Genomic DNA, 71,497 nt, shown 5'->3' with positions numbered 1-71,497 from the left:
GCGTATCCGATGGTGCTGGGCAGGTTGCACTCCTTCAAATTTACCTAGCTACAGCATTTGATAGGGTTATCCATCATTTACTTTTGGCAGCTCTGGGGTCATCTGGGCTTGGGGAAGCTTTGTACAAAGGCATGTCTCTATGTTATAAAAGCTGGACTAACAGGTTGATCATAAACCGTTAAATCTCTATACGTATTGTCATTAGATTAACCGTATACAGCAGGGTTGCCCGCTATCACCCATTTTATTGTGTTTATACCTTGAGCCGCTGGTCATTAGTATATTCAAAACATTGTCATTTATGATTTGTCCTTGGCTAAATCTGAAGTGAAAGTTTTAGCCCAAGCAAAACAACTTCCTTTTTTTTGTTCGGACAGGGAAAGTGTATTGGAGGCAACAACGCTGACACAGGGGTTTTGCGATGTAAGAGGAGCTGAGGTGAACTTCGAAAAATTAAGAGGATTCCGGAAGGGCTGGTGGGGTAAGCAACTACGTCAATTTGCTGGTATAACATTGGATTCTGAAGCAATATCGCAGTATCTTGGAGTCCTTCTACATTATATTTGAAGCAGCTCACCTCACTGTTTTCAGCGCCTACCGTTGTGAAGCGTAAAACGCAAGCATAGATGGGGCAAGAGGTGTCTATATTTGCTCATACAGAACTTTATGGTGTATTTCTTGTTTCCAAATTTGTTCTTGTTATGTAGGTCCTTAGCTGAGAAACTGCAGAATAAGGTTGAAGCATTTCATAGAGTGTTGGCTGTAGCTTCGTATGGCTGTCCAAGTGGGAGCCCATGTAGGGCGATAACCTTTTCCTTCCGCTAAGGTCTGGTGGTGTCGGATTGGTACTTCGTACATCAGCTGGTCTCGAGTTTCTGTTTTTTTAAATGGCTTAGTGTCTGTTTTTAGATATTTTGATTTAGCGTTAACTCAGTCCTCTTTTGACAATCCTAAGCCACCTTGGGGGTTTCTTTAAGAAGTTTCTGACACTTGCAGGTTAGTTACTGTGCGTTTTCCCCTCTAGAGCCTGTACGGCCTATCCAGGAAGGAATTGACGTGTGTTTTAATTGAAAGTTTTTTTCCAGTGCTCATTTAGCACTAACGATATCTAATTCTATACAACAGTGTGTTGTAGCGAGTCAAAAGAATGTGCATCCAGGTGGCTTCTAAAGCTTTCTTTTTTTTGAGTAGCACACATCTACGATGACTGTTAAAGCTTCGCTAAATAGTAAAGGTGCATATGTTCTTTGGTTTATTAACAGTCGCTGTGTAACCAACTCGAGATGATTGATAACTACAAGAAACCGTTTGGTGCCGTATACGAGCGTTTTGTGCTCATCGGATTGTATAGCCTGTGGACGTGTCGCATCATTGACAGCAATGTGGAGTAACCTCTGCCTTTCGAAGGCCCTCAAACCAATTGTCTATCGAATGACACATTGGAAATACACAGGGCGAACTTGTAAGTGAGCGTTCAGCTGTCAATCGAAAGTTTCCGTGTAGCACAGGCACTAGTCAATTTTTCGCTAACAATGTGCGCTTGTGTATAGTGTCTATGCGCGCAATCACAGCCGCCGAACTGCTTGCGTCCTCTTGAGGCGTACGTGTGTGCGCCTGAATTTTAACACGTGTGTCAGTGAACGTAGTGCTATTGCAAATAATGTCTGGTTTTATAGCTTTAGGACTGTGGTGGGGCAGGGGTTTCGGGTTCGCCTCGCATGCATTCTGGATAAGTTTAGTTCCAATCACAGCCAGTGCGAAATATGCGGAATTTTTATTTCAACTGAATCACTAGAAGCTCCCTCAGAAAAAAAGGAGCTCCCCTGAGAAATGTGGCGCCATAACGGGCACCCACTGAGCGTTATTTTGTCCTGTAAGCAGTCGGCACATTTTGCCTGCCATGAACAACAAGTTTTCGGCCGATATAAATAACTAATGCTCTCGCATTAAAACATACGCTCGTGAATATCACGAGCTATCGTCTTCTTTGCGGTTTGATGTTGGTGCGAATACTCGCGCCATTATAATGATGATTTTGTTGAGTGTGATGCAGGCTTATACGGGAAACGCGCATACACGCTCAGGACGATGGCTGTTGCTAGGAGAGAGATTCCACATAAGCCTAGTATTCGTTCTCCAAAATGGATTTTATGGGAATTATAATTCGTAAAACCTGGGATATCTCACATATTCAAATTCTATGCAGGTCTGGACTCGTACATCGAAGCTCCTGAGATAGGTTGGCTGGGATGTGTATCTCCACAGCTTTTTTCGCCTTTAGGACCGACAGGGGCGTTTGCGCACCGGGCCTTCTGCACTGAAGTTCAGATGGTTGAGTGGCACAGCGGGAAACTGCTAGTGTCAACGGGTACCTCTGGCGGTTCCAACGAAAGGGCTGCGGGAAGGCGCACTGACTGACTGACTGGACTGAGAACATGTCAGAATCACGAATTTCGACGCATGAGCTTCGACGTGTGCGGAATCTATCGTCCCTCTCCTGCAGGGGCGGTATTCCTGTCAAGGTGGGGAGGACCTGTATACACCGAGGACAACCGGCAACGGGTAAAATCGTGCGTCAACCAATGTCCCTTCGTTAGAGCTGGCTCATTCTGGTGGTTGTGACACCAGCGACGTCCTTCACTGGTGAGTGCAGCTAATTGGGCTTGCGATGCCTGTTTAGCTTGAAAGATCAGCTCTTCTTCCGGTACTTTGCTGGTGGAAGCTGCAAAGTGCCAATTTTTTTGTTCTTTCAAGAAGAACATATCGACACAGGAGTAACCTCCGACTGAAAATAATGCGTTATCTCCAGCCCGCGGCGTTTAATATACAACTCAACAAATGTCCTGCGATTACAAATTAGTTGAATGAGAAGTACATATCCGTGTTGATTTTTGGTCCTGCGATCACAAATTTCTTGAATGAGAAGTACATATCCGGGTTGATTTTTTCCCACAACAAATGACCAGCAAAACATTGAAGCGCTTCTCGTGTAACACAATCACTCTATTTCTACAATTCCGAATAGGCTCAATGAATGGGCTATATGGCCGGGGTCCGACCTTGTAGTAGGTTGTTTGGGGGAGACGGTAATTATGCTCACCCGGCGGACCGCAACGAAGCGGAGGGTGTCAGTCACAGACAAAAATTAGCCAAGTTTCCCTGATTTAACTTCGCGAACACTGATGTTAATAGCGAAGATGCCTGGCGTTCCGTAATCGACAGACTAAGCTTCATAGAACTTCTCAAAGCTAGCAGATCGACTCCAGCTTGCACCCAGCATGCCAACTCTCTCTGGCACTCCCCACGGCCGGCTTCTTCTTCTGGAGTGTGGTGTCGCGACAGAGCGTAGAGTCGCGGCAGATCTGAAACATACGCTGGTAGGAGGCGGAAATCCAAAGACAGCGTCATTAAGTGCACAGCACTTTAGGCGCTCGCCTTCTCGTCCTAGCTCGCTCGCTCTACCCAAGTATATAGGGGTCCGAACGTTGGACAGGTGGCGCTGCTGGCGCCATTCAAGGGAAAAATTATTCAATAATACCAAAGGGAATGCATTGCTTTTTGAAGCCCGGGCGGGTTGCTTGGGGACAAAAACGCTTATCCGTGAGCCGGTACAGGAAGAACTATGCGCAGGTTGCGGAAAGGAGCCAGAAACCACGTGACTTATTGTAATGGAGTGCAAAAGTATCCATACAGTCCTCTGGAGGGAGCCATCCAGCTTCCGGAGGTCCTTGGCTTTACGGTTAGCGGGAAAGTGAATTGGACAGCAGTAGAGGTTAGTAAAAGAAGGTTAGAATGTTGGTCAGAAAAGAGCCTAGAACAATCCGGGAAGACATGCGAACAAAAAAGTCAGACTAGCACAAAAATTTCGTAAAAGTATTTTCTTTTTATTTTCATGTAAATTTGTATTTATTTTCTTTGTATTTTTTGGAGAGATGATTGCACAGTGGCGTTCCGACTAAGGCCGCTGTGCAATGCCACCCCGTTACAAAGGGGAAGCCGTTAAACATCATCATCAACAGCGCCACCCGCGGAAGAAAATCGCAAAAATGGTCTGGACTTGCCCTGGTGTGTGCACGTGGAGCACGCGTGTTTCCGTGTCGTTCAAAAGTGAAATCTCTCGTTACCCTGATAATGGGGCTCTTCGATTTGCAGTCTCGGACTCACCGCGGACTACCCGACAAGTAGTCCGGCATTCGAAGGAAGGAAAGAAGGATAATACAGTGCATGAAAGGCAGGGAGGTTAACCAGGTTACAGTCCGGTTGGCTACCCTACACATGGGAAGTGGGGAAGGAGGGATTTAAAGAGAAAGAAAGAGTATTGAAAAGACAGGAATAGAGCTTGAGAAGCAAGAAAAGAAAAATTAAAGATAACTACAAAAACAAAAGAATAGGCGCTAATAAAGCCTAAACTGAAACGGTAAACTAACCAAATAACAAATGAACAATGGTGCACAGTGTCTCTACAATCGTTCAGACAGGCCTGTGTCCTTTAAGAACCGAAGTAGTGCTTTAGTGGCCTTTTCGGATTGTGATGGGCTACGTCTGTGACACAGAACAGTTTGCGCAGTTGATGGCTGGTTGTCGAGTTTCCGGAAAGCGGTTGACAGGTGCAGTCTCTGCGTTGCAAACCGGACACAGTGACACAAGAGGTGTTCTATTGTCTCGTCCGTGGCGCACACGTCACATGCAGGGCTGTTCGATTTTCCCATACATCCCTATGGCTTCGCCGGGTCCTCGGACTACCCGCGGACTATCAGCGGTGAGTCCGAGGCTGTAAATCGAAAAGCCCCCAATGTTAGTCATATGACACTCACATTCTTTTATCAGAAATTAGATGCGGGAGATGCTCGTTTATTCTATTAATTACCTAATTTAGGTTAAATAATAATTTTTCATTACTCATTTATTGGGTTAAATGTCAAATTGATGTCACTAGGGCTTGTGAGGTATCAAATTAAAGGTCTCGATGAGGCGAATCACGTGAGACAAATTAAAAATTGCTTCTGGTTATAGCCATGAGATAGTCTCGTGAGCCATAGATTGGGTTAAATGTCAAAGTGATGCCACTAGACCTTGTGAGGCATCAAATTAAAGCCGCCGAAAGTAAGACTCGGGGAAAGCCCAACTGGAAGGGAAACGCTACCTAAGCTTGGGTACATGGCGCTGCACATCACAGAAACCGCAGTGGACATCCCGCCTGACATAAGGACCAGAATGCTTGTCCGACCAATACTCCGGAAAATGTCCCCTCAACATCATGAGGGAATATGCATAGCGAGAGCTACTGCATTAGAATGGCGGTATGGCAGCTAAGACCACGTCGTCTATACAGACGCCGCGGAATACGCGAGGTACGGGGTAAGATCGGCGGTCGTTACTTCCGGAACCATGCCTTATTTCAATTGTGACACTTTGGTCGTGTAACACCCAGCGCGCTGAAGAGACGGCTATCGCCTTTGCCCTCTCCAAAACAAAGGCGAACGTAATTATTACGTACAGTCAAGTCGCTGGCCGAACATATCAGGCAGGTAGGATTTCAAGACAAGTGGTTGGGGTTCTCCTACAACGACCCCCACAGAAGCAAGTAAAAATCATATGAACCCCGGCCCACTCTGCTCTTCGAGGCAACCAGACGGCACACGTTCTGGCCCGAGAACTCACCCACCGGGCATCCCAAGAAGAGTCGGAGCGGACCTGACAACCACTTCTCACATGCGTCGACATAACTCAACATTACCGGCTAGCAAGACAACTGTATTTACCAGTCGCCGGTCAGGCCATGAAAGACCAGGAAGTCATCCTGATACAGCTACAGACTAATACCTCCCCACACCCAACAGAGAATACACGCCACCCATACTACTCTTTATGATTTCCTATGTATTCACTGCCAAGACCCAAGCACACTGTACCATATTGTCTGGGAATGTCACCTAAACCCAGGTCTTCCCCCCATCCCCAAGCCCTCACGCTCTTATGGGAGAGTAGCCAGCTCCTGTCCTGAAACGCAGCTTTTGCTATCTGGAAGGGCGAAGACAGCTGGCCATGCCAGTGGCGCCTTGAACTGAAGACCCCAACCACAAATAGGCTCAATTCAACTTTTATTAAAGTATCTCCCTCCCTCCTCTCTCTCTCTCTCTCTCTCTCTCTCTCTCTCTCTCTCTCTCTCTCTCTCTCTCTCTCTCTCTCTCTCTCTCTCTCTCTCTCTCTCTCTCTCAGTCTCTGTCGATCTATGACAGCTGATGGGGATATGTAGGCGCCGAGGACCGTGAAAGAGAGCTTTCGTTTCTTAACAGTTAGGCGTACATATTCGTTGAAGTCGTGCGGGCGTATCGGATGAACAGTATAGGTGAGTAACCCGCAGATGTAAACTATCACTTTGCTGCTTGTCCCACAAGTACATGACTCGATGCCTTCATAGCCGGACAGTGTAATTGCAGTCGTTCACAGATCACAAGAATCGGGAAAGGGTTATTGAATTCGGAAACCCCGCTTTTCTGATATAACATCAGAAGTGGGAAAATCGTTGTAAGAGCGACGTGTTAACAGGATTGGGACCAATTGCGTAGGTTCCAAAAGTATACTCACGGGAAGAAAGCTGGTTCCGCTGCACAATCTCGAGGGCTGATGACTCCACCAAAATGGCAGTGAGGCTGAGTGTCGACGGAAGGGGGACGACATTGACAGCAACAAAAAGACGTGGGCGATGATTGCGAAGAGCCAGTGGGACGTAGTTTTAGCACGTCGTTTTAGCGTAAGCACTGAGATAAGTGAACAGAGTATTGAACCCTCATCAGAAGTGGCGACCCTGTACATCAATTTCATAAAGGTCTCTGCTGATGAAGCAGTCGTTTCTGGCCCGCTCTCCAGGCATGACATCGACACATGAGCGTACTTTTGTGGGTTTCGATTTCGCATTGTCCAGAGCGCCGTCCCACGGCACTTGCATTTTTAACGATAAGCTGACAAGGCATAGAATGCGTGGCACAATGATTTAGGGATAACGGAATTGAGTAAATTAATTTACGGAATAAAATGCATAACATAATAAATATTCCTCCCCCTTTACTGAAGGCGAAGGACGTAACAAGTGCTGAGTGCGCAGTCCTGGTTTCGTACTCTCGCTTGCAACCGGGGAAAGGTCTCATATCCTACGTGTCCACTCGTAAGTGCTACAGCTCAATTTTCCACTAAATAAGTTGCAATATGTTACAGGTTGCTCGGGAAAATATGGGGAGGGGAAAATGCTGAAGTCCCGTAACGATACCTTCATAACTGCCACCACTACTGTTCAAAGCGATATCCATCGTTCTCATGCGATGCATTGCCAAGGCCAATTCACTCGAATTCACTGTTGCGACATCTTTTACTCACTGACCCATTTATAGAAGAATTGGGCAACTTTTGCAAAATCAGGAAACAAAGTCTGGAAGGAGGTAACGAATCTCCTTGTCGTACAATAAACTTTAACTGTCGTACAAGGAACTTTATTAATGGATAACTATTATTAATAATTAACTAATAATAATGAGCTATACAGGAGTATCATTCGGGCTAAACCGACTAATTTCGGGCCAAATTCCGTACGTGTAAACTACAGCCGTTGCAGGCCAACAAACTTCCCAATCGACCCGCGCCTCTGTCTTCATAAGCCCCATCATAGGAAACACAGACATTTTGAGAAAGCAGGTTAATTTCCATCAGCATGCACTCATCTAAAGGAACCGTAGAGAATGCACCAGGTCAGGCAGGACCCCCATGTATTCGGCCTGCTCCCACGCACACACGCCAGCCAGAACAACGTTATTGATCACAGCTGCCTGCGGCAGGAGTTATCCCTATTATCGGACGCAGTGCGCTTCGAATGATGCGGCTGGCGTATATGAAACGCCGCTATCGTGCGGCCTTGCGCTCCCGTGGGGACTCCACTGCGGGGCCGATCGGATCAGTGCCTCTAGTTAGGTATAGCGGTAGACAAGGAGGGGGCGAGTTTCTGCAACGGTTCCCCGCACGCGAGTCCCGGACAAGACTCATCTTCGGCGCGGAAACATCCGCGGAGGATTCCCTGGTGCAGGCGGACGAGTATTCTCTTGGTGATGCCGAATGCTGGCGCTAGCACTTTGTTTTATTGCAAATTACGCTACCCTTTTCCACTCCTCTCTTCGTTCTGTTGGGCAGTGCAATCTCGTTGAGAGCATGTGTTAAGCAGAACTGGCGCGAAGGCAGAACAGCGGAGTCGGGGTGTGCTCAGAGTATTTTTGATGCGACGCGTGATATCGCTTTTCTGGCACATTTGTCGCACCTGGCAACTTAGGCAGAACATTAGTTCTTAACGTGGTTGGCCTGTGATTCAATAATTAATGAGAAAAGCAGCGGTGGCACCGAATTAACGTCAAAATGCCTGAGCGTCACTTGACGTTCAATTGTGAAAGCCTGTGCGGGTAGGGGAGGCTGCTGTCATGCTTAATGGCCGATCTCCCTCAGTGGATATGTGAAATTTCGGGGTCGCTATGTTGACGTCACAGCCAACTTTGGAGTTGTGGATCGGTCGTGAGCTTCTGACGGGTGCTGCCATCGCCACTGGCCAATACGCATCAGTGGGTATGGTGGGCTTGGGGCAGATGATGAAGAAGATGAGGCCAGCGTAAAGCTGACATCCATACGCTGTCAGCTCCTGCTCAATGCGGCATACCTAATCTGGCTCTTTTTGCACCTTCAAGATTAAGACGATATCGATATTTAGACAATACTCGTTCAGACTCACTTTTATCATTTGAAGGGTATCAACATTTAAAGTTCGGGTGGAATGTTCATTTTTGTGGTTCTCGGCAATGCGAAGTGACCATTCCAAGGCTAGATTTCTATCTGTTCAAATCATGGCTTCCACCTACGGAACTATGTGTGCAGTACCAGGTCCCTGAAACAATCTAACATTTTTTTTCTCGACTGTCGCCGTTTCTCAGCAGCTATACAACTGCTCTTGAAGGACCCAATTGAGCGTTTGGGGTTGACTTTTTCGATTCCACTTATATTATCTATTGGCACAACAAATTCGTGGTTTGAAAAATGGGATATATATAATTGCATTCAAGATTTTCTTTCTGCTTCAGGTCGTTCAAATTGCTGAAGGGTGCAATTAATGGGTAATTCGGATTTTATTCATACCGAAGTTTCCTTTTACAGCCTCTTTCTGGAAATAAATTAGTATTTTGAGGTCTTCACGTATTTCAACAACCAATTTAGCACTGGCCAATCCCACGTTGTGGGTTCGTGCCAAAAACTTTGAGGGCATCATCATCATCATCATCATCATCATCAAGTGCCATATTTTCTCTAGTTAACGCCTACATTCAGAAGGGAGTACCTCTTCACTGGATGCTGTTTTTTTTTTTTTTTGTCGTGTGAAAAGTCAGTTCTTTGTGGGGATTTCAATACCCACCATGTCTCTTGGGGTTTCCGCACAGATTCCTGTGGCAGGCGTCTTTGCGGCTGGATGCAAAACAACAATTTGCATTCTGGTAACTGTGGCTCTGCGACATTTTAAATGCACAGCATTTCAGTAATTCACGATTCACGATGTCACCCGCGTTGACGTGCGTAGTCGTAGTCCGCACCCCTCCCCCTACACTATATAAAAAAAAATACTATCCGGCGCCTGGTTTCGATCCTTCGACCCTGCGGGCGGAACGCAATGTACATGGTGCTCTACACACTGCGCCACAAAGCCGACACAGATTGGGAGGCTACGAACGCGCCTTATATCCTTGACTCATTCAAACTACGTCAAGAAGCTGCTGATACAACGCATTCACTACCACCAACTCCCCAAACACTAAACGTTAACGCAATACACCCACCCCCTATGCGACGCATTTACTCGAGTCCCCCTCGCGGGGAGATGGGCCCAATTTTTTTTTCGTTGTCTGACTAGTTAAGTTGTTGATTCGATTTTCTCTAAAACGGAAAATGTACCTTCATGGTCTACTTTGGACCAAACAGCAAGTAGTGATCACACTCAAATTTTAGATACGTTTTTATGCCCCTCTATGCCACCGAGAGCAGATATAGTTCGGCGTACCAATTTTCATCGCTTTCTGAAGTAAGCAAAGTCAGCACTTAGCGCTATTCCATAAGGTGACAAGGAACTCATGGTAGTTCAACCCACCACTGACTAGACTGCACACTCGAACTACCGGAAAAGCATGTGCGACAGGTTCACTACTCACGGCTGTGACTTACTACGAGGCGATAGAGGCCTCCGTGGACGCTGGTGCCCAGGATGGCGTTTTATCTACTGCGATACAGTGTCCCGTCTATCCTGACGCCTCTCAAACTTGCCTCTACCAAACCATCCGCACCCTGCCCTCTCTACTGGCGGAGCTCACAGCCATCCGGGATGGGCTACAGGCACTAACGCCGGCCCCACAGCACGCCCCCGTGGGTACCAACCTACATTTTTATAAGGACTTCACCATGGCGATACGGCATTTGCGCCAAGCATCCAAAAATTGCAATATTTCAAGGGACATCCACACACTGCTAGACACGTACCCCTGCCCTCTCAGGCTGGTGTGGGTTAGGAGGAATACGCTACCCCCTCACATTGCAGCGGATATGGCTTGTCACCAGACGTATATTCCTCGGCCGCTGCCCAAGTTAACAACCGGTCCGATAGAAAACTTTCTTCAACAGAAGGACGATCTGCGTCGCGCCACACGTGCCCTCATCCCACCGTGTGGAACAGACCTCCTCAGTAGACTTACCCGCTGGGAAGAGGTTTTGCTGCGCAGTCTTCGCGTTGGAGTGGCGCTTTCACCAGCTGTGACCCGGGCGTGGCCACCACGCTACCTAGCCCCATTCGGTGACACCTGCCCCTTCTGCACAGCTCCTGCCGAACAAGCTGATGCGGACCATCTCATATGGGCATATCCTTCACTGGCCTCAGCCAGAAAGCGACACCTGAGAGGCACAGGCCTCCACCCTGAAAGACCCCCCGACCTTCAGCGGTGGCACTGTGGACCCCACCACCTCTCCCTTCTTGACTTCCTTCGAGAGACGGGTGCCCATGTATATTTGTAAATAAGTTATCTTTATGCCAACGAGCATTCTATCGCAAATAAAAAAAGTGTCATCCATTCTTCCTGAATCTGTTTAAAAATCCCAATTCATTCTTTGTTCGCAAAAGAATTCGGGTTTAGTCCATAGTCCATGGTGGAATGAGGAATGTTTTCGCGCGTATAGTCACAGAGAAGCGGCTTGGAAGAAAGTTCTTAAAAACCAATACCCATCCAATTCGACTGTTTGCGGCTGCCATATTCAAGCGGATTGTATCTAAAACAAAGGAAAGTTATAACACCGAAAAGCATGCCTCTCTATCAAAACCCAAAATGGACGCATGTTGCATAGATTCCTTGTTTCAAAAAAGGTCGCACAAAATGAACATAAGGGCAATTTAATTGTTCAGTCAACGAGTGAATGTATACAAACACTGGAGCTATTTGCGCAGGAGTTAGAATGCCGCTTTTCTTCAGGATTGCCCTTTCCCTTTGTGTGCCAATTTTCAAATGATGGCTCCACTCCTGTGACAAGGTCGAAATTAGATTAGATTGTTTTGCAGCTGCCTGAGTCTGCTCCAGGGCCAGATGGCAGTACGGTGTCAGTGTTAATTTTTTTTTTTAGGAGTCTGTTGGTGATATGGTAAACATAGTCAGCACGTCATTAAAAATAGCTGGATGCCTTCGGGATGAACACTTGCTAAGATAGTACCGTTTTTGGAAAATGAAAGTTTGGGTTCAGTCTAATATTAGGCCCATTTCTTTGACTAGAAACCTGGTAAAGCTGGTTGAAAGATTACTGCATTGTCGGCGCATACTGTTTCCTAAAAGAAGGGAGGAAAAAACGTTTATTTCTCGCATTGAACGGGAAGATAGATAGGAGGGCGGGATGGTTCTCGACCATCTATGGTGGGTGACGTCCCTAGTTCTGGATGCCATGGCCAGCAGCAGCTCGAATGGCCCCGGTCACCAGGCCTCTCTGGTTTTCCAGGAAATCGCTTGTCAGCAGGACCTCCCACTGCTCTTTTGTCGGTGCGATCACTTCTGGCAGTTCGGTGTCGCCTTTACACTCCCACAGCATGTGGAACAGGGCGTTGGGCGTCCCAGAGCAGAAGTTGCAGTCGTAGCTGAAGAGCGTGGGGTGTATTTTGGACAGCTGTGTGGCGTGCAGAAATTAATTTGTCTGCAGTCTCCGAAATTGTGTGGCTTCTTCTTTGGTTAGCTTCGGGTGGGGTGGCGGGTATCGTCTTCTTGATAGCCTGTAGTGCTCTAATATGTCTCTGCTGCGATTGGGGATAGACGGGTTGTTGTCAGCAGAGTGGTGAGTGCCTATGAAGGTTGAAGCCCGGTGTGAGTGGCCTCGGGCTGCGGTATTTGCCGCTTCATTACCCTCTAAGGACTCGTGACCTGGTGTCCAAATGATAACTGTCAAATTGAGTTTTCCATTTCTTTGAAGTCTTATGTAGTAGAGCAAGTGCCTTCGCTGAGATACGGCCCTTTTGAAAACTACGGCAGGTTGCTTGCGAATCGGTGATGACGGTCACCCGGCCTTGGTACCTGGTACTGTGGTGGTGGCAAGCACGACTGCTGTCTCCTCCGCAGAGTCGGTATCATCTGTATTGACCGTTGCTGAGCGCACCTCTGCTCATTTACTGCTTGTCACACTAACCACGTACGCCCACTTGGTTCGTGCCGGGTACCTCGCAGCGTCGACGTATCTTGTTGAGCTATCCTTGCTGTAAGCTTTTCGCAAGGCCTTGACCTTGGCTTCCCTTCGCCCTTTGTGGTAAACCGGGTGCATGTTGCGTGCGTGGGACGTTTTCAGCCATGATGTATTCCCTCAAGGAATGGGAATGCGTCGTTTTTGGTTTCGGGGTACCACGCTTGGCTCGTAACCGAGGCGGTACAAGGTAGTTCGGCCGGCTGGGGTAAGCTTTGGTCGCTCCATCTGGCTGGCTTTATGCGCCTCGGTGAGTTCTTGCCACGTGTTGTGGATTCCTAACTGAAAAATTTTCTCTGTGGAGGTCTTGGCTAGCAGTGCAAGTGCTAATTTCTAGATTTGACGAATTAAACTGTCGAGTTTGTTTATTTCAGCTTTTTTAGCACCAAGTGAGGGGTGCCGTAGGTGATTCTGCTAATTGCCAGGGCCTGTAGCATTCCTATTGTGTCCTCTTCTTTCAACACGTGTTTTCTGCTTGTTACTCACCTGATTAGGTGGGTTAACTGGGTGACAGTGTTTTGTAGTTTCTGGAGGGTGGCAGCCCCGGCCCCGTCTTTTCGAAAAGTCAGGCCCAATACTCGGAATCAACCTTTGGGAGGGTTGCACCATAAAGCGTCACGTCTGGGTCGGTGATCTCGGCGGGGGAGTCGACCTGTTGTTCGCTTCTTGACTATGAGAATTTCAGATTTTTCCGGTGCAATAGAGTCCACATTTTTCAGATAGGTTTCCGTACAGTTAACGGCTTCCTGCAGGGCATCCTGTTGTATGCCTGCTGGGCCTTTGGTAGTCCTAACGGTCAAGTCATCGGCGTAGAAAAAATTACATTTTATGTCCCCCAAGAATGGCTTCAGAACTGAGAATTCTGTTTGGAAGGCCCACGTCGACATCGAGAGCTGTATTAAACTAGCTCGTCGACTAAAACATGTCACTGCACTTGTAACCCTCGATATCGCAAAGGCTTCCGACAGTGTAGAGTACAGCACGTTGATAATACACCTTGAATCTAGTGAAAACCCAGAGTACATCCACTCCTGGGTTGGTGAGTTTTTAAAGGGAAGAAAATTGTTTTGTTCTAAGTATGGTTTATCGACATCCCAGTATCATCCACTTCGTAGAGTTCCTCAGGGATCCGTCCTTTTTCCTGTCATTTGAACTTACTTCTCAGTCCTATTCCAATTAAAGAATGGTATATCTACTTACGTTCATACCGATGATATTTTCTTATCTCATCGGGGATAAGATCACATCTTTGCGGAAGTGGTGGTAGGCAGGAAAAGAAAGGAAAGTATTTATATCCTCAACGTTTACAGCAACCCCAGTAAACGCAGGCAGCGCTTCAGGGCGCTTCTACACAAGGCCAGTGCACAGGCAGGCTGCTCCAAGCTACTGGTATGCGGCGATTTCAACGCCATGGACCAGTCCTGGGGTTACGTCAAGAGCAACGCCAAAGGCAGAAACCTGGCGCAGGATGCGCTTGACAGTGGGTACGTCCTCGTCACGGATCCTGCCAAGCCGACGAGAACGGGCAACTCGGTGTCCAGAGACACCACCCCCGACCTCACCTTTGTCAAGAACATCGTGGCGGAGGACGTAGAGTGGAAGAACACCGGACTGGACCTTGGAAGTGATCACATGATTGTGGAAACTACAGTGCGACTGAGTAGAGCCAGCGCACCTCAGGCACGAAAGCACAAATGGGTCGACTGGGAAGCCTTCAGAAGGCAAAGAAACGAGGCTGCAGACGAAAACGAACACATCCAAGACATCGCCGCCTGGATGAAAAACGTTACCAAGGACGTGAAGATGGCCACGAGAGAAATCGAGATGGATGTTCAAGTCGACAGCATGGACAGCAGGCTAGTCCATCTAATCCAGGCGAAGCGATCTCTACAAGAGCGATGGAAGAAGCAAAGGCTCAACAGAGGGCTGTGGAAGAAGATCGCCGGTCTGAATCGCAAGATTGAGGAGCACTGCCACGCGCTCAACAACCAGAAATGGAACGAGCTCTGCAACGCCGCTGACGGCCAACTCCACAACGACAGAACCTGGAACCTGTTCCGGCACCTACTGGATGAGACGAAGACCAAGTCTTATCAGAGGGATAGGCTTGCAAAGATCCTACACGCGGAAATTAAAGAAAGAGGCGAGGATGCGGTGAAGAAGAAACTTCTGGAGAAATACATCCCATCCACGCCGAAAGTCACCCACAGAGATTACTTTGGAAGCCCAAACGACAGGTTGGACAGAGACATCGACATCGAGGAAGTGCGGACGGCTCTGCAAGAGCTTAACAGCAGATCGGCTCCGGGTCCCGACCGCGTGCCGAACGGAGCACTCAAGAACCTCGATGACCGCTCGATTGTAGCCCTCACGAAATACTTCAACGAGTGCTGGAGGTCGGGAGTCGTACCGAAGGAGTGGAAACATTCTAAGGTGATCCTGATACCCAAGCCTGGAAAGCCGCCGAGCACGGACAACCTCCGTCCAATATCGCTCCCATCCTGCGTGGGCAAGGTACTGGAGCGCGTCCTACTAGCGCGCTGGCAAGAATATCTCGAAAACAATGACCTTTACCCCGACAGTATGATCGGATTCCGGCAGCACTTGTGCACGCAGGACGCCATGATACAACTGAAGCGCCTCATTGTCGACAGGGACACCCGAGACTCAAGGGCCGTCATGGGCCTGGATCTACAGGGGGCCTTCGACAATGTCAACCACTCGGCGATCCTGAGCCAAGTTTCTAAGTTGAACATGGGCTAGCGGACCCACGAGTATATAGGGAGCTTTCTCACGGGCCGAACGGCAGAAATCGTTGTGGGGGATCTCGCAGCGGACGCCAAAGAGAACGGCAGCCGAGGCACCCCTCAAGGGTCGGTGATCTCGCCGCTCCTATTCAACCTTGTCATGATCGAGGTCGCCAGTAGACTCGCAGAGGTGGAGCACGTCGGGCACACCATATATGCCGACGACATCACGCTGTGGGTCGAGGGCGGCAGCGACGCTCGAGTAGAAGAGGCGCTTCAGCGGGCGGTACGGACGGTCGAGGAAAGCCTCGAGGGCACCGGCCTCAGATGCTCACCGAGTAAGTCCGAGGTGCTGCTATACAGGCCCAAGGAAGGTCCCCGCACTGAAAAAAGAAGCGACCGCGAGGAAATCTCCGTCTACACCAAAGACGGTACCGTCAAACCCAGAGTCACAGATATCCGTATCATAGGAATGCTTATTAACGAGCACGGAGGCAACGGGAAAACAGTGACACGGGTCGTCGGCAAGGCGGCAAACGCCATCAGACTAATGAGAAGAGTGTCGAACAGACGGAGGGGACTTCGCGAGGAGAACCTCACGAGGCTCGTGCACTCTTTCGTCCTCAGCCACATCACATACGTGGCCGCCTTCCACAAATGGAAGAGGGACGAAACGAACAAGCTCAACGTAGTCATCCGAAGGGCATACAAGACGGCCATCGGGGTTCCCGAATCCACCAGCACGGAGAGGTTGTACCCTCTGGGCATCCACAACACCCTCGACGAAATCGCCGAGGCTCAGAGGATTGCCCAGCTGGAGAGGCTTTCCATGACCAAGCCCGGTAGGAGAATCCTGGAGAAGCTTGGAATACGATATCACGAACAACAAGGAGCCAAGACGCCCGCCCCGGACGAGATCAGGAGCAAAATTCGCGTGGACACTATCCCGCGCAACGTGCACCCCGAATACAATGAAGGCCGACGCAAGGCGAGGGCCAAGGCGCTGGCGGACCTGCACGCTGGCGACGCAAGCGCCCGTTACGTGGATGCTGCCGAATATGCGAGCAGAAGAGGATTTGCCGTGGTTGTCATCGATGCTGGGGGCAGTGTCAGAGCGGCGGCCAGCACGGAGAGCAGTACATCCGAAGAGGCTGAAGAGGTGGCCATCGCAGTGGCCATCAAAGACCCGGGCTGCCGCACTGTCCTCAGCGATTCGCGGCAGGCAATCAGGAACTTTGCCCGAGGCAGGGTCTCTGCTGCTGCGACGAAGATTTTAAACGAGATACCGAGACACCGGGAAAGGGCAATAATAAAGTGGTTTCCGGCGCACGCAGGGTAAGTGTCGGACACCAACGCCAACCATAACGAAACCGCACACGCCCGCGCTCGCGAACTAACAGACCGCGCCGGGTCAAGTGGTGATCACTTGTGGTTCAGTACAAGAGACCGAATGACCAGCTTCAACGAGATAACCAAGGCCTATCGGCTAGCCAGACGCACGCTCCCGCCCCCCTGTAAAGGGCTGAGCAGGGAGCAGGCAGTCATATATAGGCAGCTGCAAACACGAATGGTCATGAGCCCGGCTTTCATGCACAAGATTTTCCCGGAGGCACACCCCGACGGTATGTGCAGGGTGTGTCGCAACGCCCCTGCGACTCTTGAGCACATCGTCTGGGACTGTCTGAACTTCCCAGAAGATTCTACATCAGGAAGGCTTCCGCCCGCCTTTGAAGAGGCTAAGCGATCTGGCAACCAAGACCTCCAGCTCGAGGCCGTCCAGCGGGTCATCGTGGCGTTGGCCAGGCAAGAGACTTCGCAGCCCGGTAACGGGCGGGGGGCCTCTAACCCTGGTGGCGACAGCGAGGACGACACTGGCCAAGTCTGAAGTCCTAACTTGGACTTCAACCGCAGGCACAATAAATGTTTTTCCAATCCAATTATATCATCGGGGTCGCAACCACAATCACTGCGAGGTGGCAACCACAAAATTTCGATTCAGAATAACCCCATTAAATTTTGAACTGCACAAACCTGGTCAGGCTTTATCTCCTCAATGTTCCCTTTGCAATGCTCCGGAAACTATAGAACATTTTATTTTAAATTGCCGCAGCTTTTCCTCGATGCGACGAACGCACCTTGAATACACGTCTAATCGTCCGAACCTGCCGTTATCTCCCGCCGGTGTTCTTTTCCTCGGTGGTTCGGTCCTAGGCGTTTGTCACAGAGTTGTTTTGCTCGCCTTTTATTCTTTTGTGGCGGCGACAGGCCGGCTGCCCCGCTAGACAGCTATTAATTCATTCGTGATTTTTTTTCCTGTCTACTCGGTTATATTCCAAGATTTCTTTGTTGTCTCATTCTACCACTCGACCAACGGCGATGGTTGAGTGGTAAAACACTCGTATCGTAAGCGTGAGGTACCAGGTTCGAATCCTGGACCGCTGGATACCCACCGGTTTCTTTAAAGGGTACAAGCGTCCCCGGAGGCTCTGGACGCCTTGGACGTGGGAATAAACGCTTGGAGCTTGACCACAAGCAGCTGTGGGAGACCGTGTGGGAAGTCCCTCGAACCCCTTCGGGCGGGTGAGGAACCGCTGGGCTCCCACCAGTCGAAAGGGCACAAGCGCCCCCTGTACTGGCTTGTCAGGGGATAAAGGGCTTGGACGTGTACTACCACTGCGGCACACCTGGGAGGCTGCTGCTCCCCGACTTCAGCCGCTGGTCACCCACAAGAATAAAAAATGAGTACAGGCGCCTTCTATGGGGGGGTTCTGTAAACCGTAATACCACGTCGGACCCTATCATTTGTTACAAGAAAGTAGTAGGTATTTCGGTACCGCTGAGCACCAACCACTAACAAAATTGGTACAAGCTCCCCCTGCGCAGGGGATCTCGTGCTTGGGAAGTAACCCGACTTTGTCAGGAAATGCCCCAGTGGAACGGGTCGTAACTTTTACCCGCAGCGATGGCTCAGAGGTACAGCACTGGCCTCGTATGAGGGAGGTACCGGTTCAAATCCGCGTACCGCCAGGCACCCACCGTTTTTTAAAGGGACACTGAAGTGATATGTAAACATTGCGGGATTACTAGCGCAAATTGTAGTCCGGAGTCCCCAGGCCATGTTTCGACCACTCTAGGCGCGTTTACGCGATTTTATTTAGTAGAAAAACTAATTCGAAAATGCTGTCCTCCTCTCTTTACGCTCGCCCATTTTCTGTGGCGTTTTCGTGTGACGTCAGGAGGGGATGAGCTGGCAATTGGCTGCGCCACGGCTGCGCTACTGCACCGACTGCACGGCTCCCCGGCCGACAGAGTCAGTCGGGCCAGCGTTTCGTCCGCCGGCCGCCGGCGGGTCGTCGCAATCAAGGAGTTAAAAAAAATTGCTTGGTCGCAATTCGTTCGCTTAGTTGAAACGAAGCCAGGACACGTTTGTGAATGGAAGAATGTGCCTTTCTTTACTTGGTTTGTTTGTACACTGTACCTAGCTCCAAGTCAAGGTCGCTTCAAACAAGCGCTGCACAAGCGTACATGCGACGCTTCGCTGACTGGTACGCCAGTAGGAAAATATAAGGCCTCTTGAAGGCGGGAGAAGAGTCAGCGAAGTCAATATAGGTACTAAGGAAATAAAATCAACTGATATTTTTACCGTACAGCGTAAAACTAGGGCGCGGGAAGCACTTTTTTGCGCTGGGCGAACAAGCACAGCGGTCAGCAGCACGACTACGCATCTGCGAACGCTTTTCCGTCTACGAAATGCAATTGCTAGACGTGAGCTACTGTGGAAACTCGGGCGACGCTTACTGCACGATCGCAGTACAGCAAATAGTCACCTAAGCTGCTTGAAATGCCAAAACTAAATAAAAATGTAAACCGGTTGTACAATATATACCCTATATTAGCAAGGCCTCCGCGTCCCGTTCCGTGGCGCGGTGGTCTGAGGCGTAGGTATGTCGCCGCGAACGTTTTGCAAGTTAGGAGGTCGAATCCCCGCAGGTACGTGCTTTTTTTTTGTAAGTTAACTTTTTTGTTTTCCGCCGATGTTTTCTATATTGAGTTCACCTTTTTTTGGGCCGCGACGTGCATGGCTACACGAACTAGTTCACAAAACGCGCGCAGGCTGGCACTGGCGCGCTAGCGAGTTCTCGTTGGCGTGCTGTTGCCATAAGCACCGACTGCTTGCAGGCAGGGGGCACAGGCCAGAATGAACAGACCCTTGGCCTGGTGCGAACACGCTTTTTACGATACAGGCATGAGGGAGGCAAGCTCCAAATATGGGGGAAAAGCGCATGACATTTGGGCGTCTGCGGGTACGCGGAGGGCGTTCATGCACTGCGTAGGTCTCGGCTAGTGAATGCTACGACTACAAGCCGTCCTGGGAGGCTTATCTTGTGCATTTTACAGCCGACAACATGGCAGAAGCGCGGTACGATGATTACTGAGATATTGAGAATGCCCATCCAACAACGCCATTGGTTATGTTTTACAGAACCGAAACCGAAACCGAAACTTGTGTGATTGCTAACCTTGGGCATCGTCCAATCACGGCGCCCCTCCTCTCAACGTCACAGCCTTAGTTGGTGCGGCCGCCGCAAACCGCGCATGGTAGTTTTTCTTCTTTCGCGCTTTGTAAAATAATTACCGATTTGGCAACCGGATAAACGATGAAAAGTGTGCTAATTTGAGCCAGTCTACGCAGTGCAAGCAAAAACGGGAGCTTGACAAATTCACTTCAGTGTCCCTTTAAATGCAAAGCATCTTTTGAGCTCGCCTTGTCCCTCCGTTGTCCGGCGTCCACCTCTCCTCCTCGTCCCCCTCTCCACGCCAGCTGCAATAACGCCGCTCTCCTCCTCGCCGCTCGGCTCGTCTCGTGCGGGCTTAAGAAGACACCGGCAACACTGTCGCTCTAGGAGCCCTTAAAGGGGAAGCGTGCTCGTCTCGTGCCGGCCAGGAAAACATCGGCGACACTGTCGCTCCAGGAGCCATCTCATGGTCGGGGCTATGTCCCTCCCTTGTTGTTGCGCCGTCCACACCCCCACTGCGCATGCGCGTCTCTCCTCCAGCTGTATAAAAGCAGGTGCGCGCGCTGCGCGGCGTTCAGTCTGTTCCGAGACACCGCCTGCGCTGGTTCTGCTCCGATGTGGAACGTACACGGTACCCCCATGCTTTGCATCACCACATAGTTCCCTTCGGGGAGATGGTGTAATTTTTTTAATTATACAGGCGTCCCTTATAGAGCGCGGACCCCTGAAAGGGGAATCCACGCCTGGAAAGCTGCCTTTACCCTTGCAAGGGGCCCCTGACCCTTGTCCATCTGGCGAGGCCCCCGGCCATCATGCCGCGTGGCCGCATTGCCGGGGCTGAAAGAGACTGGAGGCATGTCCTGCCACAGGCGGTTGCGAGTTGAGTGTCCACCGTGGCTGTGGAACGCACCATGTGCATTCGTGTGCCTTGGTGGCGCCGGGCACCTACCGGTAAAAAAGGTACAAGCGACTCCCCGGCCTGGCGCTGGGCCCTTGTGTGGGACTACAATGCTTGGGAAGTTCACACGGCTTGCACGGGAAATCGCCCCTTTGGAAAGGGGCGGCTGCAAAAACGCAGGAACATGTTTTTTCCTGGCTACTCTGTTATATCCGAAGATTTCGTTTTTTTGTTGTCTCTTTCTTTTTTTTCTTTTTCGGTATTCCTTTAAAATAAACCCTCTCACAGCCTAATCATTATAGGCAGCTCCTTGGACAACCACTGGCGTCGGTATGGGCCTTATTTAAGGTTATCAACCAACGAAACAACCAACCACAGAGCTAAGTTAGAAGCTAATGTCAGCCATGCTTTCGACGTTTTCAACAAACAACTATAGGTAGAGTAGAGCAACACCCAATCAAAGCTCCTTTCATCTAGCGAGAAAGACGGTTGAAGCGCGTAGCTTTCTCTACGCGAAATTAAGTGGGCGTTTGGGATTGATTTGTTTGAATACAATTAATTTATAAGTTTGAGTAGCTTAGAGCATGGGAAGATGGCTGCTGACACGTTGCACGTGACATACAACGTCGACGACTGGTTCGGCCGTGTCGGAATGGCTCATTCGGGTAGACGTAGGCTTTAAACGCGAGGAACAAGCGCTTTTTTCTTGAGGCGCTTCGCGTTTTATCATCATCATGCTCCCTTGGGCAAACCCATTGTGTAAAGTTGGCTTTTCTGCAGTGTGTTTTTCTGCTACGATCTACAGCGCAATTGCGGCATAGAAAGCTTCGCTTTAAAATGCGAGAGAAGTGGTGTCTCGCTAATCTCTGCCGGCATACCTGCTCGTATAAGGTGACCCCTCCTTCGAGGACTCCCCTTCGCCGAGGAGTGGGCATTGTTGACTCAGCCGTGATCTTCTGACCTGCTGTCATCAGCACTAGCCTGGCTAATCCACCTCTCTGGGTATGTTCTTAGGCGGCCGCAGTTGACGGTACTTTTGACTAGGAATTTCGGGCTACAAGCAGCCGTTGACAATTTTGACGACAACTTTAGCAGCCAATGGCAATTTTGCAGACCGGGTTTGGCTACGAAGATTTAGGGACGCCTCGTTTCTCACGAGGCGAGCCATGTATGCGTGACTCATTCAGTTTCATACTAGTGATGTCTACCAAAGGGAAACCTGTGGCTGCAATCGCATGTCGTCATGGGCGCCACCATAAAAGCTAGCAACGTTAATCTCGTACCTGGATTGGTTACCGGCATGCCTACTTTTCGCTTTTGAAGGCAAAATCAACAAAACAGGGTAACATGTTTTTCTTGTTCGTCTTGCATGAAGCCTTTAAACTATCTCTCAAGAAAGAATACGCGGAAGCTTCACTTTCCTTTTGATAAAACAACTTTAATCAACCCTTGACAAAAGACGCGTTTTTTTTTTCAGCCACAGAAAGTTTTCAGTCAGTTCATGATCCATGCCAAGGACAACTGGAACCTTCCTACCCGGTACATGATGGCACGCTCGCTAAAGCTCAGCTCAGCTCAGCTAACACGGGACATGAAGCTTACACGTTAGACCGGAATGATGAATAATGATTGTCTGCCGACGCTGCCTTAAGCTCGCAGCTGATAACCGAAGCGCGAGACACATGCACGACGAGAGCACGCAATTGGCATGCGACTGATCGCGGCCGTACAGGATCGGTTCTCGCGTCGTGTGCCAGTCGTACGAGCCTCGCGACGTGCGACTGGCGAGCCAGATGCAATCGTACGATCGTTGCGACCATCGTGCGGCCGCAGTCAATGAGAACACAAAGGTGTTGTCATATTGACGCCACTGTGAAAGCTTCTTTCAAAGCACTGAAGAGGCGCTGGGTGGAGTGGGTGGAGTGACGTCTGCGGCGCATCGCACGCACGAACGCGTCGGACCATGTGTCTCAAATTCACGCGTACGGCTAGTCGTGGCAGCCACATTTCCGACCAGTCGTGCGTCGCATACGACGGCGCAGTCGCGCATGCGTCCAATCAAGAATTGCCACTCACGCGTCACGTGGCCGTTCAAATGCTGTGATGGCGCCACATTTAAAACGCCGACAAACGTTCCACTGACGTTCAGAAGCTTTTTGAAAAAAAAAACGCGAGGTTTCGAAAGCAATGCCCATGCAGCCATCCACTTAGAATCGCGTAATCAGGGGGGCGCATAGTTTCTGGATGCCTACTACGGGGTGTTCGACGGCTTTACAGCTTTAAGGAGTACTGACACAAACTTTTGAAGGCGAGATAACTTCCGAGATAGATTGGTGTGAACACGCATACATCATCTGCGAAATATCAGCAGCAATTACAGCCTAGAACATATTTAAAATCAATTATAAAGTGTGCGAAACGCTACCGAGCAGCCAGTGGAGGACCTTGCGCAATCGACATTCACTGGATGTGGAATAAATAAACAACATCCAAACACGTCACGAGTTTGTGTTGGCCAATTCCGCGCTGCCGGCGTTTCTCGCCGGCTCGCCGCTCTGAACGGAGGTTGGAACTTTTACTAATGAGCAACGAACGATCCCATCATTGGCGGCGGAGGCGACGGGATTTCGTTGGCTCATCGGGCAGCTGGCCGCGACCTAAGTTCTATTTTTATTGATTTTTATAACACTGGATTCGAAAATGCTCCGGGAACACGAAAAGCGCACTGAGCGAGCCGCACGGTAGCTGCGCAGGTGGCGGCCACGGCCGCGAAGTGGCGCAGGGCGGCTCAGATACCTCGAGCGATAGCTTGTTACCGCTGTACGAAATGTGTTGCCTTGTTTGGGACTTAAGTCCCAAACAAGGCAACACAAACTAGAAAGAAGTTAATGCTGCGATGGCAAATTGCATTGAAAATCGTCATCTGCCCCGCTTACGAGAGCGCCAAGCGAATATCCGCCGCAGTGTAAAGCCTAACACATCTGTAGGCAGACCTGTAGGCAGACCGGCCATGTGCTCCCAGCGAGCGTCTCCCCACCCACTGTCTCGAGCGAGCGTCGCGCGTCGTTCTCTAGCCGCGGCAGCAATTTGCACTCGCGGCGCCTGCGTCACGTCCACGGCCACCTTTTAATCAAGCGGCTGGCGAGATCAGTACGTAGTGACATACACAGAAACTGCCGCTGATGCGGAATGGACAGTGCTGCGGCAGCTCTGCTCAGTGATATACGTCCGACAGTCACGTGGGCAGCTTTGTTTATACAAAATCCAGCGTTTGGCGGCACCCGCTGAAACCGAATCTGCCACCGGCCGCATTAAAACGTTTTTAATTAAACAACCGTCGCTCGCTGAAACAAATAAGGTTTCTACGCGTGATAAATAGGTCATTAGCTACTTATCGCAGCAAAAAAAAGAACAAGACGCACAAATTTTGGGTCAATGCCGCTTTAGGAGTAGTAATGCGCGTATGATTGCTTTGGATAGTTTCAGCTCCCGTTGTAATGCCAAGAGTCCAAAACATATTGCCGGATGTCTTGCCTCCCGAAGAACTACGTAAGCACGCACAGTTCCATTCAGCAGTAACAGACGTTCCCAATGCCTTATGCCCCACTTTGGAAGCAACGTCTCCTTTCGTAGTCAACATTGGCACTCACATTACGAGTCCTACCTTTTACCAACGCAGCTACCGGCTTTGATGCATTACCCTCCACTTTCCGGTGCATTTATGTGGATGGAAATACACAGTACGGTTGGAGGGGGTAGCCAGCGCCGCTGCGACAGTTCGGTCTGAAGGGAACCTTCTTTTTAAGTGAACCCCCTGACCGGATACTCTAGTGTGTATGACATGTCAGAGCAGTCGACTAGCGGGTGACCCTCTTATACCAGGCGTGGCAACAAGACTGCGAGAACCGAGGCGTTCACTATGTTCGCTATCATAACTGGGAATGAGGATGCTCTCTGAATGAGCGGGGAAAGGAAGCAGCCGAGCCACCACCCCCAAGCGTCGGACGAACTCACATTCACGTAAATACACCAGGGAGTGGAGAATACAGCAGGTTCATTGGTAAACCTTTCAGCAGCGCCATAATGAAGATCTTCTTACCTGCTCTGCAATATCTTGCTATCAGGCACATAATGCGAAGCTTGTGCGTTCGGGTTCCGCCCGAAAAGCTTGCATTTCCCCCTTTGTTTTAAAGCGATAGTTTTCTTAGTGGGGCCGTTGTCTTCCTGTAAAAATGCTGAATTAGCTAATGAATTTCCCATAGGCCGGTTCGCCGACGGAAAAGCTCTGATAAGATATCTTGACACGTGGTGCGTGCGTGAAACCCCGCCTCAATTGTGTCAAAACGGTTACTTGCAAATCGCGAAAAAGGGACGGTACTGCATAATACAATAAACTCATCGATCATGAAGGAGTACAATAGTTTTGCGCTGCTGAGCACGAGGACGCGGGTTGGATTCCCGGCCGCGGTGACCGCTTTTCTGGTGGAGGCGAAAAGCAAAAACGCCCGTGTGTACGAGATTTCGGCGCACGTTAAAAATCCCCAGGTGGTCAAAATTAATCCGGAGCCCTCCACTATGGCGCGCCTCATCACCTGCGTTGCGTTGGCGCGTTAAACCATATACAATCAAGCAAAAGTACAATAGTTTACCATTATCTCTTTAAATTACGTCTATACATTCAGATCGTTCGTAGATACGTTTACTTAGTGCGCGAGAAATCCTCACATGGGTTCGTTCTTCGTTCACGGTTTCGGTCTTTTAAGGTTTGACGGAAGGTTTTAAGGTTTAAGGTTTTAAAGGTTTAAGGAAGGTTTAAGGTTTTAAAGGAAGCACTTTTAGCGAAGGTTGCACGCACTTTTAAAGAGAGTTTAGGCGCACTGTTGACGTAGTTTTGATGTCAGAAAGCTTTCGCGTTTCACCCGACTTTCTTGAAAGAGGGATGGGAGTTTCCTTTCAAACGTATCTAAATTCCTATTTTCACACGATAAAATAATGAACTACTTTTTTTGATACCCTTCTTGTTGTTCTTATCTGCGATGGAGACTAGTATGTCGTTAGCCTTACCTTAATGGCGATGCGAAGGTTATGAAACACGCTCCCACACCCACACTGAACAATACATTTGAGGATTTCCTCAGGCCTTCAGACTTTCAGGCTCCAACCCGCCTGAAAATCACAAGTCACCATTATGAGATATCTTCATGTAGACCTTGTGACTGATCGCCAGAAGGGTAAAGCTCTCCAAAGCTGTAACGACGTCTTTTTGGTTCCTTGTTGCTGGTGCAGTATCGCGGCTTGTGAATGTCCAGCAGAAAGGCACATTTGATTCCAGTGTCCTGCAGGTGAGTTAGACTCTCGTCGATTGCCGTGTGAAGGAGGTGATTGTGGATCGATGGCCTTTAAATTCCCTGCGTAGTCGTTATTCTGTCTCCTTTCGACTTTTCGCCATGCAACTGTTTTTATTCCATCTCGGAAGGACACCATTCAACATCGATGTCTCACTCCTACTACAAACGAAGAGCTCCATCAAGCGGCCCGCGTTTCTCTTTCTTTACGAAATTGACCTCAGAGAGCGTTCATATCTCAGGCATGCGGCTGCCGTCAAAGTTTGTTTCAGTGTTGTGGCCATTTTTTTTGTGTGTGCACAATTCGTAACCCAAACCAATATTTTATCCGACACACTGACTATTGCGATTTAGAAAAAAGCAGTGCTTAATGCTGTATGAAAAAAAAAACTAACACCTAACAGCACTGCTCTGCTATAGCCTTTTCTCGATTTGAAAACGTAGTTCTAAGTGTTGTGTACTAGATGCGCAATGTAACTTATCTTCATTACCAGTACACCAACTTGACGAAATCACAACAGCTATCCATCAACAATATTTAATGTTCCAGTTTTCGGCATGGCATTGAAGTTTAGCACACTATATTAGCGCTGCTTAAAAATTGGTTAAATGTTGCCCATTTCGCTTTCTTATTTCAGCTTTTTTTTCTCACAGCGAAACTGTTTAGCAAATCGTAATTTTTCGTGTCCGCAGGTAAATATACCAAAAAATTGCGTAGCGCGCGCACGCGAGCCCGGGCCTAGCGGCGACCGCCCGGCAGTTAACAAAACGAATAAAATGCCTAGCGCTCGCGTGTGCGCAGCTCGCGACGACCGCCCAGCGTCCCCGGCGAACGTTTGTCAAGCCAAGCATACCCACTTAGGGAGATTGGCCAAGATTAGCAAAAAAGCTCCAGTGTTCTCCGTAATCGTGGCAACACTTGCTCGGAACGAGAAAAACATGTGCACGTCATAGTGTACGCTCCTCCAAGGTGATGTCCAATGAATATCACTTCCAAATAAGAAAGGGAAGCTCTCCCTTATAGCAACAATGATAGAGTAAATGTCGTTGCGGCATCGAAGACCAAGCTAATCGGCTGCAATGGTGGACCTATACGTCGTGATGATCGTGAAGGTTGCGTACAGCTTTGCTACCTTCACGTCTTCCACGTTAGTGTGAACTTCCTTCATTTTTTTTTTAATTTGGAGGATAATATAGAGTGCCATCTTGAGATTTTCGTTTTGTAGAACACATTATTCAGCTATGCAAAGGCTTGTGTAGTGGCTATACTCGGCTACAAGTTAATACCGGCAACAGCTTATGTAGTGTATCACTCTGCCAAGCGACGGACCCGGATGTCAACGCGCGTGCGCGTTTTGAAACGAGATTGCGCTTAATGCGTAACATCGCCTCCTTTTTCACACCTAGATTTTTGCGTCACTGCGAGAAGTTAAAAGAATATTAAGTGCGAGAAATCACCGAAGCGCCTCGTGTCACATTCAAAACACTCGCAGTAAGGCACTTTTTGCTCCGCGTGGAGTAACAGCCGGCAGTGGTGATGAAGCGCAGGGGCAACTTCTGTTGCCGTTCTTAAGTTGTCCCCGAGTATGGAGGGTACAATTTTAAATTTAAACTCAGCGTTCGCCCCATATTTTCACTAGTGACAGGGACGAGTGAACAAACAAAACCTACCATGGTGCACACTTATTTAGGACGCAACAATGTGCACGAACCACACGTTGGTGCACACTTTAGGAGAATTATTCAAAGACAAGACAGCTTTGCCAAAACAAGCGTACACGAAATAAATCGCAATACCACGAATTGACGTTTTACAACTCCAATCAACACTGCAAGCAATGTAATATCGTCGCCACCTTCGTCATGTTTACATTCTGCATAGAGAAGCTTCTATCTCATACACTGGGTATTCTGGCGAGAAGGCGCCTAGAACTTTGTTTTGCTCTGACAACCGCACGTCTATGAAGTGGAAATTATTTCAAAGCAAGCAAAAGCGGCAATTTGACTACATTTGCATAGCGTTTCGACCGGGGCCTACGTGCCTGCCGACGTCATGGTCTCCTGACTGTCGAGCATGAAAGTAGACTCCGCATGAAGAGTCAATTCTTCAATTAAGAGTCAACTGAAAGAAACTTCTCCGCATGAGAGCCAATTTTTCCTTGTAAGAGAGTTTGTAAGACAGTTGTAAGAAAGAGAGAGTTGATTCCTTGTAAGAGAGTCGGATGACAAGGGGAAAGTTAGAGTCAAACTTAAATCCATTTAATCCACGACAAGATGAAGAGCATAACGAGGTTACAGCTAACAGGGCTGCGACAAGTATTTCAACATGAATACTCACGCCTACAACATAATATACAGTCGAACCTCGTTAATTAGACCTCGCGAAATTCAAACTTCTAATTTATTCGAGCTGTCGCTTCAATCCCAGCGAACCTATGTGTATTTAAATAGCCTTCGTTAATTCGAACTTCAGTTAATTCGAACAAATTTTCTGGCCCCTTCGAGTTTCAATTAACGAGAGAGAGAGAGAGAGAGAGAGAGAGAGAGAGAGAGAGAGAGAGAGAGAGAGAGAGAGAGAGAGAGAGAGAGAGAGAGAGAGAGAGACTATTTCGGAGCCTGTGTCCAAAGAACTGCTCGGCTTCTTGGTTTGGTCATAGGGACTCGTCTACAGTCCTGGCGGCTTTTAATGTGGTTCACAAGAGCCTGGTACATGCGAGCTCTTCAAGCTCCTTAGCGGATGTGAGTGACCCTTGCCTCCCAGCAACGAGGGCGCTTTGTGGCAGGAATTGGCTGCAAAGAAGATCCCAGGGTGGCTTGTATGTTTGGGCATGTCCAGTGGGTGTGGTCATTGTTTGGGTATTGGACGCAATGCTCTGTTCCTAAAAGCCCGCATATGTAGTTTTATATGTGCTGTGTCGGTAGCGTGCCGGTTTGTGCTCGCCGAATGAGCAGAGTCAGCGCGATAGAATTTTCTGGGATAAGGGAGGGTGGTGGTTCTCTGATCTTTAACGTCCCGTAAGTGTACTGTTTGCGAGTGTGACGCATTTCTCGGCGGTGCTCTTTTGGGTCATAGAAGCGAGGCCAGGGTATTGGGGTGCCCGGATCATGAAGGGCAGCTCGGGCTAAGGCATGGGCCTTCTCACTCCCCTTTACACCTGCGTGTCAAAGAGACCCAGATCACTGTGGTTTGAAGCTGGGGGTGGTTGCAATACTACGAGAGTGTAGCGCATCTGGAAGTACATATGGTTTTCCCGTAGATTGCGAATTGCATATTTGCTGTCCGTGATGACGACCAGTTTCGTTTTGTCTCGGTGTGTTTCTATGGCGTTGGCAATAGTCTGAAGCTCCAGAGATCTCGACAATGGTTCCAGACGCACTTGGCTACTGCGGAGAGGATGTCGTTCCCATTTTGGTGTCTTTGTTGTAAACAGCGTCGGTGTAAATTGCCGTTGTTCCTGGGTAGGAAGTATTCCTGTTGCAGCGGTTTGCCCTATCAGGGCGGCGACTTGCCTGGTCTGCACCCACATTTTTGGGTGCGAACTTCAACGTTATATTGGTTGGACAGGACCGTGGTGGCGGCTCTGGTGGATTATGCTGGATCTGCGTGATGTTATGGCCTATATCTAGGAGCATGAGACGACCTTGAGGTGATGTTTGTAGTCCTTGGGTTTAGGCGAAGTGGTGCGTGTCAGTCCTCTTACTCATATTCAACGCGCCTGTGGCGTATAACAGGTCATTTTGGGTGAATCTTGAAGTCCCTGTTAGGATACGGGTGGCGCTGCGGAGAATTACTTCGAATTTCGCATGCTAAGTTTCTCTCAGATAGTAGTAAGGAAGGCTGTAGATAATCTGTGAGATAAGGAGAGCTTTCACATGGCGACCTTCCTGACGCGCAATCTCTGATATCGTAGCTGCTAATAACGCACCGTCTTCAGGGGACTCGAAAAGTATAAAGTGCTGTTTCTTTTGAAGCAAAACACGCAGATCATTACAAAGTTGTGCGGGCAAGACAGAAGATTGGAGACCTATCGCTGACATTCATTTTCCATCTGTTCGTCACGCTAATGTATTTCGACCTTCTATCCCATACGCAAGATTTACCTAGGTAATCCGTCTTCCTTCTCGTGCACGGTGTGGCAGAATCGAGGCAGAATAGCGCAGTTTATTTTAAACATAAAAGGGGCTACTAACATAATTCACCGGGTGCGGCGAGGAAGGAGCGAGCCCCATTCACGAACGTGCTGGCGCGCGGTGTCCGGCCCAGTGTTGCACGTATCTGCCGAAGGCGGCGCTGGGTGTCGCTGGATCCGTGTCGCCCTCTGGGAAGTGACCGGTGCCTACACAAGTTGCTCCAATGGGTCAGAACACCGTTAGCGAAGTGAATAAGCGTTCTCCCGCGTGAATTGCCTCTATCTTTTCGCATAGAACACACAGCGCGGACGCACGAGCTCACGGAGTGAGCCACGGCATTAAAACGTTCAAGCAAAAAGACAGCGGAGGATTCTCGCTATGGCACGCGCCCGCGTTCGAGCAGAATGACTGCGATTGCTCATACTCCGCAAGTTATTTGCCCGCTACCTATTCTGCAGCTGTCACTGCAGGACGCTCTTCTAATCAAAAAAGAGACTCCAGAAGGGCGCTCCACGCGTGCCCTTCTTCCTCCGCGTGGGACTGACCTGCCTGGCGGCTTAACCCGCCGTGAGGAGGTCATGCTCGGGAGAATTCGCCTGGGTTGTTTTACTGATGCCTGCTGTGCGTGCAACATGGACTTCTAGTCTTTGGGTGACTTATGCAACCTGCCCCTACTGCCCTGCTTCCCCTGCGGAAGCGACATTGGACCACCTCCTGTTCACATGTCCAGTACTCCAACCAGCCCGAAACCGGCACATGGTAGCCCCAGGACGTCGGCCAGGCCGTCAGTCCGATGTTCATCGGTAGACGCATGGTCCTCTTTACAAGCAGCTGTTGGACTTTCGTTCTGAGACTGGCCTGTACAGCATTCTTTAGTGCATGAAGCCGCTTGCCTGCAGCCACTTTCCTTTTCCTTTTTTCACCATTCCATTTATTAATGCCATGTGGCAAAATGGGGCAATAAAAAAGGTGGGATTGTCCGGCTGCTACGCGCGCTCCAACCAGAAGGCGCTGCAGCAGGAGATTCGTCTGCATCATGATCATCATCATCGCTGGCCCAAGCAGCAAACAGGAGCAGCAGAAACTCAAAAGCTAGCCAATCAGCCGGGAGCACGGTGCACGAACGCGAGGTGCGCGCTCGTAGGTCCGCGTGAGACGCCAGCGCCTGCGCTCTTTTTGTTCTCGCGCAGCGGCACGCTTTTTTTTTCTTTCGCGTGAGCTTCCAAGCCATCGCTCCGAAGAGGTTGAGGCGGACACCAAGACGCGACCATGGACGCCGACAACACGCCGGCGCTCATTAGCCAGGGGCCATTCTGGACGCGGGACAAAGAGAACCGGCTCATCGGCCTGTACAGCCACTTCAGCCTGCTTTGGGACTGCCGTCATCCGGACTACTACAGGAGGGACAGGCGCGAGCACGCCATGCGGGCCATCGCCGCCGCCTTGGACAACGAGTTTGACGGTGAGCGATTGAGAATTCTCTATACTCTACGCGTTACTGTGACGGTCTGAACACGGTCGCGTTATTGTGTTAACATATGCACACTGCACCTTGATTCTTCCAAGCTGGCGTGAAGCACGCTGTGGCTACACTTCTGCTTCGACGCTCGCACGCTGGTGTGAACTCGGTCGCGCTTCGAACTCACTTTGTCTTGCCTGTTTAGCGGAGAACGCAGTAACTCTGCGCTTTTACACAAAAATATGGTGTGATACATAAAATAGGTTGTGTATTTAATTGCCTTTATTGCAAAAACCTCTAGCGGCGCTTAAAAACCTCTAGGGGGGCTGACGTTTCCTAACGTTCTTTTATTGCGAAAGCATGATGCCTTCCCGGCATCTCCTGGTGATGCTAGTAGTATTTTCTGCTACATGGTGCGTCGTGCCCGTTACGCGAAGCCGCCTTAACGCAGATCGGTGGGTTTTCAGTACATAATTCCGAACGATCTCCTTTATGGTAGCCAATGGAGATGAAGAAATTTAAGCGGAAGAGAGAGACAGATTTTTTTATTCCTCGCAAGACTTTGTATAGGCAGTTGAGGCGCGGAAGGGTGGCCCTACATATGGGAACGAGTCTTGTCGACACGCGCGCGCAGCATTTATTTTATTGAAAGATAGAGGGCACCGCAATCAAGACTGAGGAAAGGAGGCACAGCCCTGGCCGCATCGAAGCCGGTCCGAAAGTCTCGTGTCGTTAAAAAACTTCAGTAGGGCACGGCAAGCGCATTCACGTCCACGAAGTGACTGGCACGTCGGGATCAACAGGAACGAAGCTGTGCATAAGGAGTGTGGGATGGAGCCCTTTCGGCCAGGGCGCATTGGGACTGGGCGTCCAAGTGCGCAAGCGCAGATACCCAGGAGTCGAGGGATGGTTGGGTCGGGGGAGAGGAGGCAGGGCGTGGCAGTGCCAGATGGCGTGGAGGGTATCTTCGTAGACCCCCAAGCGCGGGTGGGAAAGAAGGATGCCGAGATGTGCGCCAAGCAAAGAGACGCAAACACGACGCCACAGTTTTCTGAACCCCGCGCTGTGCTCGCGCTGTGCAACCGAAAAGCAGACTGCCCTTTCGCGTCATGCTTCGTTCTTCGCATCGGCGGACGGTCGGCGGCGTTCGCAATGTTTCGTGGTGCGGGGAGGTAGGGTCGACGAAAATGACGCGCAGCCTCGCTCTATGGCGGCCGCCGCTTGAAGTGCACTGTCAAACTTCGCTACGTAGACGTTGACTTCGAGTGGAATGAGCACTCGATCGGACGTGAACGATTTCGCATTCACAACTCCTAAGAAGTGCTTAGGTATCCTATGATTGTTTTATTAGATGACGCCGAAAGGCGGTCGCTGTGTCGCTGCGAGGGTTACGTCCACGGTATTTTTTATGACACCGCATGGCACGCGGCAATTTGACGTAGACGGTGCCGGATTTTTCCTCTTATGAGCCAAAAAGACTTTCACCTTAACACTGAGCAATCCACAGGCGACAAACAAATCGTCGCCTGCATGGTCTTGTTTTTTTTTTTTTTGGAAACCACTCAATTTCAACATAGTTATGCTAGCTGGTGGTAACGCAAATGTGTTTATGCGAAATCATGCATTACCTCTGCTAAATGTTACATTGGCTCTGGCGTGTGGTCATGGATTTCCTCCACGCGTGTGGTGTTTTTTTAGGTGTAAAAAGCCGTCATAGTGATAATTTACTCTGGACGCTGCCTATTTCTCGGCTTTACTGTGTGCTGAAGAACCGCGGCAGGCATTTATTTATTCACGTTTCCTTGTATGTACGCAATTTTGCGGGTAAATAACGCGGCCTTGGCGGCTGAATGAGGACGTGGACGACTTTTGTCTCTGACAGAGCTCATATAGTCCCCCGCCCCTTTCACGAACAATGGAAGTTAGATGCAAGAAAGTTTATGACCACCTCGCCGCAATAACAGGCTAGATCAGACATAAAGAGCAGTCTGGTCGTCAGAGAAAAGTAGCCTGAAGGCTCAGTCTCTGGGCGTTTTGTTTAAGCCGGGACTGAATAGTGAGAGATCATAAACGTTTATTCGAGCAAACGGGGGAGGTTGAGCCGTCACCCTGTGAGGTGGATCGGCCTTGGTGCAGGTATCCTTGGGCCTTGGTTGGAACCGTGGCAGCCTTGGCAATTAGTGGCCTAATGGCTCTTCCAAAGTAAATTAAAGAACTCGCTGACCCGTGATTTTGAGGTGCAACGTTCAGTTTCTATACGTTAGACAGGCAGATAAACATTCAGACAGACGCTGACTGACAAGCAGACGACCGAACAGGCAGGCTGACTGGCCGGCTGGCCGGCTGACGGATTGATTGGTTGATTGATGAATCGATTGGTTGATTGAATTGTGGGTTGAATTATCGTTTGGTTGACTAATTCAGCGATCGAATTTCGATTGAGTTGTTCGTTTATGATCGATTGATCGATCTATTGATTGATCGATTGATTGATTTGTTGATTGATTTGTTGATTGATTTATTGATTGATCGATCGATCGATCGATCGATTGATTGATCGATTGATTCATTGATTGATTGATTGATTGATTGATTGATTGATTGATTGATTGATTGATTGATTGATTGATTGATTGATTGATTGATTGATTGATTGATTGATTCGTAAGGAAGAACGAGATCAATTTAGTGATAAAAAGAGGCAGGCCCCGCTAATGCCTGGGCTTGCTAGTGGGACATGATTAGCAGTGTAACAGACAGCGACGTGAAGAAAAGCTGATGAGGGTTTCTGCTCGTTGTCACTGGCCTCTTCCGCTAGTAATCATATCATTTTATGCTCGATACCAACTAGTCCTACTTTCTGCCATGTTGGATGCGGATGGACACTAAGATTGTCTACATACACCCGCACACACGTCAAGGCCCGCATGCTGCTGTCAGATGCACAGGGCTGCGCTAAGCGGTATAGGACTCTTAATGGCGCGTTCCGGCATGATACGAAGGTATGGTTGATTGATGGTTGATTGCGGGGTTTAACGCGCCGACGCAACGCAGGCGATGAGGCGCGCCGCAGTGGAGGGCTCCGGATTAATTTTGACTACCTGGGGATCTTTAACGTGCGCCGAAATCTCGTACACACGGGTGTTTTTGCTTTTCACCTCCATCAGAAAAGCGGCCGACGCGGCCGGGAATCGAACCCGCGACCTCGTGCTCAGGATACGAGGGTAGCAAGAATAGAAAATTGCGTTTTGCCTCCTTTCTGCAAATATCACAATTAAACGTTACCCTGTTCTTAATGAACGCATTGCTTTTACAAAAAAAGTCTATTGTTGTCTGTTGAACTTGGCTTCTGCGATTAGGCAGTCATTATTTTAATGTGACGTGTTTAATGTTGCGATTATGGTTATTCCGGACGTGCGACTAGCTAGTCTCTTTAGAAACAGCTAGATTCTAAAAAGAGTTACAGGAAAATTACGCTTACACGAGCACGTACCCAGGCTGTAGCCATCAGCCTGATACGACACACGCTCTCAACGAATTTTGTCCAGTCGTGCACTACGCTGCCATAACAAATACTTTTGCAACACATGCGGCCGGACGATGGTACCCTCTCTGTCCCTTTATCATCATATTTCCACCTTGATAATATTTTAAGGTAATTAGTTGCCAAATCGCGCATATCTGCCTCTTGCGCGGAGCGATGACTGGGCATCAAATTCCAATCATAAACAAAATGCCAGCAAGATAAAATCTTTTATTTTTTGTCCACGTGTTATATTCGGCGAACTTCCAATCATCGTACAAAAAACAGGCGCGTTACAATTGCTTACGGGTCGAAAAGCGCTACCCACACATTTCACGGACACGGGACTGCACTGGAAATGTCTTTATTTTGCAGTGGGCTGGAGTCTGTTACGACTCTCGCCCCTACGTGGCCCGCCGTTGCATTCTCTCTGCAGTCCTACTAAACACTATCCCCTTTGTGCAGCGCCTGCCTTTCGAGCTCAATAAAGACCTGCTCGATGGCCCATGATTGATCCGTCTTGTTGGTTGACTCGATGGCTCGCTACTTGGAGTTCCGCCGGGTATTCTTCGAAACTTGCGCCGTCTGGGTAGGAGGCACAGTCCCGCATCACGTGCAACCGGTTGACCGGCCCTTTTTTGCATACGCTGCATTGGAGATTTGGGTATTCGTCTGGGTACATGCGGTGTTGCGCTGCCGGTGACGTGACCGACGCCGTCTGTATTATTCTGAGATACATTCCCTCTTCACGACCTAACGCCCGGTGGGGCGGCGGATACGCTCTTCTCGTCAGCCGCGTGTTCTTGAGTGCTTCGCCGTAACCCCTGGCTCAGACTTTAGTCTACGCCCACCATGCACACTCGGGACCCTGTCATGGGAAAAGTGCGTTGATCGCTTATCTCAGAAACTCCTACATGCCAACGTCTGGTGCGTTGCCACGGCTTCACTTATTCTCCTACAGTAAAGTTTTCTTGTATCAGTTTGGATCTGCGCTTAGTTCCACTCTACAAAACATGCGAAGGCTAACTGTTTCGCAAAATCGAGTTGTCCGTCTACTTGCACAATTTCCGTACGAATGGCTCAGCTAGTCGACAACTATCCACTTGTAGTGACAAGTTCAATGCGTCCCTAACGTGGTTAACGGGGCAGAAACAGATCTTACGCCTTACGCCCACACTTCTGTCAACTAAGCTGAAACGTTACCAGCAAAATTCTGGTTTATCAAATGGCTTGCACAGTGGTTGCAATTGAGGCCATTACAGGTCTGTTCATATCATTTTGAATAAAAGTAATCGCGAATCAACTCCCAAATGACGGCGACTTTGTTTTCTCCTTGTTTCATTGAATCAACCCGGCCGAATACGTTGCTTTTCGGTATTTTTTTAACCATCCCCTGCATTCTCGCCTAATATGCCGAACGCTCAGGAACCTCATAGAATCGCAGAACAGGGACATGTCGTATAGAGCAACCCGACCACTTCAATATGAACACTGTAAAAATAGTTTGCAGCAATCTAAGTAGTTTGGGAGTATTTCACTGAAAAATGGTTCCGCAAATAGATCTAAGTAAGATAGTTTCCGTGGCTTCGAAACCTGGCAGAGGGACACGCTTAACTTGAAACACAGCTTATATTGATGGCAAAAACAAGCTTTAGCCATAAATATGAGCTGCACATAAAAGGAGTTGTGGTACACTTAACAAACCCAGAATAATCCCTCTTGGCAGAACTGCGAAGATCGTAAAGTTGCACCTGCAAAAAAAAAGGACGAAACGCTGAGTTAATACTCCCTTGGGCTTTCGAAATGGACGGCTTATTACAGCAGCTTGATTTTTCCATTGCAGTGCTGTCCGTGAAGGAGAAGATCAAAAGCCTGCGCGACTACTTCGTCAAGGAACTGAAGAAGGAACACGCTGCCGCACTGTCATCGCTTCCCGGCCGTTACGTGTCGCGTTGGGAACACTTCAACGCCTTGCACTTCCTGCGCAGGGTGATCTACAGCGTCCCCGCCACTCCGCACACCGTCAACGTGCCACAGGCCGTAAGAAATTCCGAGCTAATCGATGAGCGCTGTGCCCTGGAATACTTGCAGGTTTACATGAGGAAACGTATACAGCGCTTAAGTTTACCGTACGACCACAGGATAAAGGGGCATACGAAACGTTTGATGCTCTGCCAGAACAATTGATGCGCTAGTAGCGCGTCAACCATTTCGTCTGTCCGTTTATTCTGTGCTCGTCCTGTAAGCTTCAGCGCTCTACGTTTTCTCGTGTCTCGATACCTACTGGCCCAACACCAACCTTCACTGAAATCGTAGGAGTAATGCTGCGCGATTTCTCGGGGCACGCTGTGTACTTTTACACCTGCCCTCGACAGCATCTACCTGCATGTAACTAGAGTCGAAATGGAAACGGTGTGATTTTAAGATAGCCAAGAATTTGGCTTATAACCTGGTTCCGTATCTGGGCCATGATACTGGCGCATTTCACCGTGACGTACCTCACCACAGCGATGAATGTACCTGGTTTTATACACTCGAATGAGCATCGCAAGAGACTCCGGGGATCACGCTGTTATTCTCCTTTCTCCCAAAGTGTTGAAAACAGTCGTGGCACATAGCAAGCAGAGCTACTCGTTCTTAGAGCTTAGCAGGTTAACCAATCTGGCGAGACTTAAAAACCATAGAAAACATGCATAAGGTAAACTTCAACTTTGTCCAGCCCTCAGAACACCGAAAAGTAATACGGCTTACTTCGTAAACCGAGTCGTTACAGCGCCATACCACCGAGGCACCGTCGTCATTTCCGAGAGCTTGGCAAGATTACCTTTCCTATTCAAATTTTGTGTGTTTAATGCACCGTAGATATACACATGCGCTTTGAGGCACGCCGTAGTGGTGGGCTTCGGGTTAATTTTGCCCACCTGAGGATCTTTAATGTGCGCGGAATTTTGACTCACGGGCGTTTCCGCATTTCGTCTCCGTCAGAAAAGCATTCACCACGGCTGCAGTCGAACCCACGTCCTTGGCCTCAGCAGCATAGCGCTTTAGCCACTGATCTGCCAGGGCAAGTAGGCGAGATTACGCTCTTTGTTCAGTGGTAACAAAATAACAACGTGGCAGACGTGGAACTCCCGCCACAAACCAAACGGGACGATTCAGGTCCTTAGCCGCACGTGCCGTCAAAGCCGCCTGGACGGCTTCCACGCTATAGGGTGAAGGTCTAGTTGCTAGGGGACTCTAATTGACCGGTCTATTTATGCTCAAATGCTGATCAGTCGTATCAAATAGCCGGTTGAAGGTAACAGCAGCGTCATCGACATCGTCTTTGCTTGCGAAGAACCATCACGTGCTGCTTGGCCTCAGTTGAGAGAGAAAGGGGAAATATTGTACTGACAGGTAGAAAATGAGGAGGACTTGTAGGGAGCGTTGCGAGATGTAGAGGCCTAGGTCCAGGCTTCTGCTGACGGCTTCCTGAATTAAGTCAATCAGGTAGCGTTGCTCTTCTTCTCTTCTAGGCGAGGTCAGCCACTCTCTAGTGTGTTTTCTTCTCATTTGGATCTATTGGGGGTTCTTCCAAAGGATGTGTTTTTTGTTGTTGGTAATTTTTTCCTGAGGACACTGATGGTAAGAGTGTTGTTTTGCCATATCTGATGAGATGCAGCTTCGCTGTTGTTTCGAGTGTTCCGGGTTGTGCCTGCCAGAATAGCGTTTGCTGCTGGCGCGTTAGGTTATGGTGGGGTGCTGGGAGTAGGCGTTTCACTGTTTTTTATTCTTTAAGGCGAAGTTGTGGCTGAATTGGTTCCTGAGATGTCGTACTTTGGCAGCCGCGGCTGGGAGCCCAGATTTATGCAGCTCGGGCAGGCTGATTACTTTTTTCATTTCCCAGCACCCCTGCGTGGCCAGGAATCCAGTAAAGCTTCACTGTTTCTTTAATATGTTTGAGTAGGTGTGCCGCCGTAGTGGATGTATAACCGGAGTCTAACAGTCGACATGCCCTTTTGTTGTTGGTATAGATAATAAGGGGCCAGGCTGGTTGGGACAGGTGGAGAACACCTTTCCCAATAAACTATAGTTCCGCTTCTTCTGCTGAGTTGAACTATTTGTTGCCTTCTGTGTAAGTTCTATTGAGTCCGGTACAGTAAACGACAGCCCACGAGATGCCTTAACCCGCCGAGTTCGTGTATACGTGCATTTACTGGGGTTCTGTTTCCAATTTCTTGTTAAGGTATTTAGCCCTGATGGATCTTCGTTCTGCGTGTCTACTGGGGCGCATATTACCGGGAATGGGTGCTATCTTTAACTGCTGTCTGTCTATAGGCTCTAACTGCAGTACTCGTCCGCTGTTGCTTGGGAATCATAGCTGATCGATTGCAGAATCTCAGCCTTGTTTTGCTTCAGACTCCTAAGTTGGTTGTATTTGTGGGCTGAGACGATTTCCTGTATTGTGGCTGTGGTGCCCATGGCCTCAATGCCCTCATTACAGGTGGTTATCGTTAGTCCTAAAGACATCTTTGCGGCTTTTCGTAGAAGGGTATCTAATTTCTGCAATTGGATATTGTTGACGTTTCTACAAGAAATAGTGTATCTTATGTGGGATATGATGAGGGCTTCCTTAAGTCGGAGTTGGTCTTTTTCTTTAAGTCATATCTGCCTATTGGATACTCGTTTGATATGCTGGAGTAAATGTTCTCCTTGTTTGAGAATACAGTTCACTGTGCTGTGGCCCCCACCATCCTTCTGGAAGTGCTGGCCAATGATCTTGATAGTTGGCGGGGTAGGGATGGCTATGCCCTGTAGCGTAAGAAGAGTGCGGGTGGTTTCCATCTTCTGTTGGTGACCATGCGTACCTGCGTTTTTTTTTCGTGCAGCATGTCAGGCCAATTGTTCGGCTGCTTCTTAGATTTTATTGAGTACCTCTTGTAGTTGTGTTTGAATATGTCCAGGGGAGCCTGTCTTGATACATTGGCAGATGTCATCTGCGTACACGAAGTGATGTACATCTTCCAGCTGTTTTAGCGCCTTGTGAATATTTATATAGTGGCATGGTTGAAAACGGTGGGACATAGTACTGCACCCTGTGGTATGCCTCATTGCGGATAGAGGAAAGGTGGTGTCTCATGTTCACCTATGGAAACCACGAGAGAACGTCCTCGTAAGGAATCCCGGATGTAGGTGCAGAGACTTGGCCCACAGTTGCTGGCGGCTAGCTCCTCCAATATAGTGTCGTGGTCCACACAATCAAATGCTTTCTTGAGGTCGGCTGCGAGTATGGACTTGAGTTGCGCCAAGCTTGTTTCAGCCGTAACTTCTTCATAGAGTGCTACGAGGACAGCTTGTGTTGACAGATGCTGTCTAAATCCTAGCTGGAAAAAATGTCAACTGCTTCAATGCGATCTTGCAAGCGCTGTAGCACTATACGTTCCATAAGCTTGCCCGTGTTCGAGGTGAGCATTATTAGTTGTGGATTGCTTGCAGCGATGCTTTTTCCTGGTTTATGAATAAAGATCCTTTGTCTTTTTTTACAGGCTGGATTCAGCGGCTTTTCCCCGTACACACTTGGTTTATCTCTGTCAGAAGGGTCTCATGGTCCATCTCCCCTAAGTTACGTAAACAGGGCGTCGTCATCATGTCTGGTCCCGGTGCATTGGTTCCCGTACATTTGCAAATAGATGTATTCAGCTCGGCTAAATTGAACTCTGCATCTATGGGGGGTTATTCGGGTCACTGTATTCCTTGTATTCTAGTTGTACACGGGGCGGGATGTAGGTTTCTGTGATGATTTGAAGATGTTGAGGGTCGTCGTACTCTAGGATGAGTCCGTATATTTTCTGTAAGGTCGAGATTTTGGTGGTGGTTGGGGCAATAAGAGCTTGTATCAATTACCAAGTTTTCTTCCTAACCATAGTTTCCTAAAGCTGATCGCAAGCTCTATGCCATTTTTTCGTATAGGCTTGCTTTGTGTACTCTCGTTTGCTGAGATTTGCGATGCATTTCCTAATATTGCGGTTGGTTTTGCATTGCCTCCCCCGCTTGACACTACTCTTGCGAGCTTCCCAGCAGTGGGCTAAGTGTCTGTCTATTAGTTGTTCGTCGTCTTATTACCTGAAACTTTTGGTATGCTTCTGTACATCTCTAAGTGTGATGATGTCAGGGCTCGGGTGTTGATGAACAGCGAGACTTGCCCACGTGACGAGCAAAGATAGAAAAGCAACACCGCACTGCAGCAGACGAGGGAACGGTATTTATAGAAAGAGGCAAAATGTACTTTAGACGCAGACGTCAAAACACCGTAAACAACCCTAAAAACTAAGAACCGAAACACTAACGACTAAAATATTAGTCGTTACAGTTCTACGAGAACCAACAGTTTATGAGCTAGAAAAATGTCGCTATAAAAATTATAACTAGCTCACAGTTCTTATACAGGTGCGTAGTCAGGCACATCCAGGGTACAAAAGTATATTTCCCCGACGGCTTCGCGTTCTGTGGTGCCCGGTGGCCGTAGCGTAGCGTTCCGGTCTTCTGGCACCGCTGCCTTGACTGGCAGGAAGGATAGATCCACCAGAAACCGTGGTGGCCCCGATGATGCGGCTCGAGTCGAGGCTCCTCAGCGCATGGCACGGGTGCCGCGATTAGCGGGAGGAACGGGTGGTCCGCGTTACGACGTGGTAGCCCCCGCAGGAGCCAACGTCGGCCAGACTACCCGACGCAAAGCTCGGGCGCCTGGAGATCGGGCAGTGACGGGTGTCCTTTCCCACTCAATTATGCGTGTAGTTTTCCATTTGAAGCTTTGTGGTGTGGTAGAGATTATTAGGCTGATCTTGCATACCCTTGCGTGTGCTCCTGCGTGTGCTCTTGCGTGTGCTCCTGCGTGTGCTCTTGCGTGTGCTCTTGCGTGTGCGGCCAATGAATGACGACGCCTTTTCAGCAGAACGTGAGATCTGGGGTTCCATCTTTCTCCACCGAGTTGCCTAGTCGTGTAGGTTCTTTCACGTCATTGTGGAGAGTATATGGCGGTCGGGAATCAACGTTTGTTCTGTTGAAACTTGAGAGCAAGTAATATTCATTGCGAAGTGCGCGGTCCAGTGTAACAAAGCAATGATTATCAGGTCCTATTCTTATAGTCCGGAAAAAATTGAGTAAGGGTAGGCAACTCTTTCTAGTTGAAAATGATCAAAGTTAAAAGCTTCCAAATTAAAGTTGCCGCAACCCGCCGGGCTTAGCCGGAGTGTGCCGAGGTAACAGCTCCATTTTGAGGGCAGGTGATTTTCACGGTTACATCTTTTGTTAATTTAGGAGCCTATAATTCACAGCAAAGCTGGACACAGATACCCCCTTATGGTTCAGTCGTGGCCGGCGTCCGCAGAAAAATGGAACGCATGCAATTAGGGCAAATAATTTTCTCGAGAATCCTCTATACAGCTCTTCATCTAATGTAGATATCTCAGAAAGCATGGTCGGACAATTGACCGTTATTGTCATTACTACGAGTTTCATTTACTCGTCATCCCTGGTTATTTCACCGAGTCATCTGTGTTAATTATTTCTTAGGGTCGTCCACCACTCATGCTGCACTGCGTTCACGGACGTGGCCATAATATCCCCGTAATGTTATTAAACACATTTATACGTCTCGTAGTAAAGGAATAGCGATGTTACCATGCAGCATCTGAGTGTTTTTGGCTTTGTGTGGTTACCCGTGTACAGGAAGTGAAGCCAGAGCCGCAGAACTCCCGCCTTGCGTTCGCCGACACCGCCAGCCCTGAAACAAGGGACCTTTCGTCATTGCCAAACTTCCAACCGCCGGTCATAGCAGGACAGGCATCGATGCTGCAGTTATTGCCACCGCGGGGCGGCACTCAAGAGACGGGAATTGTCGCTAACCCCCGCCTTCCAGAGTCACCATCGCGAGCCCCTACACTCCTAGATGACGTCACGGCAACTGTTGGTTCACCCGCCAAGAGGCCTCGGCGTTCCAGCAGCCAAGAGGTACGCCATGGTTTACTTTCCATAATTTTGCCAGCAGTAGCGGCCCTACGTCGGCAAAATTTTGCGCCGTCGATCGGTGGACACAGAGACAGAAGAAAAGGGGATGACACAGCGCGCATATATAGAGGTGACGTCACACCTTGTTGCTCGTAGCGGTGGCGTTGCCTTCGTGCAGCTGCCAGGGTAGCGCGTGAATGTCAGAACGCATTGAGCAAACTACCACGACGAACTTCAATACAGCATGAATGTTTCAATGCTGGCCTTCGTACGCTCCAGCCGTCAAGCGTCTAATCGTGAAATGGGATGCGAACCGAGTGCAGGGCAGACTAAGCGCGACAAAGTATAAAATGGGATTGACGGTGACGAAATGCTGGTACCGATTAACAATAAAGGGGACGACTGTCAGCCAATGCCGCTGCGTAAGCGAGCAAACGTGACCACTGAGTTAGTTCGAAATGAAAGCACGGTTGACATGGTGTGCGAGGGGCATGCGAAAAACGCCGTACTATGGTGTGGTGAAGGAGGAGAAAGTCGTCATCATCAGGCTGAGCCTAACGTTCACGAGGGAGAAGGATTAGATGCTCATCCATTCTTGAAGATGCCAAATATCCTCCATTATTTTGTCATCACTTCTCTACTGACGCGTTTCTTTTAAGAAACAACAACAACAAATCAGCGGGTATACCGGGTATTTCATCTGGCACTAGAACGTCTCATTTCCGCGGGCAAGAACGTGTACTAGAAGAACACACCGGGGCACTCGTTTTCCACCGCTCGCGCTAGAGCGCTTCGTACACCAAAGACACGAGACTTTTTTACACCAAACCTGTATACGTCTACCCCCTAACGGTTTCATCTCTGCGGGCAAAAACGCGTATTAGAACACACCGGGGCACTTGTTTTGCAAATCCCCGCGCTAGAATGCCTCGCGCTTCAAAGACACGAGTCTTTTACAGCAAACCTTATACATCTACCCCCAACGGTTTCATCTCCGTGGGCTAAAACCCCTCGGCGCCAAGAATACACTTATACACTGCGTACTTCGCCCCTACCTTGGTTTAACGCTAGTGGAAATAGTCCGGTTTTTTTGTTACCGTTATAAATATTTAAAACCGATTGGAATAACGGAATGGAATGCTACAACTGCCTGTGGACACACGTGCATGGCGTCCCCACAACACGACGCAGCTCGACATTGGCGCGAACGAGCGGCCAATTAAGCAACATATAAACCGATGTCGGTTCGAAACGCATGTAGGTGCTGACTCTAACAAATTTTGAAGCGATTCTTTAGTCATTCGCTCATATATTTTACTTTACACTCCCATATGTACCAATGCATGTCGTCGCCGTGAATGCGCGGTGACAAGGTCGTTCTCTTGTCGCGTGAGCTTTAGGCGTGTGTGGAAGCGTGAAAATCCCGCCCCATTCGTTCCGTCAGCTTTTCCAGCCGTGAGCGGAGTGCAGGATTCATAAGCAAGATGACAAAAAAACGGCCCAAACGGAACGCATAAAGTCAGACGACCCCGTCCCAGAGCGATGCTGCGCCGTAGATAATTCCAGTAGCAGACGACGCCCGCCACCGGATTTTCTTGCAGACGTCACCGAGAAGCGAGGCATCATGGGCAGTCAAGCTAGCGTGGTGCGAGGAGGTCGACTAAATGAGGGATAATCGCGGCGCGGGAGAAAATGCGATGTTTGATTTGCAATAACTCCACTAATACTCATCACTTTAACAAAATTATTGTGATTACAAGGACATTGATTTACCTGAAAATGCGAATACCCATGTATGGGAAAAAACTCGTTCAGGACCTACTTAATAGCTGACGTCAGTGAGAGAAAAAATTAAACTTTACTTGAAGCGTCCCATGTTCGGGCTGCCGAAAATGCGACGTGTACCGAGAACGCGGTATAACGGGTACTCCGCAGGCCTCGCAAGTGGGCAGTGTGCTATTCTCCCAGCCTAAGAATGTGCGGTGGTAAAAGGTGTGGATATGGAAAATAGGGTCATGGCCTGGCGCCAAGACAAGTCCAGTAGGTGTCTGCCACGTCAGTGAGAGCGGCTGAATGTGTCATGCACTTTGTGAAGCCACTAACTTCTACTTATGAGGAGCGTAGGTCCCGACTATTGCGGGTTTCTTTACTGTGGAGATCACAGGGTCTCAAAGATTGTAATGAACAGCCCTTACGAAGGAGAGTACTGGCTTCAGAGAAGACAGCAATCGAGGAAAGAAGCGGTGCCACGCCACGTACGAATGTGAAAGACCATTTCGTAAAGGCCGTGTCTAGAGTGCCGTCCGACGGTATTATAAGCACTCCACTATATCGACGTCCACCGGCGTTTTATAACAAAATTGCCGCGTCTGGCAGTACGTCGCTCCAGATAACGTAAAGCTAGTCAACCTAACCTAAACATAACACAAAATAGCCTAACGCACACACACAAAGAAATCATTTAAAACAGCAAAACTAATTTAAGGCATAAAAATTACACTTCCGCGGCAAGAGCCAGTCTCGAACCACCGACATTAGTATCAAGAAGCTCAGACGGATCCTCTGAACTACAACAGGAGACTCTTTGGCCGGTGCTAGCCTAGTGTTAAATATTCGAATGTCGTCGGACGGCACTCTAGCGATGCCTGCAACGATCACCTAGAGTGCCGTCGGACGGCACTCTAGACATTGCGTTTTGGAAACTCGAAAAGTTGGAGAAAGAACAAGACAGGGAGAAGACGAATGGTGCAATCATCAAGGAGACGAAGATGAAGGCCAGGCCACTACGGGATTATGATGATGATGATGATGTTCCATCTAACAAAGAACAGCATCATCATCACCATTTCCTACTCCAATCCGAGGTTACCGACCACCCAACCAAGACCGACACCCGGTGGCCACACACGGCGGTTCCTGACTGCGCCCGGGAAGGCATCCTTGGCTTCTACAGGTGACAGGCTCGCGACCACCCAAGCCCCACCTTTTAATGCCTGACATTTGCGCCACTACTGCCACAGCAACCAGAAAATCAGCGCTGACTACTAACGTGAGAGAATTGTAGGCCTAAGAAGTATACTCCGCGAACTGAAACCTTTAAAACACTTTGGTGCAGACCATCAGTCACCGCGGTGTACCCTATCTATAGTTGGTTGACTTTACGTTTCGGTAACCGCTTCGTTGTTTAACTCAGTTTAAGTATTCTAAGGAGAAACAGCTGCTCGAGTGGGTAGCTGTACATTTTAACAACGCCAACACTTAGATGGCCTTCACCCGCCGTGCTGGCTCAGTGGCTATGGTGTTGTGCTGTTGAGCACGAGGTCGCGGGTTCGATTCCCGGCCGCGGCGGTCGCTTTTCCGATGCAGGCGAAAAGCAAAACCGCCCGTGTGTACGAGATTTCGGCGCACGTTAAAGATCCCCAGGTGGTCAAAATTAATCCGGAGCCCTCCACTACGGCGCGCCTCATCGCCTGCGTTGCGTCGGCGCGTTAAACCCCACAATCAATCACCTACATGGCCTTGAATATAGGTGACCCACTGTACACGCGCTGAAGAGGGGGACACAGAGCTCAGCTTCCGTGCTGTTTTTCCTGGCTGTGCATACCTGTAAATGTACAGCTGCGGGTATTATAAATATTTGCGGTTCCTACGCTAAATTGTTCTGTGGTCCCGAAAGAAGCCCACATTTTAACCTGGGGAATCTGAAAATTTTGCGAAACATCTCCCGACACCATAAAAATTACAAATCAACAAGCTTGGGCAAAAGTCAGAAGGATGTTTGATTTTCGGCCGTCGCTTGTAATCAAGCCAGAAGAACAATATTTAGGCCAGGCATATGGTATCTACCTTACATCCTACCACGGAAGTTGGAACTGAGATTACAAGAAGACAGCTGTGGTACCAGCCAAGCTTGCTGGACAACAAAGAGGCGCTTCGTCATAGTGCATAATAAGGCTACTTGGGCTCGTCATTTTTCGGTTCTTTCGCGCTTCACAAAAAAAATCAGCCACCTGTACAATCTTTGATCTAAATCTGAAATAGAAAAGTTGAACTTCGCGCAGTGCTTCTGAAAGTAAAACTTTGGCTTTTGACTTTACAGTTCATTTAGGGGCACGATTGCGTTTCTAGAATGCGCGCCGTTTTTGTCAATCTTGCTACTTTAAATGTTCGCCAACTTGTTAATAATTTGTTCTGTTCACATTTCAGCATTCGTCATCTGCTGAGGTTGGCCAGAAGCCAGAAATGCCCACACTGTCTGCTCGGAGCGAAACTCTCAGTCCAGCAGGGACGTCAGCGACTGACAGCAATGGCGTCCCGACGAGCGCCGCCGATGCCAGAGGACAAAATGGCATGGACGGTGGACGTTTCGCCGAAAACCTGAATCAACCTTCCAGAGACGCTCACAATGCACTATTCTGTGGGCAACTGATCCTAGAACTGCGCAAGATGACCAGCGTGCAGAGGGACTACGCCAAGCTGCGCTTTATGCAGATTTTGTTTGACGTTAAGTATAAGGCTTAACAGTGCGCGGCAATGGCACAGCAGGCGACGATGGCTCTCGAAAGCACGCGGTCTTCGCGAGATGCTCCTGCGGACACCTCGAGCGCAAAAAAAGACGTCTTTCAGTGTGTGGGTGCCGCTGTTGCCAAAACATATAAAGGTTGTTGAGGAAGAGAGGTGGATTTAAACTTTCTGTGACTTGTTCCTTTAGTTTATGGAGTGCATTTTGACAATGTACGTCGTTCTGCATACAGGTGCATATTTTGGGGAAGGTTTATGGTTTTGTGGTCCGTTTTTTAAGTAAGTGATGAAGCTGGATAACTATAATGCGTGAAACAAACTGCGAGGAAAGTGTCCTTATATGAACTATAACCGATTACTGTGACGCCTTGATTTTCGTGGGATCAATCTTCTAGGATGTCGTCTGCGTCGTCGGAATGTGTCTGGAAGAAATCGTAACTGAAAAGGCCATAGCAGCAAACAAATCTAGAGGAAGAGAAACCCTATTCTCGCGTGGCTGCATGCGACATTTTAACAAAGCAGCTGTTTTCATCGAGAATTTTGGGTCCCTCTAACAAAGACTCCCGGCTAGACTGAGAATGGGGTCAGACGACAGATTGTTTTAGAGTTTGTCTGAAAGGCTTCTTAGGGCTCTGTAGTCAGTACTGACGCGTCTCCCCAAGAGTACCTTAACATCTAAGAACTAAAACTATATTTAAAAGCTGCAGCTGGCAGGCTGCTACCCAACTACACTATTACGCTTGATTGATTGCGGGGTTTAACGCGCCGAAGCTTCACCTAACATACGAGGCGCACCGTATTGGAGGGATTCCGATTAATTCTAACTGGCGCCGAAATCTCGGCACACGAGCGCCTTTGCTTTTCGGGTCCATCAGAAAAGAAGCCCTCCAGAACCGGGATCGAAGCCGCGTCCTTGGCCTCAGCAGCACAACGCCATAGCCACGCTATGGCGTTGTGCTGCTTCATCAATTTTCATTGTGGTGATTTCAGTGGTTCAAGAAGGGATTCCCACTCGGCTTTGTCTGGAATCAGATGGATCTCTGGGGAACACACTGCAACTAATTTTACAAAAGTGATTTCTGGGGTTGTAGTTGCGGCCATAACGTTACGCTCGGGCATTTCTGCCTCTATAGATATGCTGCCACTACACCCATTTCAAATCTGAGCTTGCGCTAACGGTGAGGTTGATGATAATAATGATGACTAGGGGATCTTCTATATTGCCAGTGGGACGGTTTGACAAACACCAGGCCTGTTCTATTCAACAGCCTATTTTTTACTCTAACAAATTGCATCGACTTGCCCTCTTTTTACTGCGAAGCAGTATATGTCTAACCCCCCCCACAATTTTTCATTCCTGTGAAGCCGCTTTACTCGGTGCCGCTCAGGCGTTCCTTTTCGCCACCGCCGACACTTCTTTCCCAACTGCTATTAGCCGGTGCCTTTCACGCTTAAGCACGCGTACATAAGCGGTTGCCGGTTTATGCATGCACGTGGGGAAGTGGAGGGAGTAAGGGGGCGTGCACGCGAAGCTACAGGTTTCGTGCCCTCACTGATGACATGTTCGTTGAGCTGGCGAGAGAGAGAGATAACTCTATTTTGTAGCCTGTGTCCAAAGGACTGCTCGGCTTCTTCGTAGGGTTAGAGGGACTTGTGTAGTCCTGGCATGTTTTTAATGCTATTTATGAACGTGCTCGAACAGAGCTCTTAAAGCAGCTCTTTCGGGCGTGTGACCAATGCCTCCCAGCTAGAAGGGCGCTTTGCGGGAATCGGCTGGATGGAAGATCTCAGGACGGTTCGTATGTTTGGGTATGTCCAGAGGGCGGGTTCATTATTGGGGTATTGGCCACAGTGTGAGCATTTTCGTGTGCCTGTAAAATTGTGTTATATGTGTTGTGTTGGTAGCGTGCTGGCTTGGGCTCGTCTAATGAGGAAACCGTCAGCATGGGCGAATTTTCTGGGGTAGGGGAGGGTGGTGGTTCTCTGATCTCTGACGTCCCGCAAGTACTGCCTGCGAGTGTGATGCATGTCTCGGCGGTGCTCTTTTGGGTCATACAGGGGAGGCCAGGGTATTGGGGTGCCCGGATCATGAAGAACAGCTTGGGCTAAGGCATGGGCCTTCTCACTCCCCCTTACACCTGCGTGTCCAGAGACCCAGATCACTGAGGTGTGAAGCTCGAGGTAGTTGCAATACTGGCGAGAGTGTAGCGCATCTGGAAGTACATATGGTTTTCCCGTAGATTGCGAATTGCATATTTGCTGTCCGTGATGACGACCAGTTTCGTTTTGTCTCGGTGTGTTTCTATGGCGTTGGCAATAGCCTGAAGCTCCAGAGATGTCGACGATGGTTCCAGACGCACTTGGCTACTGCGGAGAGGACGTCGTTCCCATTTTGGTGTCTTTGTTGTGCGCAGCGTCGGTGTAAATTGCCGTTGTTCCTGGGGAGGAAGTCTTCCTGTTGCAGCGGTTTGCCCTATCAGGGCGGCGACTTGCCGGGTCTGCACCCACATTTTTGGGTGTTAACTTCAAGGTTATATTGGCTGGACAGGACCGTGGTGGGGGCCCTAGTGGAATATGCTGGAGCTGCGTTATGGTATTGTCTATATCTAGGAAGTTGAGACGACCTTGAAGGCATCCTTGTAGTCTTCAGGTTTAGGCGATATAGTGCGTGTCAGTCTTCTCACTGAGTGTATTCAACGCGTCTGTATGCGTAACCGGTCATTTTCGGTGAAATTTGCGGTGTCTGTTATGATAAGGCTGGCGTTGAGGAGAATTACTTTGAGTTTCGCATGCTGAGTTTTTTGCCAGATAGTAGTAAGGAAGGCTGTACATAATCTGTGCGACAAGGAGAGCTCCCACCACCTAGCGGCCTTCATGTTCCTTTATACTATGATTGCTGCGGGAAACCCTATTTATTACGTGGAGGGTCTGGTTTGCTTAAGTAGTGATGATTTTCAGCCAGGTTATACCTTTGCCGTCGGATCCGTATGGAATGTTTTCGAGGATTTTATTTGCCGTTTAGGTGTAGCTTGATGAGTCCTCCGGTATCGTTTGCGCGAGCCTTGCGGGAGTTTATGACAACCGTGTACTCTGTCTTCTCAGGAGAGCACACCAGTGCAATCTATGTAATGTATTGAGTGAGTGTGTCTACGCCTCACTGTGGCGTCTCTTCAATGCCAGCAGAGCCCGTGTGACAGCAAAGAGCAATTTCATCGGCATAGATGGCATTTTTTAGTTCCTGGATAGCATTCAGGAGGGGTGGAAGATCGCTCATGGCCAAGTTAAACCGAGTTGGAGGTACAATGACTCCTTGGGGCACTCCTGCTGTAAGTTTGCGCGAATTACGGATGTAATTTGGACAAGCCGGTTAATGAGGAAATCTCTGAGATACTGGGTAGTTCTGAGTCCTAATTTGTTTCTTTTTGCTGCCTCGAGTATTGGCTCGTGAGCGACGGAGTCAAAAGCTTTCTTTATATCGATCCCGATTCCCAACTATGGTGCGGGTTTCGGCAGTGCTTTCGCTTCCATTATGTTGGAAAAAGGAGATCAAGAAGTCGGTTCGGGCTGCAGGTTATCCTAGCTGCCCCGCAATTTCTTCGCTTTTTGTGCTCTTCCCAGCCTTCAACCCCTTCCCGCCTCCACGCGGCCTCCTGTTAACCACCCGGAGACGCTCAGGCGTCGAAAACACCGCATCAAACGGCTTGCTGATGCCGGCGAGCGTACCCTGATGCTCGGCAGGGTGCCGCCACTGCCTGCGCTCTATGCCGCCGTAATGGACTCTACTGGCCAGAGCATGTCCGCTCCACCGGGACCGAACGAGCCTGCTTCAGCTGCGTCGTGCGGCACACCGAGCCCTACAGACCCCAACTGTCCACCAGCCTCCAAAAAGCGTGCTATCGCCCATGTTCTGGACGGTGCTGTCGCTCCTGATAACAACGTGGAAGAAATGAACAAGGCCTTCACACCGGTTTCGTACAAGAAAAAGCGAACCACGGGAATCCCCGTCGTGTTTAAACCCGCACAAACAGGGTGCAGTCTCTGGAGAGCCAACCCCAACATCGTCGCATCGGAGGTCGTGACAGCGGCACAAGAAAAAAAATTACACCATCTTCCCGTGGGGAACCCTGATGAGGATGCGAAGCATCGTGGCGGTTCCGTGTGGTTCGATTGTGTTGCCGTTATGTTGAGTGATCTGGTTTTTACTAGCGCCAGAGGGAATTCCGCGTCCGGGTCCACACCGGTGGCAAAGGCACGCAAGTGCTGTTGTGTTACGGTGATTAGGCGGTGGTTCTCGAGGCGCCGAAACTCGTCCATCATGTTCTTGTCGATGTTGTCTCTGTGGTAGAATCGGTAGTCTCCGTCAGCTTTGGTGAGTTAAAGGTTGTTGACATTGGTGCACCGGCTGAGAGCAATGTACACGCCCTCCTCTTCTCAGCTTTGTCTTCTCGTTCTTCTTCGGCGGTTCCCCTACGGGAAGATGACGACGGTGGTTGAACGCGAACCTATCTCGTGATGGATTCTCTGGTTGGCCAATCCCTAGGGGCATCCTGCCACAATCAGCATCAGAGGCGCTGCGGACGGGGCTGGTTGAGCTGCAAGGCGCGTGGCGCTTCCCGCCACAGCTTTCCCACGGGAAATTCAGCATCCCCCTCTAAAGTTTTCAGTTCGTCGTTTCCGTTGACGTTCAGCTTCGCGTGCCTTCGTTGTATCAGTAGCTTCTTGACGTAGTTTGAATGAGTCAAGGACATAAGGCGCGTTCGTAGCACTTGCTCCTGTCCCGGATTTGTAGCGTAGTGGGAGGAGCACCGCGTACCTCCCGTTGCGGCCAGAGAGTCGTGGGATCGAAACCGGGCGCCGCTAGCTATTTCTTTTTTTTATAGTGTAGTATCGCAGAGCTGTGGGTGTAAGGAGGAGAGTTCCGCATGCGCAGTGAGCGTGTGGACGGCGCCGCCATCAACGACGGAGGACCAGGCGAACCTAAGAAATGCTCCGCATTTAAAAGTTTTGACTCATCGCCTGAACAAGGATGGCAGCCTGATTGTCACCGTGTCAACTCTGCCCGCGGTCAATCGTCTTCTACAGGTATCCACCCTCGCTGGCACGTGGTTGGAGCTCGACTTCCGCAGTCATACTTGACAACCTTCGGAAGGATTCAAGGCGTCCCTCTAGAATACACGGATGAGAAGCTTGGGAGCTGCCTACGTGACCAAGGAGTGCTATCTGCTCGCAGGCAAGTTTCTTGCGTACCGAGGACAACGTCATTGTTAAAACTCGCCGGCGATCCGTCATTCTAGAGTTCAGGTCTGGCACGCCACTACCCGCACGAGTGTTCCTTGGCTTCTGCAGCTTCTCTGTAACAGAATACATGGGTACTATTACGGAAGAACGACACAATCGAGACCTGGGCCATGGCTGCCCTTAGCGGGGATGTTAACTTTACTGACATGGTGTACACGATGATGGTGATTAAGAGGCGCATACCCATCGGGAGATTCAACAGCTACAGCCACCCAGTGTTTCAAATGTCAGAGGCATGGACATACCGCCAAAAATTGCAGAGCGCCAGCACGCTGTAAGATATGTGCCGTGTCTCACTCGTATAAAGACTGCATTTCATGGGCCCAACCTCGGTGCGCGAACTCTGGCGGGCCGCATCCTGCGTCGTGCGGAGCTTGCCCAAAGAAAAAAGGCCGCTACTCTTGCTCGCAATATCGAGCAAATTCAGGGCAAAGTTCCAAGTCGACGTGAACCTCCACTGAACCCTGATCTAGTCTTTACCAGTGATATGCTATTGACGCATGTCCCACCACTTCAAAGTGCATCTCCAAAGAAGTCCTATGCGGGAATAGTCTAAGAACAGTCACCGACCAAAAATTCAAAAGTCCGTTCTGGTGCTAGTTCTCCGGATCAATCCTCTCCCTCGATACGGCGCTTTCCAAGAGACCATGAGGAATCAACAAGCCCGAACGGTCAGATCGACATGGTGTATCTGCTTATTCCAATGCTCTTCGCAGCCATTAAGGCACTGCTACGGGCTAACCCTTCCTCTCGGCGCTTCCTTGAAGTCAAGGCTGTTCTGGCTCCAGAGCCGCTAATAGCCTCTAACTTCACGACGCAACAGCGAGATGGCATAGCCTACAAATGATGACTCAGCCGCCGTCCCCATTTCCGAAAGTGTCTATAAACACCCATCTCAAGGACTGCACAGTTTTTCAGTGGAACGCCCGTGGCTTTCGTTCGAAACTTGCCGACTTTGGGGAACTTTTTCGTTTATACCAGTTTCAATTTATCGTGATATCCGAATCTCGCGTTGGAGATCCATTTCGTTTGAAGAATTATTATATTCTTCATTCGCTACATTTAAACGGTGTTAGCCGACTGTTCATAGGTTTCTGCAATCATGTACCTGCTGCAGCAGTGGCCGTCCCACCTCATCAAACCGAAGAGTACGTCTGCGCAAGGACTATAATTGGCACTCAATTATTCACATTAATTGCTGCCTACCTAGAGTCAGGGACTGCCTTTGATGCTTCCAGGCTTGAAAGTATCATCACCAGCACTCCTCCGCCACACCTCATCTGCGGCGATTTCAATGCACACAACAAACTTTGGTGTAGCGCAGAATCAAATTCCCGCGGAGCAAGACTCGCTGAGCTGATGAAATATAGTACAGAGCCACTGAATGACGGCAGTGTTACGTTCCTGAAAAACGCAACAATCAGCAGCTGCATTGATATTTCGGTTGTATCAAGCCATTTCGTACGAAAATTTGCTTGGAGAACAGATTTAAAAACGAGAGGGAGCGATCACTATCCCGCGCTCATATCCTCTCCCAATGCGGCTGTGCGTCGAGGTGGAAAGAGGATCAAACTCACGGACTGGGAAGCCTACACAGCCCGCGTAAATATCAGAATTACGGCGGCAACTGGAGACGACGACCTGATTCCAACCATGACCAACTGCCTTCAGGAGTCCTCCCGATCCACGGTCGATCGTCTCAACGTGAAGACAGACCAAGACTATGAAAGATTACGAGCCTTTCGCAGGCATGCGGAACGTAACGCACGACGCACGAAGGAATCACAAGACGTTCGAGAGGCTCGCAGAACGCAGAGGCAGGTAAGACGCCACTTGGAAAAGTTGAGCAAACAGCGATGGCGGTACTTCTGCTCAAAACTGGACGTTCGCAAGTCTCTATCGCGAATTTGGCACGTCGTTAAGGGAATGCGCAGCGATATTCAGCAGCTGTACCGATTCCGAGCGTTATCATTGCACGACGACATCTCAATGAAAGAGGCGGCTGAAGAGTATTGTAGGTTACTGTCTACAAGATCAGTACCGCCGACACGCCCCACAAGTGCCCCCTCCGAAGTCCCGCTTGCAGCTTGCCCGGCCATCGACCTTCCTTTTTCCATATACGAACTCAACGCAGCCATTTCTCGTGCCAGCAAACGTTCTTCACCGGGTCAAGACGAAATAACTTACGAAGCCATTTCTTACCTGTCCCATCACTCTCGATTGCGTCTCCTAGAATATTATAATTCAATCTGGCTCTGTGGCACAGTACCTTCCCAATGGAACTAGCTAAGCTAGTGGCCATCCTAAAACCTGGTAAACCACCAATGACTTATGACACCTTCCGACCAATAGCTTTGCTAAGCTGTGTCGGCAAAATTATGGGGAAAATGATATTCAGAAGAACGACCTGGTACCTTGAGAGCAAAAATACATTACCCCATCTTCCCGTGGCGAACCATGAGGAGGATGCAAAGCATCATGGGGGTTCCGTGTAGGTTCCATTGTGTTGCCGTTATGTTGTTTCATTTATCGGAGCACGAATGGGAACGTAGTGTGAACCCCCATGTACAGACAGAGAAAGACAGCGAAGAGACCGACACCCGCGTTACCTGATCGAACACCTCCTGGTTCTCGCCTTTCTTTATTGCGTGCTCATGCTCCTACCCTGCTGCCCGCCCTCTTCGTCCTCTTCTCTGGTTGAGCTGCAAGGCGCGTGGCGCTTCCCGCCACAACTTTCCCACGGGAAATTCAACATCTTCGTCTAAAGTTTTCAGTTTGTCGTTTCCGTTGACGTTCAGCTTCGCGTGCCTTCGTTGTATTAGTAGCTTCTTGACGCAGTTTGAATGAGTGAAGGACATAAGGCGCGTTCATAGCACATGCTCCCGTCTCGGTTTGTAGCGCAGTGGGAAGAGCGCCACGTGCCTCCCGTTGCGGCCAGAGAGTCGTGGCCGGGCGCCGCCTATTTCTTTTATTTATAGTGGACTGCGCTGACGTCAGGCCAAACGCTGACGGGGCTGAAGAGACGCGCATGCGCAGTAGAGTGCGGACGGCGGACAACAACGACAACAAGGGAGGGAGGGACACAGCCCCAAGCTTGAGATGCTTCGCATCTAAAAACTTCATCCGCCTCAGATGAACGGCTTTTGCGAAAATATAGCAGCCATTGACAACGTGATTGCTCTAGTTTCATCTCTGAAAGAAGAATTACATAAAGGATATGTTCCTATTGCCGTATTTTTACACATTAAATCGGCATTTGATTCAGTTTTCATGATGCCATTCTAACATCCCTTGCTGCTCTTGGGTTTGGCAGAAAACTTTACGTTTGCATTTCAAGTTACCTGCAAGGGCGACAACTTTTCATGTCCACGCTGGATGGCCATTCTTTCTACTATATTGTAGAAAAAGGAGTACCTCAAGGAGCCGTCTTGAGCCCCCTGCTCTTTAACCTTACTCTTATCCACCTAAAGCGAGTACTCCCACCTGGCGTCCACGTCACACTTTATGCGGACGATATCTGCATCTGGAGTGCGTTGCGATCGCGTCGTACCACGCAGAAAAGGCTGCAAAAAGCTCTCACAAAAATATCTGCGTATCTTTCATCAAGAGGACTCCACCTTTCTTCCGAGAAAAGTGTCGCCATTGGTTTTACCCGCAAGCACATGAAACGATATGCACTAGTTCTCGGAGGCCGCATCCTACAATATATGCGAACCCAAAGGTTGCTAGGAAACTTCCTAGACCGGAATCTTTCCTGGGCTCCTGAAGTGAAGAAACTCCGTACAAAAATAACCGCAATCTCAAAAATCCTGGGGCATCTCGCCGGCAGTCGGTGGGGCAGTGACTGTCGCTCTATGATACTGCTCTGCAAAGCCTATGTCGGTGGTCTACAGCGTTACAGCCTCCCTGTCCTCCAGAAGAGCCCGCCCACAAGAAGAAAGCAGCTAGATGCGACCAGAAACAACTGCCTCCGCATCTGCCTCGGCCTCCCGAAAGGGTCGTCGTGCTTAGGTACGATTGCTGAAGCTGGCTGTCTCGTGATTCGTGATTCGACTCCAGGAGATTGTGCGAATACATCTGCGTCAACGGCTGCACGCCAAAAGCCATATACTAACACGCATGGTTGAAAATGGTAATTCGAGTTTTGGGCAGATACTCAGGACGCTAAATCTTTCTGTTCCCTCTGAGACACCAAAAGCAATGCCATCTAATTTTCCACCCTGGATCCTTTCGCCCCTACATTTCAGATGCAGGAGCCCCGGAATTGACTCCAAAAAGAGCATGCCTCAAATGGACTCCTACAATTAACACTTCACAATTAACACTTCAGCAAACCACATCTTCACAGATGGCTCCTGCACACCTGAGCGTAGTTCCTCCGGAATATTTATTCCCTCTACTGACCAGATGTTCTCCTATCGCCTCAAGCGTGCGACATCATCTATGACCGCCGAGCTTCACGCCATCAAGGCAGCTATGCGCTACATTTTACGCCAGCAGCCGAACCAATGGACTGTTTTCACAGACTCGAAGGCGGCTCTCCGAAGCCTGCAACCTAGCGACTTCTTCATTATTCATGAACATGCCTCTCGTGACATCACATACCTGGACCATCTGTACCACCTGTTGGACACCGTATAATGTTTCAGTGGCTTCCCGGTCACTGTGGTGTTCTAGGAAATGAGAAGGCGGATGAAGCTGCTCGCAGGGGCCTGGAAATGCGAAATGTGAGGAAGATTTTTTCCCTAAGGGTGATGCCACAACTATAGCGAAGGCGCTCGTTTTAATGGAACGGAACCGTCTCTGGTCTCTTCCAGATCACCACCATGCCTTCCTACGCTACATAGACCCTGAGCTCAGGATAAGGCTGCCAGAGGTACTTCCGCGCGGATCAGAGACGTTATACCACCGACTTCGTCTCAACGCAGCGCTTACGAAGTCATACCTTTTTCGACTTGGTGTCACCACAAACCCTTACTGCGACAACTGCGGGTCGCCGGAAACCGTGAAGCATTTGCTGCTAGAATGCTCCGTATACATACACGCAAGGTGCAGTCTTGTGCAGAAACTAGAGCGCCTCAGCCTAGTATCAATGATCTTAAAAGCACTTCTTGGTCTATGGCCATCTCTACCAGTTCAACGTAAAGTACTGGAGGCGGTGTTCGACTATCTGGACGAGATTGGCGTGATTACAATGAAGACAGACCTAATCCCACTACTCACAAACTGAACGTCATTTTTTTTCTGTCTTCTTTCATTTCATCTCTTATTCTTTCTTTAGCCCTGTAATCTATGCGGCCTTTTCTTTCCCCCTACCCTTCCCCCGCCGAGTAGCATGTCAGTGTTGCAATTCCGGCAAACATCTCGGCTTTCTCTTCTAATAAAGAGCCTTCTGTGTCTCTCTCCATTATGTCTTTATGAATCCGGAGTATGGTGTCTTGAGCAGCATGGTGTCTTCCTACACAATGACCAGAAAACTGGTCATTGTGTAGGAAAAGGCCTGGCTTTCTTCTATTGTCTATTCGATGCGGGCCTGAGCCATTTTTTTTTCATGTGTTTTCCTATGCAGGAGGTAAGAGAAATAGAGCGTAAATTCTTGATGTCATCAGGTGATTTACCATGTTTTGGAATAGCAACTACGTGTGCACTTTTCCATTCCATGGCTACTCTCCCAGGCTTCGTTTATATAATATAGGAAGGCTTCTAAGTGGTTGTACGGTAGGTTCTGCAGCAGTTTATACGTGATTTGGTCTGGTCCGGGAGCTGTATTTCTTTGAGTGCTTTGTAGGGCATTTTGCAGTTCATGATTTTTGAATGGTTGATGGCCGTGGGAGTGATGTCTTCGGACACTCGTTATTAGACACTGTGGTGGTGAGGAGGGAAAATGATCCAGTAAGAGATCAGCTATGTCGTCATTAGTCATTTTTGTGCGGAGCTTGAGCTTTTGAATAATGTGGTTTGGTTTCTTGTTGCCTATAGTAGGCGATTCAGGATGCGCCACACTTTGCTTGTATGGTGGTGGCCGTTCATGCGGTATCACACAATTGCACCTATTTGTCATTGGTGAGCTGTTGCGAATATTTCTGAATTTCGTCGGAGGGTTGCTGAAGTTGCCGGCGTAGCTTTTTGTGCTTGTTTTCGTGCAGTTTTTTCTCAGGCTAAGCCGCCCGTCCCATAATGCGAGGACATTGTCAACGGTCGGCTGTTCTTCTGTAGTAGTGAGCTCTGTGGTGTGCTTGCGTACGGCTTGGTAGATCTGTTTGCTCCATTCCTCTTGGTTCACTGGTGGCTCCTATGCCTGGACCAAGGTTCGGACCTCGTCCCAAGCCGTAAGGGAGATGATGCCAATCTGGAATTTCGGTTCATCGGCTGCATTGTTTTGGTCTTAAGGGCGCTTATTCAATCGCAACGATGTGATTATCGCTGCCCATGTTCCCTTCGGTGTTATATACCTTGGGTTGACTGGTCCGTGCAAGGTCTGGCACCGTATTTCTTTCAATTCTATTTTCCAATACCGATAGGTTCCAGGATATCAGTAGTTAGTGTCATCATTGCTTGTGTGGTGACTTCTTGTAGTTTGAGGCCTCGTGGACTTGAGTCCGTACAGCCCCATGCTGTGTGGCGGCATGGGGCTGTACGGACTGTATATATTTGTGGTCTTATGCCACTTTTTACTTCGAAGCATTATATGTCTGACCTCCCCCCCCCCACCCCCCCCCACCCCCCCCCACCCCCCCCACCCCCCACCAGTTTTCATTCCGGCGGAGCTGCTTTACTCGGCGCCGCTCCGGAATTTCTTTTCGCCACCGCCGACCCCTCTTTCACACTGTTATTTGCCGGTGTCTTTCAAGTATAAGCAACGGCACATAACCGGTTGCCGGTTTATGCGTGCACGTGCGGAGAGTGGGGGGAGGAGGGGGAGGGAAGGAAGGGTGCACATGAAGTTATAGGTTTCATACCATTACTTCGAGCTCGAGAGCTCATCTCGATCGCTGGTGACATGTCGGCTGTGAAGGCGGGAGGTTTACACGTGGATGTCAAACAGCCGATTGCGACCTGTCTGGTGTCTTCACTGGTCGAACGGATTGGGTTGTGTTACACGAACAGTAAGATTCCCACAACACGGAAGGGCAACAGGCAGCCCCATCTTTGTTCGCTAGAATTAAACTCGAGTCCTTCCAAGTTTTGTTCAGCTATATGGCTCTAAAGTATGCCCAATCCTGAATTACAATCAAACGTGGTTTGTCTCGTGCACTCCGTCGACTGCCTCCAGCTTCGTAGGTCATCCATCTTCACAGAATGGAAGGGAACTAATTTTTTTTACCCAAATCCACCAATCCAATGTCCCATGCCTGGTTTACAGTATGCATTAATTACTGTTAGGGGTGCCATCGTACTCGTTGGTTGGCATTGTACGGTCACCGTTTCTTGTGTGTCGGTGTTCCATTCAGAGGGGTCGATCTGGATGGCTGTAATGCTGTTGTGGACCAAAGTTAGGGTGAGTACAGGAGTTGTGCTCTGTTAAGTGCGACGTTTTGTGTGAGTGATGCGGGGATTGCTGGAGGCGGCGAGCCTGGAATGGTATGACATCCGGGAGGTTCTTGTGTGAAGATGATATTAGGCTGTTGTCCGGCATTTTGTATCTGACATCTGAGGTCAGCCTTTTTGCATTTTAAGGTTAGGCAATTCCACTGCCAGATTAGTGTGTTCCGAGCTTGCTGAGAAATATGGTCATAGCCAGTGTAGTTGGTTTCCGGTGTGATTGAGCTTGGGACAAGTACCTCCGTTGTTGGTGCATTTCATCTGTAGATAGGCGTTTGTTGGCCAGGCTAGTGAGTAGTTGTTCCGTGTGGTTCATCTGAGCCGTTAAGGCAACGATGGTAGGCTCTAAAGTGTCGTTTTGGGCCTTACAGTAAGAGCGGAGATTTTCGATTTCTTGTTGCTGTTGTTTAATTATGACCTGGAGATTCTCATGTGGGTGGTGCGTAGTTGGTTGCTGGGAGAGTCGTTCCCGCAGGTTGTTGTGTTCTTACTGTAGTAATTGGATTCATTTCGGTTTACGTAATAATTAATTATTTCCCTGCAGGATGGCGTGTGGGAATGGTGTGTGATGGGCTAGGAGGCGTGGGTCACTTACCCTTGTTAAGCTGTCGCCTCTGGCCTTTGAGGCGAGGAGGTGCCTTTTGGCTGGAGTGTAGGCCGAGCTCCAATTCCTCTCACTCCTTCTTGGGAGTCTTTAGGCGCTGTTGCAGCGCTGTGGAGTGTTCCTTGCTGCGGCCTCGGCTTGATGACGGGCGTGCCGATTGGGCACGATCTTGGCTGGATTTCTGGAGTGCGTTGAAGCGATTTAGCAACTGCGGGTACTTGGCGTCGTCCAATGGAGGTGGCGGTGGTTCTTTGTTTGGCCGTCGGTGAAGAAGGGCGGCACGTTGTTGACGAGCCTGCATGCTTCCAGCGTGGTCTTCATCCGCTTGAAGGCGTCGGTGGGTGCATGATCCCCGTCACAGCTGATGCAGGGGGGGGGACACTTTGTGCAGCTCTTCGTCTTCAGGGTCAATAGCGGGGAGGTACTGCATACATTGCAGTAGCGGTGTGTGCGTTTCCGAGGACACACTTCGGTATTGTGACCGATTTCCAAGCATCTGAGGCATAGTGTACTGCGTGGCCCATAAGGACGGGCACGAGTCTCCGACCTGTGGGCTGTGATGTGGCGTGGGGGGTACACACCTTCGAAGATGATGACTACGCTGTTGCTTTGCCCCATCATGCTGGCGTGAAGTATTTTTCGGTGTTTTGCGTGAAGGCATGTCATGAACTCTTGGCATAGGCGTCGAGTGGCAAGGTAGGTCTGTACGGCGTGTTTTCTTCCCCCGAGACTAATTTAAGTGATTTCGGGGAGCTTTCGGACTGCGGGGGGAAGGGGGGGGCAGGAGTTTTCTACAGCGAGTAAGTTTTGTTGCGGGCGGATTTTGACGCAAGTCTTGGAGACCTTCGGTTGATGTGATGCCGAAAGTTACTTGAGCGGTCAGTATTTCCGAGAGATTCAGGCCGTCTAAAGGTTTGAAAATGATTGTTTCGGGTGAAGGTCGGCTCGGCTTACTTTTGGAGGGTGCCATCCATGGCCTATAGCTGGTATATGAGCATTGTCAATGGCCGTCGGGACACAACTGCTCCATGCGGCCTGGGTAGTAGTGCGGCGATATCTTATCTGTGACGAGGGCATGTCGGTGACACCGCTGGTCTGTCCAGTGGTAATGGACTCACGGAGGAGTCTGTGGGATGTAGCGTCGATGAGGTCGAATCGCGGAGCGGCAAGATTGAGCGCTTGAAGGAACCACAAGCCGGCGCGCGCCTGGGGGATCCGGAACTATATGCACGGTAGGCCCGTTAGGCTTAGCTCGTGGCGCGGCATGGCTTGGATGAAATCACAAACTTGCGGGTTCTTGGGGGGTTAGTTTCCAGTTTCCGTTGTTACTAAGGGTCCTTGGGAGTTTCACACCCGTTTCGTAGCTTCTTTGAGGTTCGGCCGGTGATCTTACGCAACTGCAGGCGATTTTTTGCGGAGCTACACATACAGGCGTGGTTCTGTGCTTGCGTAGCATGCACTGACAACATTTATATCTCGGGCACGCACTGAGAACGCACGCACTCCCTACGTTTGTATAGGCGCTACATTATCGTCCGTTCACTGGTTACAGTTAAACACACGCCACACCGGCGTACAAGTAGTTCACGTGAAAACTCCCGTTTATAACTTAGCCGCGCACGACTTCAGCAATGATTTTCGCGCCGAGAGCAAGTGTGAGCCCGTATGCGCAGAAGGTCCTTCGGTCGCGCAATGTATACCTTCGTGCGCACCGACTTTTTGGCATCACCACCGTCGACAGGACGTTCGTATTTCTTCGTTGCACAAAGGGCAGTCGCTTCGTGCATAAGGGAAGAATTCGCAATACTACGTGAGGCACAAAGCAGCTGATTCATAGGCATTCACCGACGTTGAATGGATAATTATGAAACAATTCACGTTACGGTCACATTTATGGTGCTGAAAAGAGTTATAACTTAGCTTTTTGTGTTCGAGGTATACGGGTTTGTACTTTGCCAGAATTAGCGGAATTCGTGTGGGGGTATACAGAGTCGTTGTGCTTCGGGGAGCAGTATAGGGTGATATTCAATGCAATTGCGTGTGGTCTTGAACATCCGTCCATGGAGGAAACTGCGGCAGGTTAATTGTTTAAGAATTGGTTAGCGCGGCGACGGCGTCTTCTCTGCTCGTAGCGGTTTTCTGTGAAGGTGTGCCGATAAGGCGTTCCACTCTTGTCCGTCGGCGGTGTTTAGGCAGTCGTCGTGGGCTGCGCTGCTGGCAGATGCTGGCATGACAACGCATATGGGCGTACCTATAGCGCTGTCGAGTTGTGGCCGTATTTTGAATGTATGACTCGTGCTCTAGCGACGCGTCTGGCCTTGTTGCAAACTCGATCCCTATTTTTCAGTGCTTGAACTAGTTTTTTAAATTGTCGATAATATGCCCCGTGGCATAAAACATATTTAAAGATACAGACAGGCACCCGTCTCTCAGAGGAAGGCAAGAAGGGAGCGGTGGCGGGATCCCAAGAGCCACCGCTGTAGGTCGGGGGGGTCTTCCAGAATGGAGGTCTGTGCCTGTAAGGTGTCCACTTCTCGCTGAGTCTAGTGAAAGACACGCCCATAATAGATGCTCCGCATGAGAGCTTGTTCGGCAGGAGCTGTGCAGAAGGGGAAGGTGTCATCGAACGGGGCATGGTAGCGTGGTGGCCACGCCCGGATCACAGCAGGTGAAAGCGCCACTCCAACGTGAAGTCTGCGCAGCAAAACCTCTCCCCAGCGAGCACGTCTACCTGGGAGGTCCGCTCCACACGGTGGGATGAGGGCACGTGTGGCGCGACGCAGATCCTCCTTCCGTCGGAGAAAGTTTTCTATTGGACCGGTGGTCAGCATTGGCAGCGGCCGAGGAATATACGTCGGGTGACAAGCCATATCCGCTGCAATGTGAGCGGGGAGCGTATTCCGCCGAGCTCACAACAGCCGGAGAGGGCGGGGGTACGTGTCTAGTACGGTCAGTACGGTGTGGATGTCCCTTTAAATAGTGCAGTTTTAGGCTACTCGACGTAAATCCCGTGCTTCCGTCGTGGAGTCCGTACAAGAATGCAGAATGTAACCAAGGCGGGCGTGCTGTATATGGCCGGCGTTAGTGCCTGTATACGCCATCCAGGATGGCTCCACCAGTTGAGATGGCAGGGTGCGGAAGGTTTGGTAGAGGCAATTTTGAGACACCAGGGCTGTATTGGGGCTCGACCTACAAGGAGCTTTTGATAACGTTAACCATTCGGCAATACTCGAGCAAGTTTCGAGGTTGGACATGGGCAAAAGGTCTCACGACTATATCAAGAGCTTCCTGACGGGGCGAACGGCGGTGCTCATCGCCGGAGATGTCGAGACGAAAGCCAAGGAGATCGGAAGCCGAGGCACGCCTCAAGGGTCAGTGATTTCGCCGCTCCTGTTCAACCTGGTAATGATCAGGGTCGCCCACCAGCTCGCAGAGGTGGAGAACGTCGAGCATACGATATATGCCGACGATATCACCCTGTGGGTCAAGGGAGGTAGCGACGCCCAAGTGGAAGAGGTCCTGCAGAAAGCAGTGAGGGCCGTCGAGGGGAGTCTCGAGGGCACTGGCCTGAGATGCTCACCGAGTAAGTCTGAGCTGCTTTTGTACAAGCCCACAAACAGTCAGCGTGAACAACGAAGAGAACGAGACGAGATTAAGATCTACACCCAGGACGGGTCGGCGATCCCCAGGGTATCCGACATCAGAGTACTGGGTATGCTTCTCAACGAGAAGGGCAACAATGGGGGAACAATGGCGAAGATCGCCGGCAAGGCGGCCAGCGCCATTCGGCTCATGAAACGAGTTTCCAACAGGAAGAGTGGGCTGCGCGAGGAGAACCTCATACGACTAGTGCAGTCATTCGTAATGAGCCACATAACATACGTGGCGGCGTTTCACAAGTGGAAAACAAATGAGAAGAAAAAGCTGGAATCGCTCATCTGAAGGGCGTATAAGACGGCCATCGGACTACCCGAGTCTACAAGTACCGAGCGACTGCTAATCCTGGGCGTACACAACACCTTGGACGAAGTCATCGAGGCCCAACGGGTGGCGCAGCTAGAGAGGCTAACCATAACCAAAGCGGGCAGAAGAATCCTGGACAAGCTGGGATACAACTACCATGAACAGCAGGGAACCAAGACCCAGCTACGAGGCGACACCAGGGACAAAATCCAGGTGGATGCAGTTCCGCGCAACATGCACCCGGAGTACAACGAGGGCAGGCGGCGAGCACGGGCCAAGGCGCTGGCGCAACTCCACTCCGGGGACGCTGGAGCCCGCTACGTCGATGCAGCAGAATACTGCAACGAACGTGGCTTCGTGGTGACGGTGGTCGACGCCGAGGGCAACCTCCGAGCGGCGGCCAGCGTTGCAAGCGGGAGACCCGAGGAAGCAGAGGAGGTGGCGATCGCGCTGGCCCTCAAAGATCCAGGCTGCACAACGGTCCTGAGTGATTCCAGGCAAGCTGTCAAAAACTTCTCCAAAGGCAGGGTTTCCCCCGTAACGGAGAAACTACTGCGAAGACAACCAAGCCTCACGGGGAAGACGAGAATCAAGTGGTTCCCGGCACACGCAGGTACGGTGTCGGCACGTGCTCAGAACCACAATGAAACCGCACACGCTCGTGCGCGCGAACTCACTAACCGCGCCGGGCAAAGTGGCGGAGAGCATTTGTGGCACAGCACACGAGACCGAATGACTACCTACAAAGAAATTACTCAGGCCTATCGACTTGCCAGACGCAAGCTCCCGCCGCCTTGCAAAGGATTGAGCAGGGAGCAGGCGGTCATCTATAGGCAACTCCAAACAAAGACGGTCCCGAGCCCCTACCTAAAGCACAAGATGTACCCGGAGACATACCCTAATGCAACCTGTCGGGTGTGCCGGAAAGCTCCAGCAAGGCTCGAGCACATCGTCTGGGATTGCCTCGCGTACCCGGACGAATCAAACACAAGAACGATGCCACCTGCCTTCGAGGAGGCGGTGCGGACTGAAGACCAAAATCTTCAACTCCAGGCTGTCCAGCGAGTCATCGTGGCGCTGGCCAGGCAGGAGGACCCCGGCTACCCGGTGACGGGGAGCGGAGGACCCCTAGCCGGGTTGGCTACATCTGCGGTGACGACTCTGGCCAAGTCATGAAGACCTAGCAATAGGACTTCATTCGCAGGCCCCAAAGAAGTTTTCCCAATCCAATCTGGGTAGATGAAACGCTGCATCACAGTAGATAATAAGGCGTCGCCCTCGAAGGCCTCTACCAGCTCATACCGGATCTCAGCAGTCAGTAGTGTTCATCTTGCTGCTGAGTTTCCGGTTGATACAGTATGAAGTTGATTCAGTGGTCGATTGTCGGTAACCTGGTGGAACAGTCATGGAGGCCTCGTTACAGGGCGATCTGGTGAAGCGGGTAGGGAACAACCCATGTAACTTGCTAAGGCCGTGGCCTCCGCAGCAAAAGGGCGTATGTGCATATGGGACGGGCGACGTTCTTCAACCAGTTTGTCAAGCGAGTTCAGCTCAAATGGCTTTTTCAGGTGTATAGGGTTATGCGGACTTGTGTTCTTGCGGTGGTACGTAAGGAAGGATGTAGAAAAAAGGCAGGAAAGTTAACCTGGCTAGAGCCTAGTTTGTTATCCTGCAGGTGTAAAGGAAAAACGGGCAAGAAAGAGAAAGGAAAGAATGAAGAAAAGTTGGAGCAGACAGGTATACCCAGCGCTAAAGCACTAAACGTTCAGTTCAGTGATTGCCACTGGAGGCTTTCAGTCTATAGTGGGGTGTTTGGTGTGGCACATTGCAATATTGGTAGGATAGCTCTTTCTGTAACAGTTAGTTCAAGACGTTCCAGTAGGAGACGTGATGCGCTTCCTGTATCTCAACCCCTAGCTCCAAAAGTTTATATTCGTGGAAGTCATGGGGATTAATCTTAAAGCGGTAGATGTGGGTATCTGAGGTGAGGGCCCACCCGCTACGACATCCGAGGCTCCGAGGATCCACCTGCTCCGCTTTAATTGCGTAGTCTGCCCAGTTACGGAGGCAAGGGCATTACTGTCATTACTAGGAAGCCGAAAGGAATAATCGTCTGAACGGCACCATGTTACTTAAATACAGGTAATAATGAGTCCTTAATAAAGGTCCCTATATGGTTTTCATCTTTGGTATTAGACCTTTTATATTGTCGTTCAGAGTGTGTTCTCAAATGCGTTTGGGTATAATTGTGAAAACCGCCTTACAATGCTCGGTGTGTGTACTGAGGGGCGTAGGTATTTGTGTGGCAAATCCCCCTTAGAAGTTTCTAATTTTTTTTTTTCATTTAAGTATGATATTTCGCACATGGTCACAACATGGTTCACAGTTTAGTAGAAGGGTGAAGCAATATTTCGTTACACTCTTATTACAAACGGATGGATAACTTCACAGGATTCCCCAAATATCATGTTTTCTAAGTTTCTGAGTGATTCGTCATTGCTTCCTTATGCTTATTTGTACGCAGTTTTTTGCCTCAGCTTTGAGTTGACAGTTAACTTTTCAATTATGCTCTCGGTATGCTGATGACTGTATTGTTCAAAACTTTATGACATATATTATTCTTGTACAATGTACAAACTAATTTGTCTATGAAGTGTTTTTTCGTACTAATCAGGTTACTTTATTCAGCAATGTATAATTGTCGCTGCTTTTATATGTAGCAATGTTTGATATCTTTTCATGGGAGGCCCCCCGGACAGTTCTTTGGAACTTCGGGACCGCCTCCTGTATTGCGTTTGCGTTTGAACAATAAACCAATAAACCAACATACCGCTCACAAAATAAGAATAATTATTTTTCAGAATTTACAATTAACAAACAAGAAAACTTTCGTGATCAGTGACCCAGCTATTTGGTGACGATGATGATGGTTGGATTTTAGTGGCTCGAGGCCAGGTGGGTCAAGGAGATTGCCAAAGGCTATTTTCAGGCGGCACTATTGTTTTTATATTGGGGTACGTAAAAGTAAAGCTAGCTTGCCACCGTGAATGTGGCGACATATGTAGCCTACATGTACCTCAGCATAGATCAAATTAAAGAGCTGGCATTGACACTTCCACATGAGCGGGTATCGACAGGCTTGTATTCTACTGGGAGATAACAACCCTCTTCAGGCTTTAACGTGCCCGCTATCCCCCCGCTCGTTCACTCCTCAGTAAAAGGCAATTCGTGGTTTTGCGGCTTCTCCAAACTAGGTCGTACCCAAACCCCGTCGCCTACAGTCATCATTATCCCGGGCAGTTTTCAGATATATATATAGATGTGAAAGATGCAAAGATCGGGGCGATCTTGCCCACAGGCGACCTCTCAGGGCCACAAAATTACCAGTGATGAGCAGTGGGAGACTGCTCAGCTCAGACCCGGTGGATCAACTCTGGGCCATCTAGTTAGCCGAAGACGCTGCTAAGACCTAAGGGTTCCTGGTGGACGTCTAGGGTGTGAAGAATACCAACGGTTCAACTGCATCATCGCGACGAGTCAAATACCGTCATCGACGTGTAAACGCACGGAGTTGGTCTGTTTAGGTATTTATAATATTTGCGCAATGGGTGGCGAGGATCTGGGGGAATATCCTCTTCCCTTTACGATCCTCTACGTCAGCCTTTTAAGTCTAGCACACAAAACCTACACCCTTCATCAAGCCTCACCCTTGCGCAGTCCCATGGGAGGTCACTCTGGCAGCTCATTGCCGGAGCAGCAGCAAGCCCTCGAGACTAGAGCCCTGGAAGCAGCGTGGACTCGCGGCCTCCAGGATCAAGGGGGCTGACCACACCCCTACCGTGTAACTAACGTCCAAAGAAATGAACGAAGCTCACACTTGCGCGTAAGCCTTGAAGGTAGCGAATCTGTGCGTAACCTTCACGACGGTATAAGCCCATGATTGCAGCCGATTTTCTTGTAAGTGCGCACTTTATAGCGGACCCTGAATCACTCGTCCGCCGTCCGCGCTCCCCCTCTCCCCTAGCAACGGCGCGGAGGAGGAGAGAGAGCGTGCGTAGCAACGGTCTCTGCGTAGCAACGGTCTCCTTGCTCGGCGTAGCTGCGGACGGCGCGCATCCGGCGCCCGGTTTCGATCCGAGGACGTTGCGGCCGCAGCGCGACGCTCTACCGACTAAGCCACGGAAGCCACGCTGATTTAAGAGTTAGGAACGCTCCTTATATCTTTAACGCATTCAAACTACGTCGTCAGCGGCGTTGCGTTGGCGACTCAGCGGCGTTATAGCGGCTTGATAACTGCGTGGTGTACACGTGATACTACAAACCCGATGGAAGAGATGGAAGAGAAGGCGGCGAGGCGGTGGGCTGCGGGGGCCGAGCGCAAGCGCCGCAAGCGGGCCGACAACCGTGCATTCGCACTTTCACATTCTCCCCCTCGGGGAAATGCGGGGGACTTTTTGTTTTTACTGCCGCAACGACAATTATTCCAACATTGGTGCCATAAGTGTGAGCTTGCTTCATTTTTTTTTTGGGGGGGGGAGTGATTTTATTTATTTTATTTATTTAAGAACATACTGCAGGCCATGTAGGCCCAAGCAGGAGGGGCATAATGTGGTAACAGTATCAACCAAATACAAACAGTAAACAGCAAAGAGCAGAAACAAGAACTGAAGTATAAAACAGTGAATGCTAGAGGCAACTACAAACGCACAACTAAACATTTGCCTGAAATGAACCAAGAGAATTTAGACAATTTTCGGGTGTATTGTTCCAATCATTAATTGTGCGGGGAAAAAAGGAAAATTTAAACAGATTGGTGGAGGCGAACATTGGGGTTGAGGACAGAGAATGGGAATGACGAGTACGGCGAGTAGCAAGGGGTTTCAAGAAAGAACTACAGTCTAAAGCAAGTTTGCGGTGATAAAGTGAATACAATAATTTAAGGCTGAAAAACTGTCTTCTGGACTGCAAGGTTGGAATTCCGTTGTCATGCATGAGCTCGGAAACAGAATCTGTGCGACGAAATTTTGAATAAACAAACCGAATAGCTCTCCTTTGGATCTTTTCTAATAAGTCAATATTCTTTGATGTATGAGGGTCCCAAACAGCGCAAGCATATTCTAGTTTAGGCCTAATTAGCGTTGTGTATGCAGGTAGTTTAACATTAGTTGGAGCGTCTGGAAGCTTATGCCGAAGCAGGGACGTACCCAGAGGGGGGGCCCGGGGGGCCCGGGCCCCCCCCGAAATTTTTTGGGCCATACCCCCCTTTCCCGCGCCACCTTTCATCGTCCCTCGCACACATTCTAAAGTGGCGCCATACAAATCCTGGGCTTGATAGCTATTTGAGGCACTTTTTTTTTCGGAATGAGCCCAATCCACCTAAGGGGAACTTGAGGGGGAAAAAACGAAAGTTTGGAACCGGACCTAAATGCAGTGCTGTCAAAACTATTAAATGACATGTTTCACATGTCAGCTAGGGGAAATCTATAGCGACAAGTAATTAATAATTATGCGGAGAATTTGAGCAATATTAAGATAAGTTCAGATTTGGCTCGTACTCATTTGAAACAGACAAGTTGCTGCGGCATTCTTATGAAAACTTTAGAATCGACTTTCAAGAACGGTACGATACAGTTTCAAGCAAAAAAGGCAATAAACATGCAACAGAGCTTAAAAAACAGCTCTTTTCGAATGGCTCCGTAGGGTACTTTTTTGGACACGCCTGAAAACACTCATGAAGCTCTTCATTGCCTTGCCATAAATTTCCAAAACGCTTTACAAGAAGCCTGCTCAAATCAATTGCAGGTTCTAAGAACTGGCCCAGTTATTGAGTCTACTGAGAACGACCAGCATTTATTTGTTTATTTTCTCTTACCCTCCCTCCCCAGTCCTTTCCCCCATCGTGACCAGTGGTCATCTTTTTCTATTAAAGGTTGTCTCTCTCTCTCTCTTCCGTGGCTTGCCATGGCTTGTAAGAGGCAGCTAATTTGTAAGGTACGTAAATGGGAAATATGGGAGTAATAACAATAATAATAACCAGATTTACCGCGTAAAGACGAGGGAGACGAGATAAAATACTCTCAGTTTCATTTCGTTCACTTCCGCTTCCGTTCACGTTATCGTAGTCGTGTGTCGGCAGATCATTTGCCGATCTCCTCATTGCTGTCTGACCTCATGATAACCCAGCTCTCA

The 71,497-nt window shown here is 49.5% G+C and overlaps 2 protein-coding genes across 3 annotated transcripts; both read left to right on the top strand.

The window, feature by feature from the left end:
- Window positions 1–14,184: 14,184 nt before the first annotated feature.
- On the top strand, window positions 14,185–15,537 carry LOC144168315 (uncharacterized). Its single transcript, XM_077697324.1, has one exon. It carries the CDS (start codon window positions 14,185–14,187, stop codon window positions 15,535–15,537), a length of 1,353 nt encoding a protein of 450 aa, XP_077553450.1.
- Window positions 15,538–31,529: 15,992 nt separating this feature from the next.
- Window positions 31,530–48,045, top strand: LOC144167423 (uncharacterized). 2 transcript variants are annotated; one of them, XM_077696689.1, is made up of 4 exons: window positions 31,530–31,874; window positions 37,238–37,434; window positions 43,102–43,383; window positions 47,587–48,045. In XM_077696689.1, exons 1-4 carry the CDS (start codon window positions 31,682–31,684, stop codon window positions 47,899–47,901), a joined length of 987 nt encoding a protein of 328 aa, XP_077552815.1. In that variant the 5' UTR covers window positions 31,530–31,681; the 3' UTR covers window positions 47,902–48,045. The 2 variants fall into 2 exon arrangements, with proteins under 2 accessions (XP_077552815.1, XP_077552816.1); XM_077696690.1 differs by lacking the exon at window positions 43,102–43,383.
- Window positions 48,046–71,497: the final 23,452 nt, after the last annotated feature.

This window comes from Haemaphysalis longicornis, unplaced genomic scaffold (genome assembly GCF_048455015.1).
Source record: "Haemaphysalis longicornis isolate Haplotype H1 unplaced genomic scaffold, Haemaphysalis longicornis Haplotype H1 scaffold_2, whole genome shotgun sequence".
NCBI lineage: Eukaryota > Metazoa > Arthropoda > Arachnida > Ixodida > Ixodidae > Haemaphysalis > Haemaphysalis longicornis.
This window is presented reverse-complemented; position numbering and strand designations above follow the sequence as displayed.

Excerpts from the sequence above, each read along its gene's own strand:
- LOC144167423 (XM_077696689.1), top strand. The coding sequence starts at position 31,682 with ATGGACGCCGACAACACGCCGGCGCTCATTAGCCAGGGGCCATTCTGG. Across the intron at positions 31,875-37,237 it reads CTTGGACAACGAGTTTGACG|TGCTGTCCGTGAAGGAGAAG; the intron begins GTGAGCGATTGA and ends TTTCCATTGCAG. Across the intron at positions 43,384-47,586 it reads GGCGTTCCAGCAGCCAAGAG|CATTCGTCATCTGCTGAGGT; the intron begins GTACGCCATGGT and ends TTCACATTTCAG.
- LOC144168315 (XM_077697324.1), top strand. The coding sequence starts at position 14,185 with ATGGACCAGTCCTGGGGTTACGTCAAGAGCAACGCCAAAGGCAGAAAC.